The sequence below is a fragment of the Notamacropus eugenii genome, chromosome 4 (genome assembly GCF_028372415.1).
Source record: "Notamacropus eugenii isolate mMacEug1 chromosome 4, mMacEug1.pri_v2, whole genome shotgun sequence".
Lineage (NCBI taxonomy): Eukaryota > Metazoa > Chordata > Mammalia > Diprotodontia > Macropodidae > Notamacropus > Notamacropus eugenii.
In genome coordinates, this window is record NC_092875.1 from 84,744,125 (window position 1) to 84,816,213 (window position 72,089).

General features: G+C 39.3%; 1 protein-coding gene and 2 pseudogenes across 1 annotated transcript; 1 reads left to right on the plus strand and 2 right to left on the minus strand.

Annotated features, from left to right (window-relative positions):
* Positions 1–13,572: 13,572 nt before the first annotated feature.
* On the minus strand, positions 13,573–52,675 carry LOC140502272 (myelin-oligodendrocyte glycoprotein-like). Its single transcript, XM_072606548.1, is given in 8 exon segments — positions 13,573–13,746; positions 20,244–20,421; positions 20,834–20,883; positions 43,167–43,330; positions 43,991–44,107; positions 46,997–47,101; positions 51,765–52,106; positions 52,468–52,675. Coding segments are annotated over 8 exon segments (1,278 nt in total). The 5' UTR covers positions 52,616–52,675.
* Positions 52,676–63,424: 10,749 nt separating this feature from the next.
* Positions 63,425–72,089, minus strand: part of LOC140500233 (butyrophilin subfamily 3 member A2-like) — a 25,613-nt pseudogene continuing 16,948 nt past the window's right edge.
* Positions 70,644–71,307, plus strand: LOC140500234 (high mobility group protein B3 pseudogene; annotated as a pseudogene).

Below are 72,089 nucleotides of genomic sequence, written 5' to 3' on the forward strand. Positions count from 1 at the left end.
ACAGGCTACTAGGGAGGCTGAGAGAAGTTGGGGGAAACCAAGGGAATAGATGGGTGTCTGAAGGATCAGAGAATAGACAGGGAAGGCTGGGGCAGCTGAGAGGAGGCCTACAGAATTCAAGGATAGTCTGAGGGAACAGAGAGGAACCAAAGATGAAATGGAGGTCAAGAAAGCCAGAAACAATGAATATGAAAAATACAGAGATTCATGGAATGCATACCTGTATGCATAATGAATAAACCCTAGGGGGTATTAGTAGGGAGAGGGGGTGGTGGAATGGGGAAGTTCTTATCCTTACACTCTCACTCCCCTTGGCATGTCAAATACCCAAGAGAGCAATTATCTACTTCTTCTCCTTGGAGTTCTAGGGATACTTCTGAGAAGTTGGAGTATCTAGTTCTGTTGGTTCAGATACTCATTTTTTTAAACATGTGCCCTTTTATTTAACATGTCTTAAGCCTGTTTATAGATAAAACACCTCTCCTGCTCCAAGTACTGCTATCAATCTCATAGAACTACCAGGGAGACTATAAAAAGCATTCATTCACCTCTATTTTGGGGGACAAGGGGAGGATTGTTCAGTCATTTTCAGTTGTGTCCAACTCTTCAGGAGCCCATCTGAGGTTTTCTAGGCAAAGATACCAGAGTGGTTTGCTATTTCTTTCTCCAGCTCATTTGCAGTTGAGGTAACTGAAGCAAACAAGGTTAAATGAATTGCTCAGGGTCACTCAGCTAGTAGGCATCTGAGACCAGATTTCAACTCAAGAACAATCTTCCTGACTCCAGATCCAGTGCTCTATCCACTGTATCATCTAGCTGCTGGAAGAAGAGTGAGAGAAAGGGAGAGAGAGAGAGAGAGAGAGAGAGAGAGAGAGAGAGAGAGAGAGAGAGAGAGAGAGAGAGAGAGAGAGAGAGAGAGAGAAGGAGAGAAAGCATATCAATATGGCTCTGATAATTTTAAAAAATACATGTGTGTATTAATCAAAAAATTGTCATGCCGCTCCTGTCATGGCTGGAGGGCCATGGAGGAGGCGGCACTGTGGAGCCTAGTCTGGCCCCACCTTCCATGAAGCCACAGCAGGCACCCATGTGGGCAAGGTCTTCATCCAGTGGATCTACAGTAGCAGCAGAAAAGCTTGGAGGCCAATCCTAAGGCTGTTTAGCTTGTTTGACAGCATGTACTATCTTTTTGTGCATAGAAACACATTATGAGAAGGTTCTGAAGAAAATCACCAAATATATTCAGGAACAGAATGAGAAGATTTATGCTCCATGGGGCCTCCTTCTGACAGACCCAATTGAGAGAGGACTTCGTGTTATTGAAATTACCATTCATGAAGACAGAGACATGAGCGGTGGAAGATAAACCATGGAGTCTAAGAGTCCATCTCAGAATGGGACTCTCTTCTCTCCACCGGCCTACTGCAGAGTGTCCACTACCTCCTCTCCAAGTGTCATTCCTTTGTATCTGCTGCCAGAGCCTCGGTACCATTCTACTCCAAAGACTTTCTAAATTTCCGCTCCTGGGGTAACATCTAGTCAGCATCCACTTTGTGTCTTTAAACTGTGTAGGACTCTGTAATTTTTGTAGTTATTTCTGAGAAAATATAATGAAGGATTTCACTTTTTTAATTTAAAACAATTTAATAAAATGAACTGTGTATATCAGCCCAATCCCAAATCCATTTCTTATCTGCCACCAGGACTATTGGTTTTCTCAGTATTTATGCTGTCATCTCTACCAGGTGTTTTTTTTTTTTATTTCAGCAAGTCATATCCAGGTTTGGTTTCATTTCCCCTAAATTGAAGAATGTCTTTTCTTCTGGGCATGGTTTTTGATGAGGGGTAAGCTACGCCTGTAGCCTGCTGACACATCTCCCAGACCTCAAGGAACTCACAAGATTGCCAGAAGATCTGCTTCTACTGTTATTCTCACACTGAAGCTCATTGGAAAGATAATATATAATGTTATTTGTTTTTAATATAGTAATTATTACTAAATGAACCAGTAAGTATTTCATGTGATTTCCAGTTACTTTGATTCTCCTTGGAGAATTTTGTATCATTACTGTATTGCCATGAACGTTGGGAGGATGTAGTATGTGTTGCTTGTTTTATTAAAATTATGTAAGCACAATAAAGTGGATGCTAAACCATCAGACTTATAGACATCCTTGCTCTGTCACTTAATGTGTAATAAGCAGGTGTAATGAACATTTTCCTTATGGCTTTATTATAAATATAACTTATGGGAAAATAATTTGGTAGGAATAATACAGTATGTGCTTATTTTTAACTATTTCCACTGGCAAAACTTATGAATCATAAACCTTTCTTGAATTCAGTATTCAGGATGCACATAAATCTTGTAATTAGTTCAGGTAAAATAATATGAATGTTTCCTGAGTAAAATTCCTCAAAATCTAATTTAATATTTTTCTTTTACCTACATTCTTCATGACAGTGTTTTCTAAGACTTTGAAATTAAGTTAATCATTATGGTTTGAGAGCATTGTTCTTTGGAAAGAGCTAAGGGATTTACTCGAAAAGAATGAAAGAATTAAAGTTCTACTCCCAGTGATATTGTAGGTGCTGATACTGGATCTAATCCTCCAGATTTAATTTCCATTATGGATTTGTTAGTCATTCACCTAAATCCTGGAAGCTTGTTTAATATTTTAATTGTATAAAACCCTTTTTTTTCTATAGCCTGTAACAGTACGTCTGTCTGCCTTTCACACCCATTGCAATAACTTTACCCAAATATTAATCCATTCCACAGATTAAGTAGGTCACTCTGGTGTATCAGGCTCAGCTGTCAGCAAGCTTCAATATGAAATCCATTTCTTGGGCCTCTGGTACTCTTTTGACCTTTTGAAGTTAACAAGGTCATAGCCTGGTCTATTCTATCTCCACCTAAGAGCTGGAAAGAATGAAACATGAGAGACAAGAAAATAGTTGTACTATACACACAAAAGTAGACCTGGATGGGGATAATAAACCCCACTTGGAAGCTAACAACGGTCCTTTGATGGCCACCAGAAAAGAGAAATAGAATCAGCCAGTTAGTTAGTGACTTTTGTATGCACACTCAGTTCCATCTTGATTTCCAGTCAAAAGACTTTTCTTCCTTTACCATGAATAGGATTGGTTATTGTTGTTATTCCTCCTTCATTCTAGAAGAGAACCAATGACGTTAGAAGGGTGATGTCTTGACTTGCAAATGAATTGGTTTTAAGTGAAGCAAGGCTGTGCAAAGCCAATCTGCCTCACTCTCTCCTCCAGAGTCATCTGAGTCTAGTGGCAAGACATAGATCAAGACAATAGGAGATGACTCCAGATGCAGCTGGAGACCTTGGCTTTTTTAAGATAAGGTCTTTCCCAGGTTTCAGTTTCTCTAAGGTCTCAGACACCCATTCAGTGATTTAAGGCTAGGTAAAACGAAGTGAAAGATAGCCTACTTTGCCTACTCAAAAAAAAAAAAAATCGATGTGGGAGGGGAAAGATGCTCAGGGTTTCTGGCCAAAATAGAAACAATTGCTATTTCCACTCATTGTGAGTCATTAAAACAAACTAACAAAAATTGACCAATCAGTGAGAGCCAAAGTGATTTAGGTTTAAGGCATAGTCAAGATCTGACCACTGACTGGAAACAGTCCCTGAGTACCTCAGCCTATTCTGAGGAGGAGAGCTAGATGCTTCCAAAAGCAGATTCCCTAAGGCATCCCAAAGAGCTCCTTGCAAATGCTTTGAAACTGGACTCTTATTGGTTAGACCCCTAATTACTAGGTTAGTAATTGGTGAAGTTGGCTAGGTTGCCATAGTAGTCATGGTAGTATATAGTGGCAGCATTAGTCAGGGGATGAAGGAGAAGAAAGGGCTTTCATCTATTGCTTATAGATAATTTGATTGGATGGCTTTAGAACCTTAGGAAAGTTTGGATCATTCATAGAGAGAATTAGCCTCTAGGGTTATGTGAAGGGTACAATGTCACTATCTGGTATAAGGAAATGATGCTAATATTCAAGTGCCTGTGTGACTTCTCCAGGAAATGACTTTTATCACTTGGCTTTTCCCAAGCATCTTATGCCTAGTGGAAGGGCTTATGCTTTCTCTAATGAGGGAAGGGATCAATTCACATGTGTGCTGAGAAAGCCTTTCCTAGAGAGCCTCAACTACATTCATGAGGTAACTCTTTCTCCTAGGTTCAGTCACATCACCTTACAACACATGTAATAATCCAGATGTAACAGTGCCATGAGGTGCTTGACCAGGGCCATAAGCATCTAAAGAGCATACAGTGTTGTGGGGGTCCAGATGCTGGACAGAAGCCATCAGTATCAGCCTGGGGGCATTAAGGGAAGGCATCATTAAGGAATCTGACATAAATTTTAAAGGATAAGGGCAAGGGCATTCACAGAATCTCAGAATTGGAAGGACAATTAGAGACCCTCCAGTCCTAGTCATACCAAAATAAGAACTCTCTTCATGATATAGAAGACAAGCAAAGTTCTAGTCTTTACTTGAAGACTTCTGGTGAAGGGGAACCTACTACTTTCCAAAGTGATCCATTCTACTCTTGTATAGCTGTAACTGTTAGAGAATTTTCCCTGACAAACTTAAATATTTCTCTTCAATTCCCTTATTGCTTCTGGTTCGGCTCTCTCAAGTCGTGGTCAAGCAGAATGAGTCTTAGATGACATCTTCTCATGTGGAGAGGTGTCTAGAGAGACTATCATGTCATCTACAAGAAAATCTATAGTTTTCTTGTCTCATTGCCTTTTTCTCAATTTCCTTTTTCTTGTTTCATTGGGTCCCTCACTGCAGCAAGGCATTCCTTTCATACCTTCCTATCCTAATCTATTCACTATCCCACTAACCACAGCAGTTTTTCCAAACCTTTTCATCCCTCCTCAAACATCCTGTAACCCTCCCTGATACTCCTTACATCTCAGCTGAGAATCTTGATTTATATTTCACCGAAACATTGAAACTACTTGCATATATTTTTGTATGTTGTTTTCCCCACTCAAATGGAAGCTCACTGGGAGCAGGGATCATGTTTATTACTCTTTTTTTTTTTTGTATACTCAGCACTTAGTATAGAATTTGACATATAGTGATTGCTCAATAAATGTCTGTTAACTCCTTTTTCCATTTTACAGAATGTCTACTTTTGTGTTTCTTTTGGATATTCAGTTTGTTGCTTTCCTAGGTTTTTTAGTTGCATGTCCAATTCATTGATCTGATCTTTTTCTTTTTTGTTCATGAAAGCATTTAGAGGTATAAAATTTTTCCTAAGGACTGCCTTGCCTGCATCCCATAAGTTTTGGTATACTTTCTCATTGTTGCCATTTTCTTTCATGATAATTTCTATTGTTTCCACATCTTTTCCTAAGTAGCTACAAACTATCTCCTTGATAATATGCCTAGAATTTACCTAGAATTATGTCAAGTGATCAGTCTGTATTTTGGAGATTTTATCTATTCCACCCTTTTCCAAAATCAGAACAGTTGCCCATCTCTTCTATTATGGTAGCTACCCAATTCTCCATTGCCAAATTCTCTATAATTTTTCAAAAATAACTGGCAGAAAATGATCGTAGGAAAGAATACTCAAGTGTCTGGAGCTAGGGGAGTAGAAGACAGAGAAGTAGATAGAGGGAATAGAGGAGTCACTTACTCATTTATTTATACCCTTATTTGATGCATGAGGTTTTGGTGAGAGAGCTGTTCAAATGATTACTCTCCAAGTTCAATGAGAATGGTACTAGGCATTGATGGTAAGTCTATCACGCTATGAATGGTACCACAGAATTACTCATTCCTTCATTATTTTCAGGGAAAGAACATATTCCACAATCTTCTTTACAGCTTTCCATCTCTACTAGAACAACTGCAGGAATGGAGAGCTCTTTCCCTTGCTAAATAATTTTTTAGGTATGTTGACTATGCAAGAGCCTCAATTGTGCAACTGCAAAATAAGAGTTGGACTATGCTTCATTATATTAATGGAAGAAGGATCTGAGGTATAGGAGGGAAGATTTGATCCTTGCCAAGCAGTTAGAGAATGGAAGAATGCCACAAAGAGGAGTAAGGGAAGGAAAAGGAATTGCTATACAGTTAAGGTTAGGTAGTAAAATGGACTCTGCTGGAAGTGAAGGGAGCTATATAGTCTCAGAGAAAAGACCTGCTTTTCCTCCAAAGGATAGCATGGCAGAACCACAGAATCTATCATGTGAGAGATCACCCAGTAAACATGAGGGTGGGGTAATTAATTGTGGGTGGAGATTCCCAGCTCAGAGATTATGAGGCAGATGTTTAGTGACCTGATAAAAAAATAAATGCCCAAGAGATGTGTAGTCTTTATGGGAAGGTAAGCAATAGAAAATAGAATTTCCCAAGCCTTATTAACAACAGATGACTTCTTGTTTCACAAGAAAATGAATCTCAGCTCAAGTCTCACCATCTGTAAGAAGATTTACCCAGTCCTCCTTAATAGCTTTCCTGCTGAGACTATCCTCAGTTTATCCTGTATATATCCTGTCTGTAAGCAGTTGTTTACAAGTTGTCTCCTCCATTCAACTGTGAGTTTCTTGAAAGAAGTGGATTTGGGGGCCATTCTTTGTATCTTCTCAGAACACTGCCTAGCATATAGCAGAAGCTTAACAAATGCTAGTTGACCCCTTTTGCCAATGCACCAAAGGGTAGGGCCAGGAGCAATAGGTAGAAATTGCCTAAAAAAAGAAGCAGGTTGGAGAGAGGTGGTGGAGTTCCTCTCTTTGGTGTTCTTTCAGCAGAGACTGGCTGACAACTTATAATGTATATTATGGTGGGAATTCCTTGTGGGAATACTTTATATTAAATGGCCACTGAGATCTTTTCCAAACCTCAAATTTTGTGATTCTGTGACTAGTGACATCTAAAGTCCTTTCCACTTGTTAAATGTATGATGTTGTGATGACAGTATGCCTTCGTTAAAGTCATTGCTAAAGTATTTGAACAGAATCCTACTGGGCACAAACTCCCATTTCCTACTTTATATATTCATGCAAATAATCTTTCAGTCCCCAAGGTCCTGCTCCTAACCTTCCCTTCATACTCTAACTTGACTGTCATTCACACTACTGTTTTCTGGACTGGTTTTATCACTGACTGAAAACATCATACTTCTCGCTTCTATGCATTCAGAGGCTAATTTCTCCTACCAATGACTAATACCTACATTGAAAATACTTTTCGGTGTGTCCTAAATAACCTCAGAGCATGCTTGAAAGCTGTGAAAAGCCTCATACTATGAAGCCTCAGGTACCGAGTGGTACTTCCTTTGTTGATATGCCAATACTTTATTCTTCTCATTACTTCTGCTGTGCAAGACATAAATTCTGTTTTCATAATTCTTGTTTCTCTTTTAAACTACTCAGGAACAGGGTGTTGTGGTTCATTGTTTTCCTTATGTTTTCATCCACAATGTCCTTTGTCTAATCAAGTATTGGGTCATTTTTCTTCATGTGGAGTATTTATTCCTAGATTCCTGAAAGTATTTACTATATGTGAAGACTATATTTCCATCTGCTGCTACTGTTTTTCCTGTTGACTTATGTGTTTATATTCAAGGTCTTTGAAATTTCTTCTTCTTGGAATCTTTAGTATTTTCAGTTTCCTCTTCTCCCTTATTTTCCTTATTGCTCAATTCTAATTCTCTCCCCTCTGATGGTGTTTTCCTTGTGGGCTGGATCTCAAAGTATCTCAGCCTCCTCCCACATTGGGAAATTTGTGGTTCACAAACCTAGGGCTCTGTCCCAGCTGACTTTTGGGTGGTCAAAAACAGCCCTAGATGGATACTGTACTCTTCATTCAGACATAGTGGAGTGCTACACAGCTCCCCACATGCAGAGTATCTTGTCTTAATGACCTATCTTATCTCCTCTCTTCCTTAGTCCTCTGGTCAACCCCTAGCAGTTTAAAATTCATGTTTGGAGGCCAATAGGACAACTAAGGCAGGTTGAGAGGAGGTATTATTATAACTACCTGTGACTATCATCAATTCCCAACAGTAACAGCTTTTATAGGACCAAAGGACTTCAGTGTTGATGGGTGACCAGACTCAGAGTCTCTTTCAAAATAGTTAAATAACTTTGAAAAGATATGTTAAAATGCTAGGATGAAATCAGATATGGAGGAAATAAGGTGTCCAGGGAACAAACGAGACAGATATGCCATGTATTGGCAAATTTGAATTTCATATCATGGCTGCTAAATAAATAGCTGATTTTTACAACCTCATTTTCATGCTGGAGAAGATTCATAGAAAAAAAAAAGAGTGAAACCAGAAATAAAGTTATTTTAATTACTAACTTGTTATCACAGTACAGACAACATATATGATAAAATGGGGGTTAAATATTGATTTAATGGGGACCTTAAAATACAAATTGTACTTTTGGGGTTGTTTTAGCATTTATAAAGTGCTTTAAAGTTTGTAAACATCATCTTTTTAAAAATTGTTTTTAGTTTTCACCTTTCACTTCCATAAGCTTTAGAATTTTAAATTTTCTCCCCCTGCCTTCCATCCTCCCTCCTCAAGATAGCTTGCATTCTGATATAGACTCTACATATACATTCATATTAGACATATTTTCTCATTAGTCATGAAGAATTAGGACCAATGGGAGGAACCATGAGAAAGAAGAAACAAAGCACAAAAAGAGAGCAAATAGTATGCTTCAATCTGCATTCAGACTCCACAGTTCTTTCTCTGAATATGATCAGTATTTTGTATCATGAGTCTTTTGGAGTTGTCTTAGATCCTTGCATTGCTGAGAAGAGCCAAGTCTATGAAAGTTAGTCATCACACAATGTGGCTTACCACTGGGAGGTCCAGCTGTTGACACTTGCCTGCTCCACCACCCTGTGGCTTAGGATCTCCCCCTGGTTTGCTTAGATGGAGCTTGCTGCTGGCTTGCTGGAACACCTCCTGTCCTGTCTTACATCCCCTTCACCAGAGTAAAAGGAACCTTTCCTGTTATTTCCCTAAGCTTCTTGGGCTATAAGACTGCATCACCTCATCTTTCTGCTAGCACCGTTTCTATACTCAATGGGCTGTGTATTAATCCCTCTTTGAGCCAATTCTGAGGAGAATAAGGTTCACACCCATCTCTCACTTCCCTCATGTTTCCCACCACTGCAAAAGTTCTTTCATTCTTCTTTTATGTCAGATAACATACCCAATTCTACCTTTCCCTTTCTCCTTCTCTCAGTGCATTCTTTTTTTCTAACCTATTAATTTAATTTTTTTACACAATCATTGTATCATATTCAGATCACATCAGTGCCTTCTGTCTATGTATACTCCTTCTAACTACCTTAATACTGAGAAAGGTTTTAGGAGTTACAAGTATAATTTTCTCATGTAGGATGTAAACAGTTTAACCTTATTGAATCTTTTATGGTTTCTCTTGATTGTTTACCTCTTTATGCTTCTTTTGAGTCTTGCATCTGAAAGTCAAATTTTCTATTCAGTCTGGTCTTTTCAAGAGGAATGCTTGAAAGTTCTCTGTTTCATTGAATGTCCATTTTTTTCTACTGATGGATGATATTCAGTTTTACTGGGCAGGTGATTCTGGGTTGTGATTCCATCTCTTTTGCCCTTCAGAATATCATATTTCAAGCCCTCTGAGCCTTTGATGTAGAAGTTGCTAAAGTGTATGTTATGCTGACTGTGGTTCCATGATATTGGTTGTTTGCAATATTATCTCCTCGACCTGGGAGCTTTGGAATTTGGCTATAATACTCCTGGAAGTTTTGTTTTGGGTTCTCTTTCAGAAGGTGATCAGTGAATTCTTTCATTTCTATTTTCCCCTCTGGTTCTAGAATATCAGTGCAGTTGTCCTTGATAATTTTTTGAAAGATGATACCTACCCTCTTCAGGGTACTCCAAAAACTCTTTTTTTAAATATATAATTTATTTATTTTCAGTTCTCAACATTCACTTCCACAAGAATTTGAAATCAAAATTTTCTCCCCTTCTCTCCCCATCCCCCACCCCAGGACAGCATGCATCCCATACACCCCTTCCTCCAGTCTGTCCTCCCTTCTATTACCCACCCTTCTTCCATACCTCTTCCCCCCTACTTTCTTGTAGGGCAAAATAGATTTCTATACTCCCTTGCCTGTATAGCTTAATTTCCATTTGCATGCTAAAACAATTTTTAACATTCATGCTTAAAGATTTGAGTTCCATATTCTCTCCCTCTCTCCCCATCCACCTTCATTGAGAAAACAAGCAATTCAATATAGAGCATACATGTGTAACAATGCAAAGCACTTCCATAATAGTTATGCCGTAAAAGACTAACCACATTTCCCTCTGCCCTATCCTGCCCTTTGTTTATTTCATTGTCTCCTTCTACTTGTCCTCCCACCATGGTGCTTGCTTCTGATTATCCCTTTCCCCAATTTGCTGTCCCTTCTATTATCTTCCCTCTCCTATCCCCTTCCCCCTTGCCTTCTTGCAGGGTAAAATAGATTTCTATATCCAATGGAGTGTGTGTTATTCCCTCCTTAAGTCAAATCCCATGACATCAAGGTTCAATTATTTCCTTTCATCTCCCCCTCCTTCCCCTCCATTGTAAAAGCTTTCTTCCCTCTTTTATGTGAGATGATTTGCTACATTCTACCTCTCCTTTTCTCTTACTCATAGTACATTCCATTTGACAGTGAATTTTATTTTTTAGGTATTTTCCTTTCATATTCAGCTCACCCTATGTCTGTCTGTCTCTCTGTCTGTCTGTCTGTCTCTCTCTCTATCTATCTATCTATCTATGTCTATCTGTCTGTCTGTCTATCTATCTATCTATCTATCTATCTATCTATCTATCTATCTATCTATCCCCATGTAGACCCATATATACTCATATAGACCTACACATATACATATATAGGTCTGTATGAGTATGTATGTATGTGTATATTTTATATACATATGTGTGTGTGAGTGTGTGTGTATAATACTGAAAAAGGTCTCATGAGTTACAAATAACATCTTTCTGTGAAGGAATGTAAACAGTTCAACTTTAATGAGTTCCTCAAGGCTTCTCTTTCCTGTTTATCTTTTCATCGTTCTCTTGATTCTTGTATTTGAAAGTCAGATTTTCTACTCAGCTCTGGTCTTTTCAACAAGAATGCTTGGAAGTCCTCTATTTCATTGAAATTCCACTTTTTCTCCTGAAATGTTACACTCAGTTTTGCTGGATAGGTGATTCTTGGTTTTAATCCTATCTCCTTTGGCCTCTGGAATAACATATTCTAAGTCCTTTGATCCCTTAGTGTAGCAGCTGCCAGATCCTGTGTTATCCTGATTATATTTCCACAATACTTGTATTATTTCTTTCTGGCTGCTTCTAATATTTTCCCTTTGACCTAGAAACTCTGGACTTTGACTACAATATTCCTAGGAGTTTGACTTTGGGGATCTCTTGCAGGGGATGATCAGTGAATTCTTTCCATTTCTATTTTACCCTCTGGATCTAGAATATCAGGTTAGCTTTCCTTGATAATTTCTTGGAAAATGATATCTAGGATCTTTTTTTGATCATGGTTTTCAGGTAGACCAATAATTTCTAAATCATATATCCTGGATCTATTTTCTAGGTCAGTTGCTTTTCCAATGAGAAATTTCACATTGTCTTCTAGTTTTTCATTCTTTTGGTTTTGTTTTGTAATTTCTTAGTTTTTCATAAAGGCATTAGCTTCCATCTGTTCCATTCTAATTTTTAAAGAACTGTTTTCTTCAGTGAGCTCTGAAAACTCCTTTTCTTTTTTGCCCATTTTGCTTTTTAAAGGATTCTTCTCATCATTGACTTCTTGGATCTCTTTTGCCATTTGGGTTAGTCTATTTTTAAAGATGTTATTTTCTTCAGCATTTTTTGGGTCTCCTTTGACTTGCTTTTCATGATTTTCTTGCATCGCTCTCATTTCTCTTCTCAATTTTTCCTCCACCTCTCTTACTTGATTTTCAAAATCCTTTTTGAGCTCTTCCATGGCCTAAGACCATTGCATATTTTTTTGGAGGTTTTGGATATAGAAGCCTTGACTTTCATGTCTTTCTCTGATGGTATGTTTTGTTCTTCCTCATCTGAAAGGATGGAAGAAAATACCTTTTTACCAAGACAGTAATCTTCTATAGTCTTATTTTTCCCCCTTTTTTTTGAATATTTTCCCAGTCAGTTACTTGACTTTTGAGTCCTTTGTCAATTGGAGGGTATACTCTAAGGACCTGTAATTCTCAATTCCTCCAAGCTGGCACAATCAAGGGAGATGAGTTTACTCCTCTCCTGGCCTGCTCTCTGGTTTGTGAGCAACCACAAGCATTCTTTTCTGCCCTAGAACTGCAAGTAGGATTCCCTCTCCACAGCCACCACCAGCTCCATCATGCCAGCCTGTGCTCCTCCTCATGCAAGGACCACAACTGAGAGCTGACTTTCAGATCAGTCCCTTGACTCCCCCACAGTCTTTAGACAGAGGACTCCAAAAGTGGGCACTGTTGCCTCCTGGGTCCAGGGTGGGGGTTGGACCACAATCCCCTCTCACCCTGGTGAAAGGGCTTTTTTACTGACCTTTAAAGCTGTTTTTGGCATTTGTGGGTTGAGAAATCTGGGAACTGCAGCTGCTACCTGTGATTCCATGCCCTTTAGCCTGCTCCAGTCCTGTCTGTGCCATGTGGCCCAGGCTGGTCAGTGGTCTATTCTAAGCTGATGTGATAGACCTTTCCTGTCAGCCTTCCAGGTTGTCTTGGGCTGGAAATCTATTTCACTCTGTCAATTTGTGGCTTCTGCTGCTCTAGAATTTGTTTAGAGCCATTTTTTACTGGTATTTTATGGGCAATGTGGGGAGAGCAAGAGCAGGTCCATCTTCTATTCTGCCATCTTAACCTCACCCCTCTCCCTGCCACTCCAATGACTTAAATTATCTCTCCTGGATCTATTTTTTCCAAGTCAGTTGTTTTTCCAATGAAATATTTCACATTTTATTCTAGTTTTCATTGTTTTGCTTTATTGTTTCTTGATGTATCATGTAGCATTTACATGCCCAAATTTAGTTTTTAAGGAATTATTTTCTTCAGTGAGTTTTTGTACCTCTTTTTTCATTTGGCCAATTTTGCTTCTCAAGTAATTCTTCTCTTCATTGGATTTTTGTGCTTTTTAACATTTGGCATATTTTGTTACTTAAAATGCTGTTAAGTACTTTTTTACCTCTTTTAAGAAGCTATTGGCTCTTTTTTTCATGATTTTCTTGCATCACTCTCATTTCTCTTCCCAACTTTTTCTCTCTCTTATTTGATTTTAAAAATTCTTTTTGAGTTCTTCCATAGACTGGGGTTAATTAATATCTTTCTTTGAGGTTTTTGAATGTAGAAGTCCTCGATTAAGTAAAATGTGGGAAACTTTTAGGCCTAAAATCATAAAAGATACAGAGGTTGCCATATGATTCCTGTTATCATGGAGGCTGGGTGGGAAATAGGCAATCACCTCTTTCCTGATCTGACTTTCCCAACACAATATGAAGCTATCTTCATGCTTCAATGCTAGAATGGAAGAGACAGTCAGGGAGATTATTAGCAATGCTTTTGTTTTTCTGATAAGTGATCAGCATTTCTGCCTCAGCAGTCAGAAGACTCTCATCTTTATTTACCACTGCAAGCCCTTCAGCGATGATGCTTGATGCATCACTGCTCCCAAAACTTCCCTATAGTAATACAGAAACAGAAATAATTACTGAGCATGCTACACGGTGGGAGATGGGGAACACAAAAGACTGCTATTGGTTAACGTTGTAGAAATAACTGAGATAAATAGGAAACACAAATCTGAATGAAAGCTATCTGGAGTGGACATAAAAAGAATTGTTAGGAACAGAAAATATGGCAGATGTACAAAGCAAAGGTAACCCACAGGCAAGTCAGTTTTATGGGTCTCATATACTCCTTCATACATTTCTCTATATTCTAGTCAAACTGGACTACCAGCTGCTCTCTGAACCTGATGTTGCCTCTGCCATTGCCAAGACTTTGTACAATCTGTCCCCTTTGGCTGGAATGCACTCTTCTTTCCTCTGTGAATCTCAGAATCCTTGTCTTTTTGAGCTCAGCTCAAATGTCAACTAGACAATTGGAGATGAAGGACTGGAGGTAAACAGGTTAGGGCTGGATTGGTAGATTTGAGATTGATTAGTATAGAGATGATGATTGAATCCATAAGAGATGATGAGATCATCAAGTGAAATAGTAAAGAGGAAGAAGAAAAGGTCAAGGGCCAGAACAGAACCCTATGGGACAACCCACCCTTGTTGGTCACAGCCTGAATGAAGATCCAGCAATGGGAACTGAGAAGCAGCATTCTGACAGGTAAGAGGTGAACCAAGAAAGAGGAGTGTCCTGAAAATGTAGAAAGAATACTGTGTCAAGGAAACGAGGCTAAGTGATGGATTTGAAGGCTGCAGAGGTAAAAAAGAATGAGGATTTTAAAAAAAGTCATGAGATTTGTCAAATGAAAGAGCATTAGTAACTTTAGAATGATTAGTTTCAGTTGAATCAGAAGCCAGACTGTAGAGGTAAGAAGAGGATGAAAGGAAAAGACATGGAGGCACCTCTTGTAGGTGACCTTCTCAAGGCTTTTAGTGACAAAAGGAAAGAAAGATATGGAACAATTACCAATAGGGACAGACAGATCATATGGTGGTTTCTTGAGGAGAGGGGAAACATGAGCATGATTGTAGGCTGTAGGGAAGCAGCCAATAGACAGGGAAAGATTAAAGATAAGTGAGAGAATAGCTATCAGAGTGGATAATACACTGGATAAGACAAGGTGGAATGGAATCATTTGTGCATGAAGAGAAGTTGACCTTGGCAAGGAGAAAGCCACTTTATTATATGAGACAGGTGTTAAGGAGGAAATAGCTGCAAAAGGCATTTAAGTGAGTTGATAAAGCTGGGAGGAGAATGGAAAGACTCTCTGACTTCCCTTATACTGTTCTCCTCCCAATACAGTCTGTCAGGTCCACTGCCTTCCCCAGCATAATATAATATAATGTCTTATATTCCCAAGTCTCCCACTAAGCTTATTGTTTGGAATCTCTCCTTTCCTTCTATTCACTTCCATTCCTGCTTCCTCACTCAAAACAAAGTCAAGTGCAAGTCATATCATCATTTCTCTAATGGCATTGTCTTCTTCCACAATGAAGGACAAATACAATCTTGTGAGTAGATGCATCCGGCTGAATGCCAGCTGGGTAACTCACCCCTCCTCTCCTGTCTGCCTCCCCCTCTCCTTCTTTCTCCTCTCCAAAGGAAGGTAAACTTGGATGGCCAAAAGATGCCCAGTTGACTTGGGTTTTACTGGCTCCTCTCCTCTCCTTCCTACCCCTCCCCTTCCCTCCCTTCCTATCTCTTCTCCTCTCCTCTGCTCTTTCCTGTCCCCTGTCCTGTCCTCTCCCAAAACCTTAGACCTACTGCACTCTGAAACTGGGACTCCATTGGGACCCTGCCTGAGGGCTCCTCTGGACCCTCCTAGCTTCAGAGTGATTATCAATAGTAACTGTTGCTGTTTCCCACTCAGTCTGATGTCTTTCTTTTTCTTGAGATCATTAAAGGGCCCATGCCCTGGCTACTTCTTAAACATTCCTATTCAATGAATGGATGTTGCCTCACCCTAAGTGAGTGCCTACAAAGACCTTGGCCTAAAGGGCCCAAGATCTCCCAGTGCATCCTGGGTCATCTCCAGTCATCCTGAGGAATATCAGGTCTCTAGATTCAGGTAGCTCTGGAGGAGAAGTGAGGCTGGTGACCTGCACAGCCCTCTCTCACTCAAAACAAAGTCAAACGCAAGTCATGTCATCATTTCTCTGGTGGCATGGTCTTCTTCGACAATGAAGGACAAACACACAATCCATTCCTGCACCACCCTCAACTCAGAATTAGTGTCCCTTTGTCTGTCCCTCACTAGTTGGCGCCAAAGACAACCCTACCTGTCATTGAGTCAAAGACAAAACATGCCTAAAATTACCTTATTGTCAGCTCTGAAGAATGGTAGGGTGCTGTGACAGAACCATTGTTGAAAGAAGTATTTTGCTTGCAGTATAATGGGAATGTTCTTTGTAATTAGCAGCAAAATGATTGCTACTGCAAATTTCCATTCTTTCCAAAATGATGGTTCATAATAAAGAAACCCTGTGTATGAGAAAGGAACTATGAACTGATATTGAGAAAAAACAAAACTCCCTTCATCACTCTCTAGAGGAAGAAAGGCTGAGACTATCTGTTTCTGGTCCCTTGTCAACCCTGGAACCTTAGGCCTTCTCCATAGAGGAAATGTGCCTTATGGACTACACTTTATTTTATTCCATGCTGACAAAGTTCCCAGGACTCTATTTGGATGTAGAAGACGGCAAGGGAGACATAGCACTCAAAGTAACATGTAAACTAGTCACTTAGGGGATCAGGACCGTGTGAAGACCAGGAAAGTAAGGTCAATTTTTTTAAAAGAGTGGGGGGAAATTCAGGGGTCTGGGCTACAAAGAAAATAGACCATACTTAGAATTCAGGACACACACAGAAGAATGGCTGCATATGGATTGGGAGACTCAAAGGATTCAGAGTAGTGCCAACACTGGGGCCCAATAAGGGGTCAAGGCAGTACACAGACTGAGGACTACACAGACAAGAAATACTTAAGTTTGGCAGTTGAGGGGCAAGTACAGATCAGGATGTACTGAAAAAGGAGGGACAAGGATTGCACAAAGACTGAGGGACACTCAGATTCTAGGCTGCTTATGGACTGAACAATTGGAGATTTATTATCATCCTATGGTTCCATCACATTGGTGCCCACCCCTCCTTTCTTACCTTGCATCTATGCTGTATACACAAGTAATAAATGGATATTTCAATTTCAAATGCAAAAGTCAGAACCAGGATCCCACTAATCTCATTCATCCAGGGTTTGGACCTGCAAAAATATACTAACAGTAGCTCCCAACCCTGAGAGGATGACTGTAATCTTGTTTTCTTTGCTTGCCCCCTACCCATAGCAAGGTTCAAGAAACTTGGTTGCTCATATGAATGTAGTACCCTGGGCAGCTGCACTACATTTAGGATAACATGTGAAATGTGATCCCTATGGCACCCCAAACTGAACTTCATATATAAAATTTGTCTGCTCACCTTTCCATTGTGCTTTCTGGAATTCCTGTTCCGTAATAATGAACTTTCCTTCATTTTAAACTTATTTCTTGCTTTCTGCTCCTTAATTCAGAAAACTGTTTTCATTTTAGACCTTTTTCCTTCATATTCCTTCGATTATCTGGCACTCAGTGAGACCCATCTACCCCTTAGGGACACTTAATCCCCTGAATGTCCCTGCCAATACTGATTGTACCTTATCTCATATCTCCATACACTGATTCTTTAGAACAAGTAAGAATATTATTGAGTCCCATTGCCACTTCCAGAATCCCCTTCTACTGCTATCACTCAATAATCCTTTCTTCCTTTGAGGCTCACTCTATCTAAATACACAGCCCAATTCATTGAGAGTTGCCCATTGATTTCCAAAAGATTAATCTTCTTCATTTCTCAAAGATTTCAATACTTGGATCACAGTGTTACTTTCCACTCTAAATCTTGTCATAATAGGGCATTTATTGCTGTCATTCAGTTATGTAAAAGTCTTCATGACATAGTGGACCATACTGTCTGTAGGGTTTTCTTGGCAAGGATATTGGAATGTTTTTTTTTTTTTTCTGCTGTTCATTAAAGCAAACAGAGGTTAAATGGCTTGGCCAGGATCACACAGTTAGTAAGAGTCTGAGGCCAAATTTGAATTCAGGTCTTCTTGACTACAGGCCAAGCACTCTATTCACCAAGTCACAGAGTTGTCATATATATATATATGTATAATGTAGCCAATAGAGAAATATTAAGTGGAAGATGGGATGAGGCAGGAAATTCATATGGTAACAAAGGTAGTTGGGAGAATCAGGGTTCTAAGGGGGGGCATTGAAGAGCATGGAATGTAAGGGGTCCTGGGGGGGCAAGAGATACCCTAAGAAAAGTGATCAGGGACTAAGGGAAATCCCTGTGCCCTCCCTGACCTGATGAGTCCATACTAGGAAACTCAAGGTCCAGTTTCCCCTCATAATTACCTTGGAATAACAGCATCCACAATAAAGCAAATAAAAATGTCAGGACCCAAAGTGTAAAAAGGAGCAAAAAGGATTTTGGTGGCAAAATCGGTGACTCAAGTTCTTGACCTAAAACACAATTGCACATAAGTATCAGGACCAGAGTAGTAATGAGGATCCTTGCAGCATCTTCCCTTCCTACTTCCCACCCTCCCACCCTTCCTGAACAGAGGGCACTACATGGCTGTGGCCAAATTCTGGGGCCCTCTGGCCCCTGCTGCTCTCTATCCCAACTTCGCACAGCAGACACTCCTCCCTCTTCCACCAATAGCATCACAATGACTATATCCCCTTTCCCCCTCCCCAGCTCAGGTCATATCACCTGGTTTTGTCTCCACCTATTTGTGAGATACATCATTAGGCTGCATTGATTATACCAGGGAGTATAAGTAGGATTGGGGGTCACTTTGTGTACTTTTGAATGGATGTTATGCCCACAGGATCTCAGAAATGGACAGAAACTCAGAGATCTGAGTTCAGCACACATGTCAATCAGATTCTGCCTATAAGTGGCTATCCAGTCTTTGCATAAAGTCTCACAGGGATGAGTAGCCAACTAACTCCTATGAGGGTCCCTCTCATTTTGGTATTGCTCTAATTGTTGGTTAGTTTGTCCATCCATCAAGTCTAAACTTACTCTTTTGGACTTGATGTTCAAAGAGGAAAAGTTGTTATGAAACCCAGATTCTGTGGGCTTCTGAGTGGAAAGAGGGACCTTGAATTGTCTTTCACCCAGAGCCAGCTTGAAACTGAAACTGGCCATACTGTTACTTCTGTCTCTAGTGTAGGTATTTTTACTACTTTGAGATAAAGAATCTTCAAGACGGTTAAGACTTTGTCAGCTTCAAAAGACACAGATCTGAGTGCTGGAGTCCTTGCAAGGATTTCTTAGTAGACAGACAGTGAAAAGCAAGAGTCCAGTAGAAGCATGGAGGCAGACATCAATTCATAGGCTAAGCTTCATTTGGATTAATGCTATGTAGAAACTTCCATTGGTTTGACTCCACTCTCCCTACAAGCCCCAGAGAACAGTGTGCCCCAAGGGGGAAATAGTAATAGTAATTCTGTCCTTTCAACATTTTATTAAATATTCCCTTGTAAAAGCTAATTGATATTAATTGGGTTAAGTAGAATTGAGGTGCTAATCACTGGCAGTTAACAGTGGAGGAAACACAATAGGATGGTGACTCTGAAAGCATTAGAGAAAGGTGACCCCATTGTTTCTACTAGTCTTCTGAGAGGAGATGTAGCCAGCTTCCCTCTGGAAGACTAAGATGAGAAAATCACTTCATACTTAAACCTAAAAGAGACAAACAAGGCTGTCAAGATACCTGTTACAGATGAGAAAACTGAGGCACAGGAAAGCAACATGATTTGTCCAGGTTCACATAGATAGTAAAAATGGAAAATGGGATTAGACCTGTTCTACATGTGCCTCTATTACAGAATTAGTAATAATGAGTGAAAACTTCATAGAGGATGAGTTAAGTTTGATGTCACCAAAAAAAATCTTAATGACTAAATTTATCCAGGAGTGAAAAGGGCCACCTTCCCCAAATAGGCAAAGGGACTTCTCATTAGAAGTCTTTGAGCAAAGGCTGAAAACTCTATCAAATTCAACAAGCATTCATTAAGCAAATTCCATGTGCTGGGTACCAGACTAGGGGCCAAGGATACAGGCCAAATGAAAATAGGTATTTGCAGGGAAAATATAAGGAAGTTTCTTGTTCAGAAAGATGGAACACATGACCTGTGAGTTCCCTTTCAACTAGGATATCCTGTGATTCTTTTAGTAAGAGATCTGGGAATACATCTCTCCTCTGCCCACACATGTGTATAAACATGCCCATTCCAGGCCCCAGCTCCTCACCTAAGACCTTCACCTCGATATCTGCTTCTTCTTGGTGAAAACCATCATTAAAGAGACACTTATACCTTCCTGCATCTAAGAGTCTCACATCTCATATCTTCAGGGTGACATTCCCACTTGTGATAGCATCTCTCACCAGTTCTGTCCTCCCTCGGTAATCAGGGGCCTGGTCTCCAAACTGATCTTCCCCATCTTGATAGAGATGTACCACCTGAGTAGACTGCAAACAGACTACTTCCATGTGCTGGGCACTCTGAGGTGAAGACAGGTAACATGGTAACTCTGCCTCTCCCCCAAGTGGGGCCTGGATGGATCTAACAGGTCCAATCACTGAGAACTATCCTATTCAATCAGGCAAGACGAAGAGACAGAGGGTCAGAGAAAAGAACAGCAGAAAATTGAAAGATATGCAAGGCTTATGCAAGAAGGATGTGAAGGACAGAACACTAAAATGGAATGGGGAGGTGACAAAGGAAAGGAGAGAGTAAGGGAGGATGGGGAAAATGTCAAGGAAGCAACTAGTGGAAAGAATAGTATGTCAGGACAATGAGCAGACCATAGGAGAGAAAAGGAGAAAGTTGAGAAAATCTCCAGAATAAAGTAGGAGAGTATTGGGGAATGGTTTGGGAAGGTACTAAGGTAGGATAGAATCTCTATATATCTAACTGCCAGTGTTTGAACCCCATTTTTAGCCCCCGAGAGTGAAATAGAAGAAAATACTCCTACCTGAGGCCAATGTTGGTGTCTTGAGGAGGAGGATGAAGGTAATCATAAAACTGGAGAGAAAAGAGCATGAAAGACTAGGAATCTCCATCACACCTGGGACAGGACACAGGAGAGGCATTATTGATTGATGCGAATTTGGGCATGTGATGGTAAATGACTATGACAGAAAGAGTGGGGACCTTGCCTGTGACAAGGAAACAGGAAGCCAATGACTACGTATGATCAGTATCTCTGACAGGGACACAGAAAGACTTTGATTGATTAGAACATTGGAGACCATTATCTATGACTAGGACACAGGGTATCAGCAGCTATGAAAAGGACTCAGGCAATCATCAGTGTGGTGATTGTCAGGGACCTCTAGCAATTTCATTCAAGGTTGCCTGCCCATGTCTCTTCACTTCAAAGATTACCCAAAAAATCATTTATCAACCTTGAACCTAGAACCAAGTCTGTGGCCTCACTCTTCTCCCCAAAGCCTTCACCAGTGTGCCAGGGTCTTTTCTCAGATCACATCAACCTCATATTTCCAATTTTTGTCTCCTGTTTAGACTCTCCCAGGTTGCACCTTGTCCTGGTCTTGCCTGCTCTGAGGTAGCCCTCCTGAGTCTCATGGGACTGAACCTCTCCACCTGTTCCAAGGTTGAACTTAAAGGAACGATCTTAAATGAAATCATCTGTCTGCCTCAGCAGACCTCTCTCCAGTGTCTGTGTTCATCTTTCATTTTTGAAGAAGACCATGACATCAGAGAAATGATGAAATGACCTGCACTTGACTTTGTTTTGAGTGAGGGAGAGCTGTGCAAGGTCACCAACCTCACTTTCTCCTCCTGAGCCATCAGGATCTAGTGACTAGATATTCATCAGGATGACTGGAGATGGCCCAGGATGTAATGGGACACCTGGGCCTTTTTAGGCTAGCCTTTTCAGGTATTCAGTTAGATGGAAGTAACACCTGTTGAGTGAATAAGCCTCTTTAAGAAGTAGTCAGGGAATGGTGGCCATGTAGTTAGGTCTTGGTTTTCCAATCTACAAAAATTGAGTGTGAATGTAATTCTTATTGTGGTGGCAAAGAAATGGAAATTAGGGGCATGCCCATCAATTGGGGAATGGCTGAACAAGTTGTGGTATGATTGTGGTGGAATACTATTGTGTCATAATAAATGATGAGCTAGATGATCTCAGAAAAACATAGACTTATAAGAAATAATGAAGAGTGAAATGAGCAGATCCAAGAGAAAAGTGATGTTGTTTTAAGAACAACAATGAACAACTAAGTTATTTTGACTATTATAAATACCCAAATTAACTACAAAGGACACAGGAAGGAAAATGCTATGTGCATCCTGAGAAAGAAGTGATGAATAAAAGTGTACATGGAGTGATTGACACTTTGCTTGGACTCATGTTTTCAGTGACTAGCACAGTCCTACCCTCTCTCTCCAGTCCAGTGATCCTGAAACCCTGTCTGTCAATATACAAATTCTATGCCCCATCCCTTACTGCTGACTCCCTTAGTCCTATTGTCTTCAACATTAATTCCTAAATGTCCTACCCCAGATCTACCAGTTCGTTCCACTGTGTTCTCTGGAATGTTTGCTCCACAGTTAACAAACTTACTTTCCCTTAAACCTTTTCCTTTCCTTCCCTATATATATCCCTGACTCTCACTAAGACCCAAATCACTTCTGATGATATCATTTTCCTAGCTACCCTTTCTGTTACTGGTTGTATGGTCACTCATACTGTTCACCATGCACTGATGAAAATGTTAGAAACTCTGAGAAAAGAAGAAAATTAGGGGGAATCAATATGTATCATTTTGAGACATGTGTACAATTCACAGGGAATGATAATATGGGCTTAACACTCTCCTTACTCCTGATTTGGCAATAACCATGCCTACCTATTGAATTGTGTTTTAGAACCTCAGGTGAAAGATTATTGCAAATATTCACAATCAGCACATCTTTCATTTGACAGAAAAGGTAAAAGACTTTCCAATTAGGCATGACTACAGCTCAGAAAGTCTGAGTTGGAAAGAAAAGACAATCTGATCTTCAACAATGAGACAGAGTTCCATTGAAAACCTTGGCATTCCAGGAACTCACAAGTTAGGTAATTTATGGAAGACTAACCCATACTAAATTATTGTGATTAGGCAGTTTGCCTTTTTATGGAATAGACCCAGAAAATAGAGGAGAACCTGTCAAGACTTGGCTATAACTACCTATTGTCCATAGGAGAGTCAATTGGATTTTCAATGAGCAAGAGACAAATGGTGAACAATTGCTTCAGTAAGTATTGAGCAAAAAATGATTATCTACCAGGGGTACAAAGACTCTCTGGTCCAGATATGAGAAATGGAAGTGTTGTTTCTAGTGAAGAAGACTGTGTACTATTACAAGACAAGAGGACTGAGCCCCAAAGGCAATTCCTTTCTTAGTAAGAACTGCTATTATAGAGACTCCTAGGGTGCAAGAGTCTCATACAACACAAACCTGTCCCTGTTGTTAGCCCAAGTGCGGACAAACACGTCTATAATGATCCTGATGGTCAATCTATACCATCTACTACCTGGAGATCAGCCAATCAGAAGAGAACCAGACCCACCAGACAAGTTATAAAACTAATCTACAGGTGAATCTAAAGAAATGGTTACACCCTTGTTCAGGTGAAAATACTAGAGATTGTTCTTGAGAAATGTGCCTAGCATAAAATTGTATACATTCATTACTACACATGTTGATTATTGCATATTTATGAGTATGCTTGTTTATTAGTGTTCTGTTCATGTGACTTCTGGGTTATGTTGCTATTATAGCAATGCCTTTAGGTGTTGTGATCATTCTTTATTTGCATATATGGTAATGTTTATTTTTATCATTAGTAGGAATAACAATAACTAGCATTTATGTAGCACTTTAGGGTTTGGCAAGCAGTTTACATATATTATCTCATTTGACTCTCATACCAATGTCGTATTGACCTGGGAGTTTGGTTAAAAAAGGCAAACAGGCTAAATGCAAATTGTTTATTCCCTTAAAGATAGTGATTACATGATCATGGAGCCAGAAAAACTTCTGACTAACTAACATAAGAAAGCCCAGGCTTAAATCTGTTTTAGGACAATCCAGGGTTGTCTGTGTCCTCCAGATTTATGGTCTCCATTAGTAATTAATTATAACATGAAAAAGGAATTTCTTACTTAGATAGATTCTAAATACAACAAGAAAAAAGAGTTGACAAAGTGTTGATTGAAATTGCAAGTCAGAAGATCTGTGTGTTCTCTATCATTAACATGTCACAACATAGTACATGTCCACAAGATAATAAAAAAAGTCCTACTATTCAAGACAGTGAGTGTCTCAGGTTCAGGGTCTCATAAAGAATGAATGCTAAGTCAGCTCCACCTGGCCTTGTTGACATAGGAAGAGGTATTCTCTAAGTTTACTTCAGAGAGTAAAGAGACTGTTAGGTCCAGGCTCTTCTTAATTCAAACTCTGGCCCTTATTAAAGTCCAAAAATGATATTATATATTATCAGTAGTGAGGCAGGTGCTATGGTCATTTTGTAGACAAGGAAATTAAGACTGAAAGAAGTTAAATGACTTCAACAGTCAAATAGCTAGCAAATATCTGAGGCAGGATTCAAACTTAGGTCCTCTTGATTCCAAATCCAGTGTTCTGTCCACTAGGCCATCTAGCCTTTATTTTTTATATATAGGTCTCTTAATAGAATATTGTCTTGGAAATCCTAACCATACCATAAGAGAAGAAAAAGACATAGAAGGAATCAGAATAGGGAATGAGGTTATAAAATTATCTTTTTCAGGCAAAATGATGATATACTTGAAAAATCTCAAAGAAGGAACTAAAATGTAAGTTGAAACAATTGACAATTTTGCAAAGTAGTAGAATTCCTTATATATCACATATAAAACCCTGTAAGAAGCGATAGTAATAGATACCCCATTTAAAATAAATCTGGACAGTGTAAAATACCTGGGAGTAAACCTATGAAAACAAATTCAGGAACTATAAAAATAAAATTATTTTTTGAAATTTTATACAAATAAAATCAGACTTAAATAATTGGGGAAATATTTATTATTGGTAGACAGAGTCAATATAATAAAAATGACAATTTTACCCAAACTAATTTCTATTTTCACTCACATTTAAAAAGCATTTATTTAGTTCTTATTATTTATCAGACACTGTGTTAAGCATTGTCTTTACAAATATAAACAGAAAGGCAGTTCCTTCCCTCAAAGAGCTTCCATTCTATATGATACCCCGTATTCTCGATAAAATTCCATGTGGAAGTATTTGCAAGGTGCTGTGCTGGCCTGGGGATAGGAAGACTGAACGTTTCCAATTTCTGAATCTCTGGGCTTTTTACTAACCTAGTCATCCTATGCATGCTTTTTATTTTGCTATGATCTTCCTAAAATATAACACCCAGAAAAAATGATGATTCTCAATGACTGAGCCAGGCAGCTCACAGTGACCCAATCCCTTCCCGTCCTCTGGGCACAATGCTGCTCAATGCAGCCGGATTCCATTCTATCTTCTCTATCTGTGCCCTCTGTCCATGTAATCCTTTCTAGCTACTTTATCCCCTGAATTTTGTAATGCTCATGGCACTTCCACTACTCTGCCCCATCCCCACCCACCCCCCCATCTGTTCTATATGACTACATTCACTCCTCCTCATTCAGCCCACCCTGACTGCACCAGCATGTAATGAACTGCTCCACTTCTGCCCCCTTAATCATCATCCAGCACAAGAGAAGCAGGGTGACTAGAACAGCTGTTCAGGCCCAGGAACTATGCAGAACGTGATATCTATCTGATCCCTGACATTATGCCTATAAAAAGGGATTCCCTGCCCCCTTCCCCAGGGTTTAGGGACCCAGAAAGAAAAACAGCCAACATAAGCTGAAAGTGGTTGATGGGATGGGAGTGGAGGAGGAAGAATGCAGCTAAGGATAGAAGTCAGACTTAACCTCCTCATCTGTGCTGAGCTGAGCTGAGGGACAATGCTGAATACCTGTGGCTGTTGATCTGTGTGCAGCGTCTCTTTTAAGTATTGTCACACAGTAAAAAAATGTCTCCTAGATGCTATCTGAGCTGGGAGTCAGTCATGGTATGGGGAACAGATCTCTTCTCCACCATTTCAGTTCTGTTTCCTTTATCCACTCCTCATGACCTCCTTCCCCCCAGGCAGGGCATGAGCAGACATATTTACTCTCAAAAGGGAGATCACCTGGGAAAGAACCAAGATCTTTCCAGTTTCCACTCCACCTTCTGAAACCTGCTCCACATGCCCTTTGGGGTCAGTATAGTGTAATCCAAACCACTCCTACTCCAATACCCAAACCCATACACACAGGCTTATGTCCTTTGACTTCTCCTCTCTATTGCTATATCTGTCCATTCAGAAGATATCCCATTAGGCTGAGTTCCTTTTGTTTTTTTGTATCCCCAGCCTTTACCAAGAGTGCCTAGCACATATTAGATACTTAACAAATTCTTGATGATTTTCCCTAACTAGACTTCTGCTCCAAATATAACCTTCTTTTCATCATAACATGTTGCCTACCAAACTTAGAAGACAATTCACAAAGCATAAGATAGACTATTCATGTATCAAGAGAAGACTCTTCTTTATTTTTCATCTGGAACTATGATTTCATCAGTTTATGAAATGACTATCATAGAAACTCACTCTCTGCTAAAGTAATTACTTTGGAGAGTGGCTTGGGGCAATGAGAGGTTAAATGACTTGATCAAGGTCACATAGCTGGTGTGATCGGTATCTCTGACAGAAACGTAGAAAGACTGTGATTGGTAAGAACATTGATGATCATTGACTATGACTAGGACACAGGGGATAGTAATAACACTTATCTCCCAAGATTGTTGTGAGATAATATTTGTAAAACGCTTACTTCCTTCTAGGATTCAAGGTAAATAAACATAAACAAAAGTCAGGCTACAGTTTCTCCCCTCACCTGCTTCTCAAAACAGTGATTCTACCTCATGGTTTCTAGGAAAGAAGGAAGGAAGGAAGGAAGGAAGGAAGGAAGGAAGGAAGGAAGGAAGGAAGGAAGGAAGGAAGGAAGGAAGGAAGGAAGGAAGGAAGGAAGGAAGGAAGGAAGGAATTTGTGCCAAGCACAAATATGATCTCATTTGATTTTCACAACAACCCTAGGAATAGATACTGTTACTATCCCATTCTACAGCTGACAAAAAAAAAAAAACTGAGGCAGATAGAAATTAAATGACTTGCCCAAGGTTACATATCTAGGAAGGGTCTGAGGTCATATCTGAATTCAGTCTTCTTGACTCCAAGCCCAGAACTCTAGCTACTGGGACACCTTGCACTCTGAGTCACTTGCTTAGGATATTGTATGCCAGGGAACAGAGAAGAGGTATTAATTTGCATAAGAGACAAATGCTGAAATGCGATACATAAACCTACATACCTGTAAAGAGTGGACTGAATCAAGTAACATCAGCATTTTGCACAGAAGAGAATTGGCATCAGAGAGGGTTTTAAAATCTGCAAAAATATTTTCTGTATATTATCTCTGAGTCTAACATCAATCCTGCCCATTAAGCCCTGCAGATAATACAGTACCCATTTTACAGATGGCAAGTGGGAAACCAAAGTATTACATTATTTGTAGATGGTTAGGGATTTACAGGTTTTCCTGTTGAATTTTGGGAGTCATTTCATCAATAGTTCTAGAAGCTGGATCTTGTGATTTCATTGGTATAGGGAACTCCTAGGTGAGGAAACTCCCACTACTCTGCAGGTGAGCAGTTTCTCTCGAACTTATATTCCTTGGTCAAAGTGGGACCTGAGCTCTGGTTTTCCTGGCTTCAGGGTCAATAGCTTTGACCTAGCATAGTAAAAAAAATGGTAGAGTCACTTTGGTAAACAGCAGTATGACAACTGCTATGAAACAATGGTCAGCCAGAGTTCCAGGGAAGCCATGATGTAACCCACCAAATCAATCAGCAACAAGTTATTAAACATCTGCTATGGGCCAGGAGCTGGTGTGGGTGCTGGGGTTACAGAAACAAGGAGGGAAACAGTCTAGATTCACAACAAGTTTCTACTTCCAAGCCGTTTGTCCCTCAGAATGAGAAGACAGAAAGCACATCTACAAATAATATATCATGAATACAAAGAAAATAAATGCAAGGTACCTAAAGAACAAGGTAATCAGGAAGGTCAGGCACTAGCAGTTGGGAAGGTCAGGTAAAAGATGCGATTGTGCTGCATCTTAAAGAAGAGAGGGGTTTGATGGGACAAAGTTGAGGAAGGGGTGCATTTCAGGTGTGGGTGATGACCAAGAAAAAGACATGAAAGTGACATATGGCAGGTTTTTGTATGAGGAACAGAGAAAAGAATGATTTGACTTCATTTCAGAGTTGGAGAGGCAGAGAACGGTGCAAGGAATGACCAACAAGGCTGGGAAGATAGGTTGGAGCCAATTGCACAGGGCTTTAAAAAAGAAAGAGTTTTTATGTTATCTTAGAGCTCCTAGAAAGTCACTAGGGCAGTCACATGGTCAAATCAGCACTTAAAGAAAATCATTCTTGCAGCTAGGTACCAAAGTGGAGAGAGAACTGGAATTGGCATCAGGAAGACCTGAGTTCAATTCCAGCTTTAGATAATTACTATCTGTATGGACTTGGACAAGTCACGTGTCCTCTATCTTTTTCATTTTCCTCACCTGTAAAATGGGGATAATGTTAGCAGCTACCTCATAGGGTTGTTGTGATTAAAAAAGACTATTTATAAAGTGTTTAGCACAGTACCTGGCACAAAATGGGCCCCATATAAATGCTTGTTTCTCTGTTCCCTTTCTCATAATGTAAATAATGCATTAAAGTGATTAGAGACTTGAGGTAGGGAGACCAATTAGGAATTTGTTGCAATAATCTAGGCAAGAGGTGATGAGGGCATGAAATAAGGTGGTAACTCTGAGTGGAGGAAAACATTTGTGATGTTAGAGATATTGAATATACTTGAACACTACTGTCATGTCTACCTCCCACTCCATTTCAGTTTTCTCTTCTACAGGCCAAACACCCCCAGTTCTTTCAACTGACATTCAAAGAGATGGTCTCAAGACCCTTCAGATCGTTAGTTTCATTCTTTGGGACCCCCTCCAACTTATCAATGTCCTTTCTAACCTGAACAAAATACTTCAGCTGTGCTCTGATCAAGCAGGGGTAGCAATCCTGATCTCATTCAAAGCAAAAATAGACCTAATTAAAAGAGATAAAGGAGGAAACTACATCTTCCTAAAAGGTCAGATCCATGGTGAAGGTAGAATGCATGACCAATTAGAGACAGAGAGTATTATGAAATGTCAAATTGATAATTTTGATTATGTTCAATTAAAAAGGTATTGCACAAACAAAACCAATGCAACCAAGATTAGAAGGAAAGCAGAAGCCTGGGAAACAATCTTTATAGTAAGTGACTCTGATAAAGGCCTCATTTCTCAAATATATAAAGAACTGAGTCAAAATTATAAGAATACAAGCCATTCCCCAATTGACAAATGGGGATGGAGTCAAACTGATGGAGTTCTAACAGAGTTGCCCCCCAATCTCAACAGTCTAACTTCATTACAGGACCACTGTATCTACCTAGGCCCCCACCAATGTCCTAATTTCTTTGTACATGACTCACTGCTCACTACAGCAACAGGTGTGTCCCTGAAGCTCATACTTCTCACAGGAAGTGCAGGCATGGAGACTGAGTCAATGTCTCTACCCAGCAATGACCTCCTAAACCCATTCCCAAGGAAACAGATGAGTTCTTATAGTCAATCACAATCACACCATCCATCTAGCCCAAGACAGGACCACAATATCTAACTATATATCTTGACCAGACAGGACCACAATAGCTAGCCAACCAGAGGGCAGCATGGCCAGAATGTTTCTCCATCAAACCATAGATAGGACCCCCTCCTCCATTACCCAATCCCTTAATACACTTCTCCTGCCTTTTTAATATTAATCATATTCCTATATTCTATGTAAATTACTGTTATGTAATTGCATCTTTGCCCTATAAAAATCGATCTTGTTTTCTCTGAAGCTGCTGGTTCCTCTTGGAACTTAGCCTGTTTCACGAGAGGCATCAATCTTAATAAATGCCTATACTTGGATTGGAGATGGTCTGACTGAATTCTTTGAGAGAGTTACACCACAGCACATCATGAAATCTCAACAGTTTTTGGTCTCCCTGGGTTTAAACTTCAACAAAAGGATGTAAATTGTCAGGTAAAGAAATCAAAGCTATCTATAGTCATATGAAGAAGTTCTTTAAATCACTCTTGATTAGAGAAATGCAAATTTAAAAAGCTCTGATGGACTACCTTAGATTTATCAGATTGGCCAATATGATGAATAAAAGAAAATGACAAATGTTGGAGAGGGTGTGGGAAAACTGGAACATTAATGCACTGCTTTTGGGGTTGTGAACTCATCCAACCACTCTGGAGAACAATTTGAACTATGCCCAAAGAGCTATAAAACTGTGCATACCCCTTGATCTAGCAATATTACTAGTACATCTGTATCCCAAAGAAATCATAAAAAAGAGAAAGGACTCACATGTACAAAAATGTTTATAGTAGCACTTTTTGTGGTGGCTAAGAATTAGAAGTTGATAGAATGCCCATCAGCTGGGGAATGGCTGAACAAGCTGTGGTATATGGATGTAATGGAATACTATCATGGTATACAGAATGATAAGGAGGTAGATTTCAGAAAAACCTGGAAAGACTTACATGAACTGATGTTGAGTGAAGTAAGCAGAACCAGAAAAACCCACAGTAACAGCAACATTTTGTGATGATAAACTTTGATAGCTTTGGCTCCTCAGCAAGGCAATGACCTGACAATTCCAAAAGACTCATAATGGAAAATACTATCCATATCCAGAGAAAGAACTATGGAATCTTAATGAAGATCCAGAGCATATTATTTGCATGTTTTTGTTTGTTGTTTTCTCTTGGTTTTTCCCTTTGGTTCTGCTTCTTATTTCAACATACAACTAATGTGAAAATATGTTTAATATGATTGTACATGTATAATCTGTATCAGATTGCTTACCTCTTGAGGGGGAGAGGTGGAAAGGAGAGAGAAAAAAGTTTGGAACTCAAAATCTTACAAAAGTGAATGTTGAAAATTTTCTTTACACGAAATTGGAAAAAAATACTGTCAAAAAAGTTAAATAAATTGAGAAACAATGATCTGAGCATGAGCAATGTATTAGCTAGGCTGGTAGTAACCAATAAATTGAGTCAATGGCCTTACTCTGTGACCAAAGACCCTAAGGTATGATTTACTAGCTTTCATGTAGTTTTGGGTACTACTGGAGAACAAAGAACAGGGCTGGGTAGATGGGGAAAACAATGGAATTGATGGGGGTCAAGACAATATGCACCCATGTGGGGCTAGCAACCACCCCTCTCTGTCATAGAGGAATACTTGATTAATTTTTGGAATCCATCTGCATCCCAAGGCAGATAGATGACCAGGGGTAGCATACTTCCTGAATTCAAAGAGGGGGATGGGATCCTCCTTAATTATACAATAACAGGCAAGGATAGACAATGTATCTCTCAGAGCTAACCTCAGGACTTAAGGATAACACCAGATGTTTTTTTATTATCCTAGGAGCTAAAGGTATGGGAGAGAACAGTTTTTCCCATTAATTATAACTTTAAACTCACCCAGAGGGATGATAAAGTCCTGTGTCTAAGAAATAGTCACTGTTTAGTCCACCTACAAGAGATAGTGGACCAGACTTCTTGGTGTCCATCTTCATCCCTAAAGGATACAAATTTATTTGAAGCAATAATAGAACAGTGATTAGTAGAACTGAATTTCTTAACTTAACTCATTATAGGCCAGCTGAATTTCTGAACTAAGTTTAGAGAGAACTGTGACTTAGCACGAAATTCATTAGTTACAATGAAATATATCCTTGTTTCTAGACCTGAGACCCACAAGTAAGAATGAAAGTTGGGATAAGGATCTTTAGCATTTATATGAGCTGTGCTAAAGTATGCAAAAAAGGAAACAACATAGCAGGACTATCTTATTTTTTTCTCATTCTGGCCATTATGTTACTAAGGTTCAGTTAATTTTCACTCTGCATCTGGATTTTCACTCTGAATCTGCAACATGTTTCATTTCTGTGGAAGCCAGAGAGTCCCTAGGACCTACCACAGGGAATCTGAGTCAGTAGGACACTGAAAGCAAGATTATTGGAGCAAAATTTCAAATGGAAATTGAGAGGTTGGAAGGCATGGTGACATTTTTCATAACTATTGCCCCTTTGGGAAGACTGCTGGCCTGCCCTCCATTCCATTTCTTCCTTGTAGCTGGGCACACAATGAATTGCTGCTGTTACCACTAAACTCCTGAATAGCTAAGACAGATGGGACAGATCTTAGAATGCTACAGTGCCTGAGGCAGAGACTCTGGGATGGAGATAAGACCAAGGAATTAGGCTAATAACATGGATCAGAGAGCAAAGTGAGACACAGACCATTGGCAGCTGCTATGAAATTTCAGTTGCCATTTACTTTAGGTCAATACGTTCATTCCAACTCATTGACATTTCTCCCTTTTTCTCTGATTTTTTGCATTTTGAAATGACTGAGACTTGTGCCAGGCTGCAAATGTTTCCTTCTGATTCTGGATTAGGCACCACAAGAATAAATGTGAGAGTGGTATACAGCTGGCTCCAGATTACTGGTAATAATGAATGTCTTGAAGTGGTAGCATGATTCTTCATTGGGCTAGAATGACCATATTTGCTTTCATAATTAATTGTGACCAGAAAGGAAAACATTCACTTTATAGCTTAAAATACACTTAAATGTATGAAATTGGAATCAAAAAGGCATAGTATTCAACTTGTCTTTGCAAGACCTTCCTAAATATTTGAAGACTTTCTCCCTTTATATTCCACAGTCCTCAACAAAGTATACCTCTGGAGCCTGAGTTACCATATTTTACAGAACTATACTTTAAATAACAGAAGGTTGAATGCACAGGACGACTTCAAAGAAGGCATCATTTGCACTGAGACCCAGGTGGAGTTGGATAATTCAGCTGCTTTGAAAGGGAGACCAAAAATGAGTTAATTTTGTCATTGAAACATGAGGCTACCAGAGACAGGACACATTCAGGGACGTAGACAGATCACTAGGTTAGAGATGCATACTGGAGAGACAGTACATAGCAGCAAGATGGTTGCAGTATCAATCATGCTGCAGATATCAATGAGGCCTAGTAGGGGCCAGCTAGAGAGGGTGCAGACAGTCTGACAGGGTGCTGAGCACAAATTCTAAGGGCAGGCCTGGGAATATAGACTGCCTGTCCTTGGGAGAAGACAGAAATGGTTGTTGCCCTTGAATTCTCAGGTGAATTACTCTATTCCTTGGAGTCAGACTGTATGTTATGAAGATGTTGTTCAGTCACTTCAGTCTTATCTGACTCTTCGTGACTCCATTTGGAGTTTTCTTAGAAAATATACTGGAATGGTTTTGTCATTTCCTTCTCCAAATCATTTTACAGAAGAAGAATTGAGTCAAATAGGGTTAAGTGACTCATCCAGAGTCACAAAGTTAGTAAGTGTCTCAGGTCAGATTTGAACCCAGAAAGATGAGTCTTCCTGACTTCAGGCCTGGGAGTCTATCCACTTCGTCACAGAGTTGCCCTGTTAAGGACACCAGTCTTTTCATTTGGCTGGTTGACTGTGAATGTGGAGTTTAGGAATGTTTGCTCCTAAAAGGTCACTCAGGTTCCAAGGGTATACTTAGCTGAGGACTGGAGTATGAAGGGAGAGGTTCTTCAAATCTTTCCCAGAGTCATGTACTATAGTTGAATACTGTCTTTGTGATTTCAATTTCATACAGTAAGTGTATTTTAGCCTATAAAGCGAATGTTTTCCTTCCTTCTCTTAATAAATTGTGAAGGAAATAAAAATTACTCTGAGAAATGGGGATAAACTCTGCTTGAACCTTTTCTTTAAGTCCAAACTCTGGATGTGGGGACAATGACTCAATTCAAGATTAAATAAAAGAAATATGGCCAAGGAATTATTTTATATTTTATGTTTTAATCCATAGAGCCTTAGGCAAGATGTGTGGCAAGTGCTTCTGCGTACAGGAAAACTTCCTGGACTCCCAGCATCTATAGAAAAAAACCCTTATTTATGGAAAGCATCTTCACTGGCCTTCACATTAGAAGAATTCCCACAGGGTCACATGTTGCTTCTTGGGTAGATGGAAGCCTACAGCCTGATTGTGGTTCCATCATATTTGTTTCTTTCTGGCTGCTTGCACTGCTTCCTCCTTGACTTGCTAATTCTGGAATTTCACTGCAATATTCTTTGGAGTTTTTATTTTCTGAATCTCTTTCAAGAGGTGATTGATGGACTCTCTCAATGACTATTTCACCCTCTGGTTCTAGGATATCAGGGCAGTTTCCTTTGATAATTTCTTGAAAAATGCTACCCAGGCTCTTTTTTTTTTTTCTTCATGACTTTCAGGCAGACCAATAATTATTAAATCATCTCTCCTGGATCTGTTTTCCACGTGAGTGATTTTTCCAATGATGTACTTCAGATTTTCTTCTATTTTTTTATTCCTTCAATTTTGTTTGACTGATTCTTGATGTCTCCTGAGTCATTAGCTTCCATTTCCCCAATTCTACTTTTAAAGTAAATGCTTTCTTCATTGAATATTTTTTCCATTTGGCCAATTATATTTTTAAGGAATTGCTTTATTCTATCAGTTTTTGTCCTTCCTTTTTGAGTTCTTCCATGAGGCTTTTTGGGGTTGAGATCAATTCAAATTTTTCTTTGACATTTCACATGTCAGCATTATGACATGATTGTCCTCTTCATAGTGTGTGTTTTGATATTCCCTGTCCCCATAGAAGTTCTCTATGGTCAAGGTTCTCTTTTGCTTCTTGCTCATGTTTTTGCCTATTTAGTGGTTTTTAATTCTGAGTTCTGCTCCTGGGGCACAGGGGCCACTGTCCTGAGCTTCTTGTGCTCAAGGCCAGTGGCCTCTTCACTGGTTTTGTGTGCTGGGCCTCAGGTACTGGCAGCTTGCTCACTGTGCTGAGGTGGCCCAGCCTACTTGTTCCTGTGGTTACCTGATTTCTAGGACTTGCAATTTGCCTTCTGTACTGGGGCTGGAGGCCTCACAGCAGGCCTGCTGTGACACTGACCTGCTGAGCCAGGACTGAGGGGACTCAGTTGATGATCTGTGCTGTGGCTAAGAGCCTCCCCCTGGTTTTCCCAGATGGCATCTGTACTGGGGCTTCACTCCAAATTACCCAAGTGAGACAGATCTTTTCTGAAGTCTCCCTAAGTTATTTAAAGTTGGAAAATTGTTTCACTCCATCTTTTTGTGAGTTCTGTCACTGTAGAATGCATTTAGTGGCTTGATTTAATGTTGCTTCTAAGGGAAACTATGGAGAGCTCAGGCAGCTTACTGATTTCTCTCTGCAATTTTGACTCTGTTCCCCAAATTCTCCCCTTCCACTGAGAAGGTGAGCAGTATGATATCAATTACTCATGTGAAATCATTCAAAGCATATTTCTATATTATCCATGTTGTAAAAAAAGCAAGAAAATAAAGTGAAAAAGTTATACTTCAATTTGTACTCCTAGTTAATTAGTTCATTATTTTCAGGTGGATGAGATTTTTCACCATGAACTTTTTGGAGCTGTTTTGGATCATTGTTTTGATCAGAGTAGACAAATCTTTCAGAGATCGCACAATGATCTCCAAGTTCTGCTCACTTCACTCTTTATAAACTCACATCGATATTACGTTTTTCTGAAACTGTTGTATTTGTCATTTCTTAAAGTAAAATAGAATTCCATCACAAGCATATACTATAACTTGTTCATTGATGAGTATCTCCTCAATTTCTAAATCTTTGCTATCACAAACAGAACTGATGTGTGTATATATATATATATATCCACACACATACATATACATATATTGTTAATATAACTCCTTTTCCTTTGATCTCTTCGGGATACAGACCTACTAGTAATATTTCTGAGTCAAAGGGGTATGGACACTTTTATAGTCCTTGAGCTTAGTTCCAAATTGTTCTCCAGAATGGTTCACCAGTTCACAACTGATACCAATAGTGCATTGGTGTTCTTGCTTTTCCAAATACCCTCCAACACTTGTCATTTTTCTTTTCTGTCATGTTAGTCAATCTGATAGTATAAGGTGTCTCAGAGTTGTTTCAATTTGCATTTTTCAAATCAATAATGATTTATGATATAACTTGATTTCTTCTCAAAATTCTCTCTTCAAATCCTTTGACCATTTATCAATTGAGGAATGGTCCTTATTTTTATATAAATATTTTATTTTTTATATAAATTTGACTCAGCTCTCTATAGATTTGAAGAATAAGGCCTTTGTCAGGAAAAACTTTCTGTTTCCTAATTTCCTTCCAATTTTGGCTGCATTGGTTTTATTTGTGCAAAAACTTTTGCAATTTTATGTAATCAGAACTATCCCCTCCTGGATCATTCCCTTGTCATGGAGGAAGGTATTGCTTCTCTCAGTGAAACTATGAACTATGTATGCTTTGCAAGGATACTCAAGATGGAGAGATCATAGTGGGGAATTCTGACAAAAAGTGACCCCCTGGAAAAGGAAATAGCAAACAACTCCAGTATCTATTCCAAGAAAACTACATGGATAGTATTAAAAGGATAAAAGATATAACATTGGAAGACAAGCCCCTCCAGTTGGGAGGTATTCAACCCAATACTAGAGAAGAGTAAGGACAACTACAAGTAGCTCCGATATTAATGAAGTGGCTGGGTCAAAGCTCAGATACAGATGTGTCTGGGGAATGAAAGGAAAGTCCAGTGCTGTAAAGACCAATATTACATAGAAATTCAGAATGTACTATCTATGAACCAAGGTAAGCTGGATGTGGTCAAACAGAAAACAGGAAGATTAAACATTGACATCTTGGGTATCAGTGAACTTTAACAAATGGGAATGAATGAATTTAATTCAAATGATTATTGCATATGCCACTGTGGACAAAAACTCCTTAAGAGAATGGAATAGCCTTCATAGTCAATAAAAGGGTGAGAAAAGCAAAACTGAAATATATTATCAAAAACAACAGAATGATATTGGTCCTAAACCAAAGCAAAGTGCTCAACATCAGAGCAATACAAGTCTATGCTCCAACCACTGATGCCAAAGAGGTTAAAATTGATCAGTTATGTGAAGATATACAACATCTTCTAGAAATAAGACCAAAAAAGTTGTCACATTCATAAAAGGGAATTGGAATGCCAAAGTAGCAAATCAGAAGATAATTGGAATAACAGACAAGTTTGGCCTTGGAGTACAAAATGAAGCAAGGGAGAGGATAATAGAGGTTGATCAAGCAAACACTTTTTGAACAACCCAAAAGGCAACTCTACACTAAATGGTCAATATACAAATCAGATTGATTATATACTTTGCAGCAAAGGAGGAGAAGCTCTACATAGTCAGTCAAAACAAGACTTGGAACAGACTGTCATTCAGATCATGAGCTTCTTTTTGCAAGCTTCAGACAAATTGAAGAAAGAAGGGGAAATCTTCACATCATGTAAGTATGACCTCAATAATATGCCTTATGTAGAAGAAGATGAAGTGATCAATAGACTTAAGGGATTAAATCTGATAAAGTGCACAGGAGGCAACAACAAAAAAAAGAATTTAAAAGAAAAAGAACAAGAAAGAAAGACAGCTATCTAATGAGACTTTACAAATAGCTCAGTAAAGAAGGGAAGCAAAAGAGAAAAGAGAAAGACATATCCACTTGAATGCAGAATTCCAGAGACTATGAGGAGAAATAAGATTTCCTTAAATGACCAGTGCAAAGAAATGGAAGAAAACAATAGAATAGGAAAGACAAGCGATCTCTTCAAGAACATTAGAGACTTTAAGGGAATATTCCACTTGAAAATGGGCATGATAAATGAAAAATGATAGGGACATAACAGAAATACAAGAAATTAAGGAGAGGTGGCAAGAATATACAGAAGAACTATCCAAGAAAGATCTTAACATCACCAGTAACTACAAAGGGGTGATAATAGATCTGGATCCAGGCAACCTGGTGAATGAAGTACAGTAGACTTTAGGAAGCATTGCTAATCATAAGGTGACAAAATTCCAGCTGAGTTATTTAAAATCCTGAAAAACAAAGTTGTTCAAGTCCTGTACTCAATATGCCAGCAAATTTGGAAAACTCTACAGTGGCCACTGGATTGGAAAAGACCAAATTATGTACCAATCTTAAAGAAGGGCAATGCCTAAGGGTGTTCAAATTACCAAACAATTATGCTCATTTTACATGCCAGCAAAGTTATACTTAAGATTCTTCAAGCTGGGCTACAGCAATATGTGAAGTGAGAATTACCAGCACAGCAAGATAGTTATCACCTTCTGGACAATTTTCCTTTATAATTTCTTGAAATATGATGTCTAGGTATTTTTTATTATAGCTTTCAAGCTGTTCAATAATTCTGAAACTATCTCTCCTCTATTTTTCAAGTAAGTTGTGTTTTGAAGCAGATATTTCATACATTTCTCCTTTTTTTAATCTTTTGACTTTGTTTTACTGTTTCTTGTTGTGTCCTGGAGTCATTAACCTCCATTTGATCAGTTGTAATATTTAAGTATTTATTTTATTCAGTGAGGTTTTGTACTTCTTTTCCACTTGGCAAATTGTACTTTTTAAGGGATTCTTTAGTATTCTTTGTGCCTCTTTTACCAAGCCATTATTTCTCTTTTAATAACATTTTGTCACTGTCATTTCTTTTTTAAATTTTTACTTACCATTTTATTTTTCCCCAGTTACATATGAAAACAATTTTTTACATTCATTTTTAAAGCTTTGAGTTCCAAATTTTCTCCCTGTGTCCTTCCACAACCCTTCACTGACAAGGCAAGCAATCGATATAGATTATACTTGTGTAGGTATGCAAAGCTTTTCCATAATAGTCATGTAGTAAAAGAAAACATAGATAAAAAAACACAAGAAAAATAAGGAAAGTTTTAAAAAGCATGCTTTCATCAAAATTCAGACACCATCAGTTCTTTCTCTAGGGATGAATAGCATTTTTCATCATAAGTCCTTTGGAGTTGACTTGAACCATTACATTGCTGAGAATAGCTAAGTCATTCACAGATGATCATCACAATATTGCTGTTACTTTGTACATGGTACATTTCATTTGTATCAGTCCATGCAAGTCTTTCCAGATTTTTCTGAGAGCATCCTTCTCATTATTTCTTATAGTACTATAGAATTCCATCTCAATCACATATCACAATTTGTTCAGCCAATACCCCAATTGATGGACATCCCTCAATTTCCAATTAATTACTACTATTAAAAGAGAAGTTATAAATATTTTTGTACATATGGGCCCTTTTCCTTTTTCTCTTTTGCTTTTTTTAGGAGACAGACCTGGTAGTGGTATTGCTAAGTCAAAGGGTATGCATGTTTTTATAGGCCTTTGGGCATAATTCCAAATTATTGTCCAGAATGATTGGAATAGTTCACAACTCCACCACCACTAGAGTAGTGTTTTAGTTTCCCACATCTCCAACATTTGTCATTTCCATTTCTGTCATATTAGCCAAGCTAATAGGTATGAATTAGTAATTCAGAATTATTTTAATTTACATTTCTCTAATCAAAAGTGATTTTGAGCATTTTTCATATGACTAGAGATAGCTTTGATTACTTTGTTTGAAAACAGTCTGTTCATATAATTGACCATTTATCAATTGAGGAATGGCTCTTATTTCTATAAATTTAACTCAGTTTCCTATATATTTCAGAAGAAAGGTCTTTGTCAGAGAATCTTGCTGCATTTTTTTTCACAGTAATGATTACCAACTATGCATTTCCCTCTATCCAACCTCCCTCATTTATTCTATTTTCTCTCCTGTCTCTCAGCTCATTCTCAAAAGTGATTTGATTCGGACTTTTACCTATCCCAATCTTCCCTCCCTTCTAGCAGCCTCACCACTTATCTTCTCCCTCTCCTTTAAAGAAAGATAGATTTCTATGCCAAACTGAGTATACATGTTATTCCCTCTTTCAGCCAATTCCAATCAGAGTAAGGTTAGTGTGCACTCCCCTTTCCTCTGTCTTTCCCTCCACTGGGAAATCTCTTTCTGGACTCCTTTAAGAAAATTCTTCCATTCAATCTCTCTCCTTATCCTTCTCCCAGTGCATTCTTCTTTCTAACCCCTCAATTTTATTTTGTCAGACAATCATTGCATCATATTCAGATCACACCAGTGACCTCTGTCTACATATACTCCTTCTAACTGTCCTAATAATGAGGAATTTTTAGGAGTTCCAAATGTCATTTTACCATGTAGGAATGTAAACAGATTAACTTTATTGAATCCATTAGGATTTCTCTTTCTTGTTGCCTTTTAATGCTTCTTTTGTGTCTTGTATTTGAAAGTTAAACTTTCTATTCGCCTCTGGTCTTTTGATCAGGAATGCTTGAAAGTCTGCTGCTTCACTGAATGCCTTTTTTCTGTCTGAATCATGATACTCAGTTTTGCTGAGTAGATGATTCTTGGTTGGAATCTTAACTCTTTGGCCCTTCAGAATATCATATTGCTAACCCACAATACTTGAATCATTTCTTTTTCATTGTTTGCAAAATTTTCTCATTGACCTAGGAACTGTGGAATTTGTCTATAATATTCCTGGGAGGTTTCATTTTGCCATCTCTTTCAGGAGTGATTGGAAGATTCTTTAAATTTCTTTTCCCCCTCTGATTCTAGAATATCAGAGCAGTCTTCTTTGGTAACTTCTTGAAAGATGATATCTAGGCCCCCTTTTTGACACAGTTTTTAGGTAGTCCAATAATTCTCAAATTTTCTCTCCTGGATCTATTTTCCAGGTTAGTTGTTTTTCCAATGAGATATTTCACAATTTCTTCTATTTTTTCATTCTTTCAATTTTGTTTTATAATTTCTTGATGTGTCATAAAATCATTAGTATCCACTTATCCAATTATAATTTCAAAAAAATTGTTTTCTTCACTGAGCTTTCCTACCTCCTTTCCCATTTGACCAGTTCTGCTTTTCAAGGCGTTCTTCTCTCCACTGCATTTTTGAGCCTCTTTTACCATTTGGCCAATTCTCTTCTTTAAGATGTTTTTCAGTATTTTTTTTTTTGTGCTTCCTTACCAATCTGCTGATTCTTTTTGCATGATTTTCTTGCATCATTCTCATTACCCTTCTCAATTTTCCCTCTACCTCTCTTATTTGATTTTCAAAATCCTTTCTGAGTCATCCATGGCCTGGGGTCAATTTATATTTTTCTTTGATGCTTTGGATATAGGAGTCCTTGATAAGACCAATGTGAGAAGTTTGTTGGCCTGATAGAATATACATAAAAGATGCAGAGGTGACCAAATGATCCCAGTGATCATGGAGACTGGGTGGGAAATGTCAGTTGCCTCTTTCTTGATCTGATTTTCCCAATACAAACTGAAACAGTCCTCATATTTCAAAACTAGAATGGAAGAGAGAATCAGAAAGATTAGCTTGCTTTTGTTCATCTAATGAGCTCTTCTGACTCAGCAGTCAAAGGACTCCAATCCACATTCACCATTGCAAGCCCTTCAGTGATGAGTCACCATACTTTGATGCAGCAGTGCGTGCAAAACTTCCATGTGGTCACCTAGAAACAGGAATGATTACTGAGCATTCTACATGAAGGGAGGTGGGGAACACAGAGAACCCATGTTGCCTGGCTATTGGCTAACGTTGTAGAAATGAATGAAATAAATAGGAAGCACAAACCCAAACGAACATTACCCAGAGTGGGCAGGAGGAAGGGGTGTTAGATAGGAAAACAAAACATGACAGACATACAGAGCAAAGGCAACCTGCAGGCAAGTGAATCTTATGGATCTTACTCTCCTTTATGAAATTCTCTAATTCCAACCAAAATAGACTACCATATGCTCTCTGAACCTGACAGTGACTCTCCCATTGCCACAACTTTCTTCAATCTGTCCCTTTTGATTAAAACACATCCTTTTCTTCTCTATGCCTCTCAAAATTCTTGTCTTTCTTTAAAGCTTAGCTCAAATATCAACATTCTGTGATACTTCTCTGATGCCTTCCAGTGTTTAGTGCTCTCCTTCTCAAATTTTTTTTGTGGGATGGCAGAGAGTGTCAAGGTATTCTGACTTTCTTGACATAAATGAAGCCATATTAGAATATGTCTCAATTTTAGTTTAAATAGGTAGTTACATCTGATCCCTTTTTTTTTTACCTCAGATCTTTGGCAAGGCAAACTGAAAAACAGAGTCTGATCTTCTTGGGCACCTGAGGTCAGCAATATGTTTGAGAAGTGGCTGAGTGACAGTTTCAAAGGCTACAGAGAGTTTAATTAGAATAAGGATTGAAAAAAGTTATTAGATTTGTCACTTGAAAACATTAGTAACTTTAAAATAAGTAGTTTCAGCTGAATCATAAAATCAAAAGCCAGACAGTAGAAGAAAGAAGAGAATAAAAGGAAAAAGATGTGGAGGCATGTCTTGTAGGTGACCTTCTCAAGGATTTTAGTGACAAAGGGAAGCAAAGATATGAAACAATTACTAATATGGATGGACAGATCAAGTGAACTTTTTGAGGAGAGGGGAGACATGAGCATAATTGTAGACTGCAGAGAAGCAACCCATAGGCAGATAAAGATTGAAGATAAGAGACAGAATGGTGATCAAAGGGTGTAATATACTGCATGAGACAGGATGGAATGGGATCATTTGTGCATGAAGAGGAGGTGGTTTTGGCAAAGAGAACTTTATTATATATGTATACAATAAAGGTCACTTTATTATATGAGATAGGGGATAAGGAGGAGATAGGAAAAGGCATGTAAGTGAGTTGATAAGGAGGGGAGCAGAACAGAAATAAAAGAAGGACTGTGGTCTCTCTTTGACTTCCTTTATACTGTCCTCCTCCCAGTCCAGTCTGAGTCAGGTCCACTGTTTTCCTCAGCCTGTCTCATATTCCCAAGCCTCCCACTTAACTCATTGTTATGAATCTCTCTTTTCCTTTTATCCTCTTCTACTCCTCAACTCAGAAATAGTGTCCCTTCATTTGTCCCTCACTAGTTGGCTCCAAAGATAACCCGTTATTATTGAGTCAAATGTAGACCCAAACTGAAATTACCTTATTGTCAGCTCTTGGGACTGGTTAGGTTCTCTGGGGGCAGCGTTTTCTAAAGTAGTATGTTGCTTGAAGTATAAAAGGAATGATCTTTGTTATTATCAGCAAAGCAATTGCTATTCCAAATTTCCATTCTTTCCAATGTGATGTTTCATCAAAATAAAAGCCTGCATTTGAGAAAGAACTGATGAGCTCATGCTGAGAAGAAATAAGATATCCCTTCCCAGTTCTCCAGGGGAAGGAAAGTTGGGACCATCACTTTCTGATCCCTTGGAGCCCTAAGACCTTTGGCCTCTCCATATGGAATACAAATATATCTTATGCATCAGACCATTTTCCTTAATCCATACTCAGAAGGGTCCCAGGCCTCTAAGACATAGAAGAGGGCAGAGAATCACTCTAGCACTTAAGGTTACGTAGGAGCTAGCCACACTATGTGGAAACCAAGAAACTTGGATCTGTTTTTCAAAAGAGTGAAGGAAAATTCAGGGTCTGGGCTGCAGAGAAAATGTGTCACACTCAATTCAGTGCACACTCAGGATGGCTATATATGGATTGGGGGACACAAAGGCATCACAACCGTGCAGACACTTGGGGCCCAATAAGGGGTCAGGGAGATACACAGACTGAGGACTACACAGATTAGAAATACTCAAGTTTTTAGGATGAGGAGCAAATACAGATCAGCCTACACTGAACAAAGAGGGGTAAGGATTGCACAAAGACTGAGGAACACTCAGACTCTAGGCTCCCTGGGGACTGCAAAATTGGAGGTTTATTATCATCCCATGATTCCATCACGTTGCTGTCCATCCCTCCCTTCTTACCTCTGCATCTGTGCCGTATCCACAAGTAAAAAATACACATTTCCATTTCAAATGCACCACTCAGAACCATAATCCCACTAATCTCACCCATCCAGGGTTGGGACCTGTGAAAATATACTGAGAGAAGCCCCAAATCCTGAGAACATGACTATGATTTTGTTTTCTCTGCTGCTGCCCTCCCCACAACAAACTTCAAGTACAACTCTGTTGTTCTATAGCATCCTTAGCAGTTTCACCAACCTAGATTGAAACATGGCCCTTGTGGTACCCAAAATTGAACTTCATATATGAGCGTTCTGTTCACCCTTCCATTGTGCCCTTTGGAATTTCTGCTCCTTAATAACAAATGTTTCTTCATTTTAAAAATCTTTCTTGTTTCTTGCTTCTTAATTAATTCAGAAAATTATTTTCATTTTACACCTTTCTCTCCCTTATTCCTTTCATCTTTTGACACTCAGTGAAACTTGGTTGCCCTCAGGGATACTTCGCGGTTTGGATGTCCTTTCCAATATTTGTCATGGACAATATAGCTCTAAATGTGGAACCAGGCTGTAAATGGGTTTAATGCTAAACAAAGGAATTTTTATTGAACCCTAGAGGGAATAATGAGTCATGTCTTGGAGAGGGACTCAGAAAACTATTCACTTCCATTGGTACTTCCAGACTTCAGCTTTGCTGCTCTCACTCAGTAATCCTTTCTTTCTTGGAGGCTCACTCTATCTAAATACACACCCCAATTAGGTGACAGTTTCCTATTGGCCTCCAGACATTCTTCCTTTCGCAATGAGAAAGTACCTGGCTCACGGTATTTCTTTCCACTATAACTCTTATCACACAAGGATGTGTCTACATCTGTGTTGATATTCCTTCAAATACATTACCTTCTCAGTATTGTAAACTCCTCAGGTCCCATGACTTAGACCTCCATTCCAACTCAGTTAATAAAGGTCACATAGTCACAACCTTGACTTTGTCATCACCCACAAATTTCTACTCATATTATCTTTCCCTGTGCCTCATTCCTTCTAAATCTAATCTTTTTCTTCACCATGACTTCCCATCTTTCCACTCCTTAATACTTTTTCTAGACCATCACCACTGACACCACTTTCTTTTATTCCTAATATTGACTTTATAGTTAAACTAGTTAAATGTTAAACCACTGTCTTACCCTCCAAATACAGCTCTCTTTCAAATTGCCCTAATCCTCTCAAGAATGTGGCCATTCTTCCAGTCACACAGATTCAAGTTTGTAACACAATCCATGGTCCCTTATTCTCCCTTCCCCGATATATATATAATCAGTTGCCTAATCTTGTTCATTTTACCTCCAATATCTCTTACACTATGAGGGTTCTTCTCCGCTCACGTTGCTCCCTTCTAATATAGACCTTACTCAATTTTTCCTTGGGTTGTTACAATGACCACTCAATTGGTCTCTTTGCTTCAAATGTCTCCTTTCTCCAATCCATCATCCACTCTGTTGCCAAAGTGATTTTGCTAAATCACACATCAACTATGTCTCTCTTCTGCACAACAAACTCTAGTGAATCGCTGTTCTCTCTAGAATCAAATATAAACTCCTTTGTTTGGCATTAAACCCCTTTGCAACTTGACCACACATTTAGAGCTGAATTGTACATGAATTCTCTTCAAACATTCTAAGGGCTACTATGGTCACCTTCCTGCTGTCCTACCCTGTCCACTTTACAACTCTATGCCTTTGTACAGTCTGTCACCTTTGCCTGCAATGCACTCCCTCCTAAACTTTACCTTTTAGAATCCCTATTTGCTATTTTTTCCCCAAATATTAGCTCAAGTGTCACCTTCCATATACATCTTTTCAGATGACATGTAACAGATGCTGGTACCTCCCTTCCCTAATTATCTTGTATTTATTTGGTAGGTTTATGCATTTTTGTCTCCCCTGATAGAATGTAAGCTCTTGTGGATGAGGATTTTCCCCATTTCTGTTTGCATTCCCAGTACCTAGTACAGTGCCTTGCATATAGTGGGTACTTAATAAATACTTCTTATTTCTTGATTAAGTGATTCAAGTATGCTAAATTTCAGTGAAACTATATTAGCCTCTGTCTTTCCTCCTCATCCTGCCATATCCCTTTCCTTCTTTCGCTCCCAAGGCAAGAATTATCTCTAACCCACCCCCACTTCTATCTAAACTTGTTCTTCCTTCAACGCCAATCTCAGAGTCTACTTTCTTACTGAAATCTTTGTAGACCCCTTCCTATCACCAGGTAAAACTGATTTCTCCCTCTTCAGATTTCTCACAGTATGTTATCCAGATCTCCCCTTTATATTTATCTCAGTTTTGTATCCATGAATAACTCTCACAGAGATTATTAGCTCTAAGAGGGCAAGTACAAGTTACTGAGTTACCAAGGGCAACTACCAACTTATGAAAATGTAACCTTCTTTTTTCTGTCCGTACTACAAAACAAAGGATAAATCAGTTCTTGACCTGCTAGTTAATTTAAACTATTTTCAGTTGCTTCAAAAATCAAAGATGATAGTTTTTTAGACCTTTACCTTGTCTACCTTACACAGGGGCAAGGATTGGGACTGAGAGAGAGGAAGGAAATAGTTTTTGGTCATCTCACAAAGCCTAGCACATTCTTTGCATACAGTCAGTTGTCAACATATGATAAATGAATGGTTGGAGAAAGAAGACCCTGGATATACAGGACTAGTTCTTCTCAGACTCCCCAGAAAAAATATCTAGCAGGAGATGGGATGAGGGGGGAATTCACGTGATCACATAACTACAAAGGTAGTTGGGAGGAGCAGTGTTCTATGCATGGACACTGAAGAACATGGAACCTAGAGTGTCCTGGGGGAACAAGGTATAACCCTTTGCAAGTGAACAGGGAATAGGTAAAAAGTCAGGCTCCCAAGACTCTGGGTCCCAAAATCCTTGTCCTCTCCCTATCCAGACATGCCTAAAGAGCCATATAGGAAGCTCCTGACCCAGTTTCCCCTCATAATTACCTTGGAATTCCAGCATCAATAATAGATGTGTTACATACATCACCAAGCAAAATATCATGAACAAAAAGTAAATTCTTGGCAAAGCCTGTGAAATAGTTTCTTCACCTAAAACACAATTGCACATAAGTCTCAGGATTAGAGAAGCAGTGTACCAATCTTTGCACCATCTTCCCTTCTTCCCTCTCACCCTCACACCCACACTGAGCAGAGAACAAAGACATCCTTAAGGCCAAATTCTGGGCCCCTCTGATCACTGCTGCTCCCTACTCCAACTTTGCTTTCCACAGCAGACAGTCTTCTTCCTTCTGCCAACAACATTACTATGGCTATATTCCCTTTCTCCATCCACAGCTCAAACCACATAACCAGATTTTATCCCCACCTATTTGTGAGATACATCATTAGGCTGCATTGATTGTATCAGCAAGTATAAGTAAGATGGAGGACCAGTTTTGTGTACTTCTGAAAGGATGTTATACTCACCACGTATGAGATTTCAAAGGGAACTCAGAGGCCCATCTTGTTCAACACACACTTCAATCAGATTCTGCCTTGAGAATCTCCCTACAAGTGATCATCCAGCCTTTGCTTTAAGTCTCACAGAGAGGGGGAGACAACTAACTCTTATGGAGATCCCTTTTACTTTGGCACTGGTCTAATTGTTGGGCAGTTTTTCTATACATCAAGTCTAATCTTGTTTTTTTGAACTTGGTTTTCAAAGAAGACAAGCTGCTATGAAACCTAGCTTCTGTGAGTCTCTGAATGGGAAGAGGGACCTTGAAGTGACTCTCACCCAGATAGAAAACATTACCATGCCATTACTTCTGTCTCTAGTGTAGGCATTTTCCCCGATTTCAGGTAAAGTGTCTTTAAGATGACTATGACCTATGAGTTTCAAAAGACACCATCAGAGTATCTGGGGGCTGGAGTCCTTGCAAGGATTTGCTAGTAGCCAGACAGAGAAAAACAAATTCCCAAGGAACCTAAAGGACTCAGCCCAGTAGAAGCATGGAGGCACACTCATCCATTCATAAGCCAATTCACTTTTGGACCAATGCTACGTAGAAACGTCCATTGGTTTGAGCCTACTCTCCTTACAATCCCCAGGGATTGAGGTGGTATAGGGAAGAGTATGCCCAAAGAAGGAAATATTTATAATTTTGTTCTTTTAACATTTTAGTAAATATTCCTTTATAAAATGTAACTGACATTAATTGATTAAATACAACTGAGGTGCTAATCACTGACAGTTAACAATAGAGGAAACACAATAGGATGGTGGCTCCAAAAGCCTTAGAGAAAAGTAGTCCCATTGCTCCTTCTAGTCTCCTGAGAGGTGTAGCCAGAGTAAGATGAGAAAATTGGTACATACTTATCATAAGATCACAGTTTTAAACCTAAAAGAGATAAACACAACTGTCAAGCATAATGCTCTCTTATTACAAATGAGGAAACTGAGGCACAGAAAAGCAAAATGAGTTGTCCAGATTTACAGAGATAGCAAAAATGGAAAATGGGATTAGATTTTTTTCCACTTGTGCCTCTGTTGCAGAATTAGTAACAATTAGGTGAAAGTTTCAGAGAGGATGAGTTAAGTTTGATGTCAGCCAAAACTTCTTAATGACTAAATGTATCCAGAAGTGGAAAGGGCCACCTCCCCCAAGAAGGCAAAAGGACTTCATTAGAAGTCTTTGAGGAAAGGCTGAAAACTATCAAATTCAACAATCATTCATTAAGCATCTTCCATGTGCTAGGCACCAGATTAGAGGCCAAGGATACAGGCCAAATGAAAATATTTACCTGCAGGGAAAGTAGAGAGAGGTTTCTTGTTCAGAGAGATGTTGGAGCATGTGACCTTTCAGTCCCCTTCTAAATGGGATATACTGTGATTTTTTTTTTTTTAACTTTTAACATTTATTTTCACAAAATTTTGGGTTACAAATTTTCTCCCCTTTTATCCCCTCCCCCCCCCCAAACCCAAGCATTCTAATTGCCCCTGTGACTAATCTGCTCTCCCCTCTATCCTCCCTCCCTGCCCTTGTCTCCGTCTTCTCTTTTGTCCTGTAGGGCCAGATTGCTTTCTTGACCCCTTAACCTGTATTTCTTATTTCCCAGTGGTAAGAACATTACATTTGATCCTAGCACTTTGAGTTCTAACATCTTTAGCTCCCTCCCTCTCTACCCCTTCCCCTTGGAAGACAAGCAATTCAATATAGGCCAAATCTGTGTAGTTTTGCAAATGATTTCCATACTAGTTGTGTTGTATAGGACTAACTATATTTCCCTCCATCATATCCTGTCCTCCATTACTTCTATTCTCTTATGATCCTTTCCCTCCCCATGAGTGTCGACCTCTGATTGCATTCTCCTCCCCATGCCCTCCCCTCCATCCTCCCCCCGACCCTACTTGTGCCCCTGACCCCCCCTCTCCTGTATTATGAGATAGGTTTTCCTATCAAAATGAGTGTGCATTTTATTCTTTCCTTTAGTGGAATGTGATGAGAGTAGACCTCATGTTTTTCTCTTGCCTCCCCTCTTTATCCCTCCACTAATAAGTCTTTTGTTTGCCTCTTTTATGAGAGATAATTTGCCCCATTCAACTTCTCCCTTTCTCCTCCCAATATTTCTCTCTCACTGCTTGATTTCATTTTTTTTTAAGATATGATCCCATCCTCTTCAATTCACTCTGTGCACTCTGTCTCTATGTATGTGTGCGTGTGTGCATGTGTGTGTGTGTGTGTGTGTGTACTCCCACCCAGTACCCAGATACTGAAATGTTTCAAGAGTTACAAATATTGTCTTTCCATGTAGGAATGTAAACAGTTCAACTTTAGTAAGTCCCTTATGACTTCTCTTTGCTGTTCACCTTTTCATGGTTCTCTTCATTCTTGTGTTAGAAAGTCAAATTTTCTTTTCAGCTCTGGTCTTTTCATCAAGAAAATTTGAAAATCCTCTATTTCATTGAAAGACCATTTTTTCTCCTGAAGTATTATACTCAGTTTTGCTGGGTAGGTGATTCTTGGTTTTAGTCCTAGTTCCTTTGACTTCTGGAATATCCTATTCCATTCCCTTCGATCCCTTAATGTAGAGGGTGCTAGATCTTGTGTTATCCTGATTGTATTTCCACAATACTTGAATTGTTTCTTTCTAGCTGCTTGCAATATTTTCTCTTTCACCTGGGAATTCTGGAATTTGGCCACAATGCTCCTAGGAGTTTCTCTTTTTGGATCTCTTTCATGTGGTGTTCTGCGGATTCCTTGAATATTTATTTTGCCCTCTGGTTCTAGAATCTCAGGGCAGTTTTCCTTGATAATTTCATGGAAGATGATGTCTAGGCTCTTCTTTTGATCATGGTTTTCAGGTAGTCCCAGAATTTTTACATTGTCTCTCCTGATTCTATTTTCCAGGTCAATTGTTTTTCCAATAAGATATTTCACATTATCTTCCATTTTTTGAATCTTCTCACTATGTTCTGTGATATCTGTCTTTCTCATAAAGTCCCTAGCGTCCATCTGTACCATTCCAGTTTTGAAAGTTCTATTTTCTTCAGTGAGCTTTTGAATCTCCTTTTCCATTTGGCTAATTCTGCTTTTGAAAGCATTCTTCTCCTCATTGGCCTTTTGAACCTCTTTTGCCAATTGAGTTAGGCTAGTTTTCAAGGTGTTAATTTCTTCAACATTTTTTTGGTTCTCCTTTAGCAGGGAGCTGATCTGCTTTTCATGCTTCTCTTTCATCCCTCTCATTTCTCTTCCCAGTTTTTCCTCCACCTCTCTAACTTGATTTTCAAAATTCTTTTTGAGCTCTTCCATGGCCTGAGCCCATTGGGTGGGCTGGGACACAGAATCCTTGATTTCTGTGTCTTTGCCTGATGGTAAGCATTGTTCTTCCTCATCAGAAAGGAAGGGAGGAAGTGTCTTTTCTCCAAGAAAGTACCCTTCAACAGTTTTATTTCTTTTCCCTTTTCTGGGCATTCTCCCCAGCCAGTGGCTTGACCTCTGAATATTCTCCTCACACCCACCTCACCTCCTGGTCCTCCCAGCCAGCGTTTGGGGACTGAGATTCAAATGCTGCTTCCCGCCTTAGGGCTTTTGGCGGGGGCAGGGCTGCTATTCAGTGTGAGAATTAAGTTCAGATGGTCAGGTCAGGTCAGGGCAGGGCTGCCTCTCAGGCTCCGTTCCCTCAGGGGGTTTATGCACAGACCTTCCACAATGGATCCAGGCTCCCGCCCGCTTTGGGAGCCCCTGTCTGCAGCCGCCTTTCAGCTTCTATCTCCCGGGGGGGCCCGAGCCATGGGGGCACCCCACTCCCCTCTCGACCCGCCAAAGAGACTCTCTCACCGACCCTCGTCACCTATGGGTGGGGGAGTTTATGCCGCCGCTGGAGGTCCCTTCCCTGAAGCCTGCTCGGATCTGTACCTCTTGGAGCCGCGACAGCAGCTGGTCTGGGCTGGGCTCCGCGTCTGCAGCGTGACGGACCTTTCAGTCCCGGCGCCCAGTCCACAGCGTGAAGGACCCCCTGCGAGAGGTTTGCAGGTCTCTGGAACAGAAATCTCCCTCGCTCCAATATTCCGTGGCCTCTGGGTGCAGAATTCACGGTGAGCTGGTCCCCTCTAGCCATTCTGTGGGTTGTGGGTTCGGAGCTATGTGTATGTGTGTCTTTCTACTCCGCCATCTTCTGTGATTTTTTTAATGACAAAACAGAAAAAACATCTCTCCTCCCCACCCCATACATGTGTATGAACATGCCCATTTCAGGCCCAGCTCCTCACCTAAAACCTCCAGCTGCATATCAGCTTCCTCTTGGTGTAAATGATCCTCAAAGAGACACTGGTACCTTCCTGCATCTGAGAGTCTCACATCTCGTATTTTCAGGGTGACATTCCCATTTGTGATAGCATCTCTCATCAGTTCTGTCCTCCCTCGGTAATCAGAGGCCTGGTCTCCAAACTGATCCTTCCCATCTTGATAAAGATGCACCACCCGAGTGGACTGCAACCAGACCACTTCCATGTGCTGAGCACTCTGAGGTGGAGACAAATAACATGGTAACTCTGCCTCTCCCCCAAGTGGAGCCTGGATGGGTCTTGCAGGTCCAATCACTGAGAAGTGTCCTATTCAAGCAGGCAAGAAGAAGAGACAGAGGGTCAGAGAAAATAACAGCAGAAGATGGAAATATATACAAGGTTTATACAAGAAGGGTGTAAAGGACAGAACACTAAAATGGGATGAGGAGCGGACAAAGGAAAAGAGAGTAAGGGAGAATGGGGAAAATATTAAGGAAGCAACTAAAAGAGGTGATAGTATATCAGTACAATGAGAAGACCATAGGAGAAAGAAAAGGGGAAAAGTGAGAAAATCTCCAGAAGAGACTAGGAGAGTATTAGGGAATGGTTTAGAAGGGTGGGATAGAATCTCTGCATGTTCAACCCCATTCCTAGCCCCTGAGAGTGAAAGAGAAGTAAATACTCTTACCTGAGGCCAATGTTGGTGTCTTGAGGAGGAGGATGAAGGTAATCATAAAACTGGAGAGAAAAGAGCCTGAAAGACTAGGAATCTCCATCACACCTGGGACAGGACACAGGAAAGGAGAGGCATTATTGATTGATGTGAATTTGGGCATGTGATGGTAAATGACTATGACAGAAAGAGTGGGGACCTTGCCTGTGACAAGGAAACAAGAAGCCAATGACTACTTATGATCAGTATCTCTGACAGGGACACAGAAAGACTTTGATTGATTAGAACATTGGAGACCATTATCTATGACTAGGACACAGGGTATCAGCAGCTATGAAAAGGACTCAGGCAATCATCAGTGTGGTGATTGTCAGGGACCTCTAGCAATTTCATTCAAGGTTGCCTGCCCATGTCTCTTCACTTCAAAGATTACCCAAAAAATCATTTATCAACCTTGAACCTAGAACCAAGTCTGTGGCCTCACTCTTCTCCCCAAAGCCTTCACCAGTGTGCCAGGGTCTTTTCTCAGATCACATCAACCTCATATTTCCAATTTTTGTCTCCTGTTTAGACTCTCCCAGGTTGCACCTTGTCCTGGTCTTGCCTGCTCTGAGGTAGCCCTCCTGAGTCTCATGGGACTGAACCTCTCCACCTGTTCCAAGGTTGAACTTAAAGGAACGATCTTAAATGAAATCATCTGTCTGCCTCAGCAGACCTCTCCAGTGTCTATCTGTGTTCATCTTTCATTTTTGAAGAAGACCATGACATCAGAGAAATGATGACATGACCTGCACTTGACTTTGTTTTGAATGAGGGAGAGCTGTGCAAGGTCACCAACCTCACTTTCTCCTCCTGAGCTATCAGGATCTAGTGACTAGATATTCATCAGGATGAATAGAGATGTCCCAGGATGTAATGGGACACCTGGGCCTTTTTAGGCTAGCCTTTTCAGGTATTCAGTTAGATGGAGGTAACACCTGTTGAGTGAATAAGCCTCTTTAAGAAGTAGTCAGGGAATGGTGGCCATGTAGTTAGGTCTTGGTTTCCCAATCTACAAAAATTGAGTGTGAATGTAATTCTTATTGTGGTGGCAAAGAAATGGAAATTAGGAGCATGCCCATCAATTGAGGAATGGCTGGACAAGTGGTGGTATGATTGTGATGGAATACTATTGTGTCATAATAAATGATGAGCTAGATGATCTCAGAAAAACATATACTTATAAGAAATAATGAAGAGTGCAATGAGCAGATCCAAGAGAAAAGTGATGTTGTTTTAAGAACAACACTGAACAACTAAGTTATTTTGACTATTATAAATACCCAAATTAACTACGAAGGACACAGGAAGGAAAATCTATGTGCATCCTGAGAAAGAAGTGATGAATAAAAGTGTACATGGAGTGATGGACACTTTGCTTGGACTCATGTTTTCAGTGACTAGCACAGTCCTACCCTCTCTCTCCAGTCCAGTGATCCTGAAACCCTATTTGTCAATATACAAATTCTATGCCCCATCCCTTACTGCTGACTCCTTTATTCCTTTTGTCTTCAACATTAACTCCTAAATGTCCTACCCCAGATCTACCAGTTCTTTCCACTGTGTTCTCTGGAATGCTTGCTCCACAGTTAACAAACTTACTTTCCTTTAAACCTTTTCCTTTCCTTCCCTATATCTTCTGACTCTCACTAAGACACAAATCACTTCTGATGATATCATTTTCCTAGCTACCCTTTCTATTACTGGTTGTAAGGTCACTCATACTGTTCACCATGCACTGATGAAAATGTTAGAAACTCTGAGAAAAGAAGAAAATTAGGGGGAATCAATCTGTACCATTTTTAGACATTTGTACAATTCCACAGGGAATGATAATATAGGCTTAACACTCTCTATACTCATGTTTTGGCAATAACCATGCCTACCTATTGAATTGTGTTTTAGAACCTCAGGTGAAAGATTACTGCAAATATTCACAATCAGCACATCTTTCATTTGACAGAAAAAGTAAAAGACTTTCCAATTAGGCATGACTACAGCTCAGAAAGTCTGAGTTGGAAAGAAAAGACAATCTGATCTTCAACAATGAGATAGAGTTCCATTGAAAACCTTGGCATTCCAGGAACTCACAAGTTAGGTAATTTATGGAAGGCTAACCCATACTAAATTGTTGAGATTAAGCGGTTTGCCTTTTTATACAACAGACCCAGAAAATAGAGGAGAACCTATCAAGACTTGGCTATAACTACCTATTGTCCATAGGAGAGTCAATTGGATTTCAATGAGCAAGAGACAAATGGTGAACAATTGCTTCAGTAAGTATTGAGCAAAAAATGATTATCTACCAGGGGTACAAAGACTCTGGTCCAGATATGAGAAATGGAAGTGTTGTTTCTAGTAAAGAAGACTGTGTACTGTTACAAGACAAGAGGACTGAACCCCAAAGGCAATTCCTTTCTTAGTAAGAACTGCTATTATAGAGACTCCTAGGGTGCAAGAGTCTGATACAACACAAACCTGTCCCTGTTGTTAGCCCAAGTGTGGACAAATAAGTCTATAATGATCCTGATGGTCAATCTATACCATCTACTACCTGGAGATCAGCCAATCAGAAGAGAACCAGACCCACCAGACAAGTTATAAAACTAATCTACAGGTGAATCTAAAGAAATGGTTACACACTTATTCAGGTGAAAATACTAGAGATTGTCCTTGAGAAATGTGCCTAGCATAAAATTATATATATTCATTACTACACATGTTAATTACTTCATATTTGTGAGTATGCTTGTTTATTATTTAGTGTTCTGTTCATGTGACTTCTGGATTATGTTACTATTATAGCTGACACTCTCTAGCTGTCTGACCTTGGGCAAGTCACTTAACCCCTATTGCCTCATCCTGGGTCATATCCAGTCATCCTGATGAATATCTGGTCACTGGATTCAAATGCTTCTGGAGAGGCCAGAGGAGGAGGAATGAGGCTGGTGACATGCACATCCCTCCCTCACTCAAAACAAAGTCAAGCTCAAGTCATGTCATCATTTCTCTGATGGCTTGGTCTTCTTCAGCAACGAAGGATGAACTCTCACTATCATAGCAATGCCTTTAGGTGTTGTGATCATTCTTTATTTGCACATATGCTAAAGCTTATTGTTATTATTAGTAGGAATAACAATAACTAGCATTTATGTAGCACTTTAAGGTTTGGCAAGCCGTTTACATATATTATCTCAATTGACTGTCATTCCAATGTAGTGATTCAGGTGGGATTATGGCCATTTCATAGATAAGGAAACTGAGACTGAAAGAAGTTAAGTGACTTGAACAGAGTCAAAAGCTAGCAAGTATCTGAGGCAGGATTCAAACTCAGGTCCTCTTGATTCCAAATCCAGTGTTCTGTCCACTAGACCATCCAGCCTTTATTTTTCACATATAGGTTTCTTAATAGAATATTGTCTTGGAAATCCTAATCATAGCAATAAGAGAAGAAAAAGAAATAGAAGGAATCAGAATAGGGAACGAGATTATAGAACTATCTTTTTCAGACAAAATGATGATGTACTTGGAAAATCCCAAAGAATGAACTAAAATGTAAGTTGGAACAATTAATAATTTTGCAAAGTAACAGGATAGGAAGTAAATCTACATAAACAACCAATATTCCTATATATCACATATGAAACCTTGTAAGAAGAGATAGTAATAAATCCAGACAGTATAAAATACCTGGGAGTAAACCTACCGAAACAAACTCAGGAACTATATAAACAAAATTATTTTTTAAAATTTTATACAAATAAAATCAGACTTAAATAATTGGGGAAATATTTATTATTGGTAGGCAGAGTCAATATAATAAAAATGACAATTTTACCCAAACTAATTTGTATTGTCACTCTCATTTAAAAAGCATTTATTTAGTTCTTATTATTTATCAGACACTGTGTTAAGCACTGTCTTTACAAACACAAACAGAAAGGCAGTTCCTTCCCTCAAGGAGTTTCCATTCTATTTGATACCCCCTATTATGGATAAAATTCCATGTGGAAGTATTTGCAAGGTGCTGTGCTGGCCTAGGGATAGGAAGACTGAATGTTTCCAATTTCTCAGTCTCTGGGCTTTTTACTAACCCAGTCATCCTGCGCATGCTTTTTATTTTGCTATGACATTCCTGAAATATAACACCCAGAACCAATGATGATGCTCTGGACGTTGTCTGAGCCAGGCAGCTCACAGTGACCCAATCCCTTCCCATCCTCTGGGCACAATGCTGCTCAATATAGCCGGATTCCATATCTTCTCTCTCTATCTGTGCCCTCTGTCCATGTAATCTTTTCTAGCTACTTTATCCCCTGAATTTTGTAATGCTCATGGCACTTCCACTACTCTGCCCCATCCCCACCCACCCCCCCATCTGTTCTATATGACTACATTCACTCCTCCTCATTCAGCCCACCCTGATTGCACCAGCATGTAATGAACTGCTCCACTTCTGCCCCTTAATCGTCATCCAGCACAAGAGAAGCAGGGTGACTAGAATAGCTGTTCAGACCCAGGGACTATGCAGAACATGATATCTATCTGATCCCTGGCATTATGCCTATAAAAAGGGATTCCCTGCCCCCTTCCCCAGGGTTTAGGGACTCAGAAAGAAAAAGATCCAATGTGAGCTGAAAATGTTTGAGGGGATGCGAGTGGAGGAGAAAGAATGCAGCTAAGGATAGAAGTCAAACTTACCTCCTCACCTGTGCTGAGCTGAGCTGAGGGACAATGCTGAATACCTGTGGCTGCTGATCTGTATGCAGTGTCTCTTTTAAATACTGTCACACAGTAAGAAAATGTCTCCTAGATGCTATCTGAGCTGGGAGTCAGTTATGGTATGGGAAACAGATCTCTTCTCCACCACTTCACTTCTGTTCCCTTTATCCACTCCTCATGACCTCCTTTCCCCCAGGCAGGGCATGAGCAGACATATTTACTCTCAAAAGGGAGATCACCTAGGAAAGAACCAAGATCTTTCCAGTTCCACTCCACCTTCTGAAACCTGCTCCACATGCCCTTTGGTGTCAATATGATATAATCCAAATCACTCCCACTCCAATACACAAACCCACACACACAGGCTTAGGTCTTTTGACTTCTCCTCTCTATTACTATATCTGTCCATTCAGAAGATATCCCATTAGGCTGAATTCCTTTTGTTTTTTTGTATCCCCAGCCTTTACCAAGGGTGCCTAGCACATATTAGGTATTTAATAAATTCTTGAAGATTTTCCCTAACTAGACTTCTGTAACAAATATAACCTTCTTTGCATCATAACATGTTGCCTTCCAAACTTAGAACAGAATTCAGAAAGAATAAGATAGACTATTCATGTATCAAGAGAAGAATCTTCTTTATTTTTCATCTGGAACTATGAAATGACTACCACAGAAACTCACTCTGCTAATGTAATTACCTTGGAGAGTGGCTTGGGGCAATGAGAGGTTAAATGACTTGCCCAAGGTCACAAAGCTGGTCTATGTCAGAGGCAGGACTCTCTGAGCCCAAGGCTAGCCTCCTGATCACTACATCATGCTGCCTTTATCATTACATTTTAATGTCTTACTCTTAGAGGTGTGACTCTAACACCAGCCTGCTACGCCCCTTAGTTGCAGGTTCAATGTTGGGACAAAATGAGACCGTTGCAAGACACTGAATATTTAAGACTACACATTGAAAAACATTTGCCCTAACACAGCAAGGATATGTAACAAAGACACAGTGGCACTTGGCTCCTCTGGATGCAGTCCCCTTTATCTCCTCTGGAAATGCATCTGGTGAGTCAGTTGCCAGGATATGGTGACTTACATGGGCTCAGGCACCCAACGTGGCTGAGAGGTGGTGACTACACATGACTGAGACCTTCTGTGTCCCACATGAAAAGCTGTATCAGGAAACCTGGGCATATCAGGATTTATAGAAGGGAGGAAGTTAGATCAGGAAGTTGGGGAAGCTGCCTCAAGAAACTGCTTGTCCTATCACATTTACAAAGGAAAGACTGAGACCTAAAATGAAATAAGAAAGGGCCAGAGTATGGAAAAGCAGATGCATCAAGAGATGGATAAAACCAAAGCTGTCACCATGAGATAAAGTGTTCTGGTCATAGGGTCAACTCATAGAAAGGAGGAATGTGGGAGAGGGGATCAGTAATGACTCTTAGATGAGGCATACCCAGCTCCACTGAGTTCTGCCCCCTGCTCTCTAAGTCAGTGAGTCACAGAAGGGTAGCTTCCTAAGCAGCTAACAGTCATGAGGTTTAGGGGACTATTTTCCCCTAGGTCTCTGTAGTGGGTTTCCCTTCTCTGATATCACAGGTAGCGAGATGCTAGATACAACCTAGAAGTATTAACCACAGATACTGGAACACTAACACCTCTCTGTCCTGTATTAAGCATGTGATTGACTTAGCTTCAGTTCTGTGCAGCCTGGCCTCTGGTAGAAGGATACTTTTTTTTTTCACATGCATTGGCTGACTAACAAATCCCTACCCTGAAAGCCAAAGAAAATTAGATTATTTCTTCCAAGTGTCAGTTTCCTCCTAAAGGGGAAAGTAACAAAGGTATTTAAAGCACAACGTGAATCAAGAACAAGACAAGTACTTCATTCCCACTCACAAAAAGGAATGCAAAATAGAGACAAATCATAATATGCTTTAACAGTATTAGAAGGGCTTCAGTAACTTACCCTTATACATATGGGGAGAGACTGGGAGGCTAATATTTAAACTATATCAAAGCAGTTTTTGTTTTTATTGTTCAGTTTTTTCAGTTTTGTTCAGCTCTTGCTACCCTTTTGGGGGTTTTCTTTGCAGAGATACTGGAGTATTTCCTTCTTCAGCTCATTTTATTCATGAGAAACAGAAGCAAACTGGGTTAAGAGACTTGCTTAGGGTCACAGCCAGTAAGTGTCTGAGGAGGGATATCAGCTCACAAAGACAAGTATTCTTAACTTTAGAACTAGCAGTCTATCCACTGTGCCACCTAGCTGTCCTATTCTGTTTGCAATTGATTAAGCAGGCACTTTACATTTCACCTCTGACACTGTCAGAGCAAATGCTAAGCTTGGGTCAGACATCTTTCTGGTAGCATCTTCTCTGATGTAGAAACGATCCCTTTTGATATCCAGTTGCTCACTGGGACTCAGTAATTTCAGACCTTTCAAATCATAAGGTCCCAGTCAGTGCTTGAAAAATCCAGTTGGGGAAACTAATCAGCCAAGGTCAAGACAAAATAAACGCAAAAGAGGCAGCTTGATCATAGTTACATGGTGGCTGATAGGAAAACAGGATAATCATCCCTTCCTTGACTTGATTCTCCTATTGCAACATTAAAGAGACCTTAGGCTTCAGGGCTAGAATGGAAGAGAGAGTCAGGGAGGTTAGTAGTATATTTTGTACATTTGATGAGGTATCATCTGTTCTGGCTCAGCAGTCATGTACCATTGCAAATCCTTCAGTGATCAATCATCCATGTCTGGATGCAGCACTGCCCCCAAGCTTCCATGTAGTCACCTAGAAACAAGAATAATTACTGAGAATGCTACCTCCTGGTGGGTTGGGGAACCCAAAGAGTCCCTGTTCCATAGGTATTGACTATGCTGGGGAGATGACTTAAAATAAATGGGAAGCACAAGCATAGGGTATAAAAGTTGTCAGGAGTAGGAAGGAAGGAAGGAGTTCTAGGGAGGAGGAGGGAACATGACAGTTGTTCGGAGTGAAACGTCATCCTCAATTCCTAAGTCCTTCTCACCTCATATACCCAATCTGTTGGTGACTGATGATTGTGACATCTGTAGATTTTAGCTGGAACCTGAAGGAAGCCAGGTGATCAGTGACTGGTGATTGTAACATCTGTAGATTTTAGCAAGGACTTGAAGGAAGCCAAGGAAGGCAGGATGGCAAGGTGAGGAGAGAGAATTCCAGGCATGGGAGAGACAGTAGAAAATGCCCAGTCTCAGGAGCTGGAGTGAAGAGTGTAAGAAGCAGCCAGGAGGTCAATGTCATAGGATTGCAGAGTTCATGGAGCGGGGCAAGGTATAAGAAGATTGGAAAGGTAGGAAGGAGCCAACTTTGGAAGGTCTTTGAAAGCCCGACAGAGGATTGTATGTTTGATACTGGAAGTAATAGAGAGACACTAAAATTTATTGAATTTGGTGACGTATATATTCTAGAGTGACATAGTAAGAGATCTGAGGCAGGAAGATCCACTAGTAGGCATTTACAAGAGTCCAGGTATGAGGTGATAAAGGTCTGCCCCAGGTGGTAACAGTGTCAGAGAGAAGGAACCATATATGAGAGATGTTACAAAGGTAAAATTGAAAGCCTTTACCAAGACGTTAGATTTGGGGGAGAGGTCAGAGAGAGTGAGGAGTTAAGAATGACCCCTAGGTTGCTAACCTCATAGCCTAGGAAGATAGTGGTACCATCAAATATGAAAGAGACATTAGGAAAAAAGACTATTTGAGGGGGGGAAATTAGTTCAATTTTTAGTATATTGACCTTAAGATGTCTATGAGACATTGGTTTTGAGATGTCTAATACATTATTGGAGATGCAAGCCTGGAAGTCAAGAGAGATGTTAGAACTGGACAAATACATAAGAGAATTATCGTATAGAGATATTTGAATCCATGTGAAAGTGAAATAGTATAAAGGGAGAAATCCTATGACAGAATCCAGTGGGACACTCATAGTTAGTAGATGTGGCCTGGATAAAGATTCAGAGAAGGTGATTGGTCAGATACGAAGTTGGATAACCATGATAGAAGAGTATCAGAAAAATCTAGAGAAAAGAGGGCATTAAGCAAAGAAAGTGGTAGCCAGTTGTGGCAGTGGATGGAGCACAGGGCTTGGAATCAGGAAGACTCATTTTCATGAGTTCAAATCTGGCCTCAGATACTTACTAGCTTTGTGACCCTAGACAAGTCACTTAACCCTGTTTGCCTCAGTTTTCTTATCAGTAAATTAGCTGAGAAGGAAATGGTAAACCATTCTAGTATCTTCACCAAGAAAACTGCAAAACAGGGTCACAAAGGATTGGAAATAACTGACCAACAACAGCAGGCAAAAGAAAAGGCATGAACAGTATCAAAAGCTTCAGAGAGATGAAGAAGGATCAAGTTTGAAAAAAGATCATTAGATTTGACAATTAGAAGGCTGTTAGCAATTTTGAAGAGTTTCTTCTGAATGAAGAGCTGAGAAGCCAGACTGTAGAGAGTTAGGGGAGTTAGTGAGAAGTAGGCACCTATTGTAGATGCCATCTCAAGGAGGTTAGCCACAAAAGGGAAAAGGGGTATGACAATAGCTAGCAGATGGATAGATCAACTAGTGTTCTTTTCAGAATGGAGGAAACATGTGCATGTCCATAGGTCAAAAGGAATCAGCAAGCAGATATAGAGAGATTGAAGACAGGAGAAAGAGGGAGGATGATAAAGGGGGAAATGTGCTGGAGGAGACAGAGTACACATAGAAGGGTTTGTCTTGGCAAGAAAAGTCACTTCTTTGTGTGAGGCAGGGGGGAAGGTGGAGATAGGAGATAGTGGCAGGAGGCATCTGAATGACGTAAGAAGAAGGGAGAAGAGAGATCTCTTAATAGTTTTGTCAAAAGAGATGTCTCTCATTTTTTTAAAATTAAATATGTGGCTAGATTCTCAGCTAAGAGAGTGGGGAGAGGGTTAGCCATGAGAGATCTGTGGAGGGATGGAAAGGTTTTAGAAGAGCCACTGCCCTGAATGGGATAGTGATATAATTGAGGAAGCTTTAAAAGATTGCCTTGTGGCAGTAAGAGTGTGAGTTGAGACAATATAACATCAATTTTTAGTGGACCCTGCTAGCATGGCTTTGTGGTTTTCTCCAACTTCTATCAGCTGCAGATGTGTAGGAGCAAAGGTACAATATGGTGGGAATGATCCAAAGCTGAGGCTTTGCAAGGTAAGTTAGGCAATAAGGGGAGGGGGCAAGAGACTCAAGAGGAGAGTAAATTGGAGAGCTGAACTGGTTTTCCAAAGGGTCAGAATAAGGAAGCGAAGAGTGAAGTTAATGTAGGGGTGATGGCCTGGGAAAGAATTGAGGGGCTAATAGATGGAAGTGATTGTGGGAATGAAGCACAATGTTTCAGGTTGCAAGGAAAATCCTGTTAAAATGTGAAATGAAATCCTGTTTGGCATTCAGTCCTTTATAACTTGGCATTCCCTTTCCAATCTTCTTACAGCTTATACCAATGAAATCCTGTTTGGCATTCAGTCCTTTATAATTTGCCATTCCCTTTCCAGTCTTCTTGCAACATATACCTTACATCCCATGTCCTCTGTGATCCAGTGAGACTGACCTTGCTGTTCCTTGAACAAGACGCTCCACATTCCAACTCCAGAGATTTGCACTGTGTGTCTTTCATGTGCGGAATTCTCTCTCTTCTCATCTTAGTACCCAACTTCCCTGGCTTCCTTCAAGTGCCAGCTACAATCCCACCTCCTCTTAATTCCTACCCCTTAATTCTAGTGAATTTCTTGTACTGATCATCTCCAATTTATCCTGTATATCACTTGTTTGTACATAATGGTTTGCATGTTGCTTCCCCACTTCCTGAGACAAGGATCATCTTGTGCCATTCTTTCGCCAGGGCTTAGCAGAGTACCTGGCACATAGTAGGTGCTTAAGAAATATTTACTGAGTGACTAAGCTATAAAAATTGACCCACAGGGAAGGACGGTTAGAGTTAACTGTCAAAGACTTTAAGCAAATCCAGGACTGGGGAGGCTGGCAGGGGAAGGTAATTCTCAGCCACTAGCCTGGAAATAGAAGACAAATGGGTTTGAACGCCCAAACAACTCTGCCTCCAATTCCCATTACAACTCAGAGATCTAGATGTGGTATCTACCTCCTTGATCTCACTCAGGAACAAGGGAAATAAATTTGTGTACTGGATCAGGTTGACTCAGCTCAGTGATTAAGCATGTTTGAGAAGAAGATGCATAGAGAAAAGGAGAGAGGGATGAGGAAAGAGAGAAGTGTATAGAGGGAAAATAGAAAAGGGAGATACCAGAAGGAAGCAGAGAAGGAGAAAAGAGGAAGACGTCAGGGAGAAGAGGGGAAAAGGGCCTAAGGAAAATGAGAGGAAAGGAGAGTAGAAGGAAGAGAGGGAGAGTAACATCTCTTTGACCTCCCGCTACTGCCTTCTTCTCAGCCCAGTCTAAGTCAAGAAGACAGTCTTCCTCAGCCCATACCATGCCCCCAAGCCTCCTACTGACCTTCTTGTGGTGATTCTTTCCCTTTTCTTTCATTCTTTTTTTACTCCTACATCAACCTTCCCCTGCTCCTAACTGAACACATGTTCCCTAGACTCAATTTGATATCTCATCAGCTACCTGTGGGGATATTCTCTTGTAATTTAAGTCAAATGCAGATTCCACCTGAAACTACCTTTTTGTCAGCTCAGGGGCCTGATGACAGAATATTCTCAATATGTATAGTCTTGCAATAAATATGATTTCTGTTAAAACTGCAACACTCTTTTAAATTACCAGCATAGAAACTGCCCCTACAAATTTCCAGTCTTGCCAAATGAATAGCTCCTTATGAAGAAACCCTGTAAGTCAAAAAGGACCCATGAGCTGATGATAAGGAGAAATAAGATGACCCTATCCACATCTGCTAGGGAAAGAGGGCTGGGAATATCTATTTCTGGTCCTTTGGCAACCTTTGGACCTTCTGAATCCACTCCTATTCCCTCCCTAGGTTCAAGACATGGGTTCTTATGAACCACACTGTATTTGAATTAATTCAGACTTAGGAGGGTCCCAGTCCTCCATAATTTTGGCAAGTGAACAGAAAAGGATGGGGAGGCACTTGAGCTCAGGGCTAACCAGGGACTAGGTTATACTTGGGGATCAAGATTGTTTGAGGACCAGGAGATTTGGATCAGTTTTGAAAAGAGTGTAGGAGGAAATTCAAGATCAGAGGACATTTAAAAGGATGCCTGCACATGGACTGGGGGACACAATGGGGCCAGAACTATGCAGAAACTGGACCCAATCAGAATTTGGGGCAGTACATGGGCTGAGGTATATACAGATCTGAAATGTTCAGAGTTGGGGGTCGAGGGGCAAATATATACCAGGACTACACTGAGCTAGAAGGGGTCAGGACTGCACAAAGGTTAGTGAACCCTCAAGATCTGGGTTGCTTAGGGACTGCCCAGCTAGGGCTTTATTATATTCCATGATTCCATCATACTGCTACCCTACTTATCCCCTTCTTACCTCTACATTTATGCCACCTCCACAGATAATAAAGGGCCACTCCAACTTCAGATGCACAAGTCAGTCAAGATCCCACTGATCTGACACAGCCAGGGAACTGACCTGTGAAGATATATTAAAAGAAGCCCCAACATGAAGCATTCTGGGAAGATGGCAGAATAAGTCAGAAATTTCCAAACTCTTCAAATTCCCTCCACAAACAGACAAAACCACCATAAAACAAATGCAGAACAGCAAAAATAAAGGGGTAGAGCACTTTCCTTCCTAAGACAACTTAAGAGAACCTCAGGAAGGACAGTAGGACCTCCACAGGTTGAGGTTTGACCTGAGTGAAGTGTGGATACCTCCAGGCCAATTTTGATGAATCAACAAACAGCAGGCCTTGGAGAAGCATAGGCCTCAAGAAATTTCACCTCACAAACTTTCATCTTACAAACTTTTATCTAACAAAAAGCTTGGGGATCAGGTGGTTGAGAGGGGGAAGATTGAAGGACCCTTGCTGTTTCTGAACACCAGGTCTACTGATGTGTTGCCAGACTGTGTCTGTGGTAAGGAGGAGCAAGCACATGCCACTGAGTGAGATACCTCAGGAAGCAAGAACATTTTTTTAACTTAATTTATTTTCAGTTTTCAACATTTACTTCCACAAAATTTTAACTTCAAATTTTCTCCCCTTCTCTCACTTCCTCCCACCCCAGGACAGCACATATTCTGATTACCCTTTCCTCCTAATCTGCCCTCCCTTCTATCACACCCTTCCCTTCTATCATGCCCCTCTCCTTATGCCCTTCCCTTCTATTCTTCTGTAGGGTAAGATAGATTTCTTTATATATACATATATACGTATATAAATTTTATTTATTTTTAGTGTTCTACAATCACTACCATATAACTGAGATTTTTTTTTTCCCCTTCCCTACCCCCCACCTCTCCCCTCCCTCCCTGAGACAGCATACAATTCTATATAGGATCTACACATACATTCCTATTAAATACATTTTCACTATAGTCATGCTGTGTAGATGAACTAAAATGAATGGGAGAAATCATAAAACAAACTAAAACATAATACACACACACAAAAAAAAATGATCTGCTACATTCTGCAATTGAATTTCACAGTTCTTTCTCTGAATGTGGAAGGCGTTTTGCCTTAGAAGACCATTGGGAATTTTTTTTTTTAAGTCCTTGCATTGCTATGAAGTTCCAAGTCTACCAGAAAAAACTATCGCACACTGTGGTTGTTGATGTGCACAAAGTTCTCCTGGTTCTGCTCCTTTCACTCAGCATCAGATCATATAAGTCCTTCCAGGCCTCTCTGAAGTCTTCTTGTTCATCATTTCTTATGGCGCAATAGTGCTCCATTACATTCATATACCATAATTTATTCAGCCATTCCCCAATTGATGGGCATCCCTTTGATTTCTAGTTTTTGGCAATTACAAAGAGTGCTGCTATAAATATTTTTGTACATGTGTGACCTTTTCTCATTTTTATGATCTCTTGGGGATACAGTCCTAGAAGCAATATTGCTGGGTCAAGGATATGCACATTTTTGTTGTCCTTTGGGCATAGTTCCAAACCATTCTCCAGAATGGTTGGATCAGCTCACAGCTCCACCAACAATTAATTAGTGTTCCAACTCTCCCACATCCTCTTCAACACTTCTCATCTTCCTGTTCTGTCATGTTTGCCAATTGGATAGGTGTGATGTGGAACTTCTGAGTTGTTTTGATTTGCTTCTCTATAATCAAAAATGATTTGGAACATTTTTTCATATGATTATAGATAGCTTTAATTTCTTCCTCTGAAAATTGCCTGTTCATATCCTTTGACCATTTATCAATTGGGGAAGAAGCAAGAACATTTTCAGGATGTGACTGGGAGCCTTTACTGTAACTAAGGGAAGGAGAAGAGTCCCTGAGGTTGAACTCCTGGACAGAATTCAGAAAATAACAGCAAGAAAGATCTCAGACCTGGAGCACCATTAACCACGAGTCAGGATTAAAACAGGCTTACTAATAATAAGTTGCTAAAAATAAAATCAAACAAAATAAAAATAAAGATGAGCAAGCAAAGGAAAAAGAATTCCACCATAGATAGTTACTATGGTATAAAAGAAGACCTGGGTTCATATTCGGAGGAAGATAGGGAGGTTTGAAAAAAAGGCACTGCTACCCCAAAGAGTTACATTAAATGGTCACAAGCCACAAAAGAATATTTAGGGGAACTTAGAAAAAGGCTTTCAAAAAGTGAAATAAGAGAGACTGAGGAAAATTAGAAAAAAATAAAAGAAATCCAAGAAAATTATGAAAAAAATTAAAGTGGGAAAAAAGTTTCAAAATCTTAAGAAAAAAATAACTCCTTGAAAACTAGAATTGTGCAAGGGGAATAAAATGACATTATAAGACACCAAAAAATGCAATTTAAAAAAACCCAGAAGAGAATTTGAAATATCTCATTAGAATAACAAACGATCTGGAGAACAGATTGAGGAGAGATAGTATAAGAATTGCATGACTACCTGGAAGTTATGATAAAAAAAAGAATTTTGATACAATATTACAAGAAATTCTAGAAAAAGATGATAAATTTTAAAAAAAATCTACTGTTCACCACCTGAGATTGCAATAAGAAAAATTACAAGAATGTTAGGTTTCAAGGTGATTTATTTTTTGATTTCTTGTATTTCATAATATATGATATAAAATGTGTAAACATTGGTTAGTAAACTGAAATTCTGACTACTCTTGCTTCAAATTTTTAAAAATTTTAGTGCATTTATTGTCAAGTCATTTGTTCTTCCTTTTGTAGTAGTTTCAGTTTAATAACAACTTGCTGTGTTTTTTTAAAGAAATACATTAATTTTTTCAACTGATATTAGACTCTCTTTGTGAAGTAAAACAACTAGAGTCTGTGGTTTGTAATTCTCAGCATAAAGTTACTGTTGTACTAATAACCAGTAAATGGTATGTTGATCATATTTTTAAAGCAGACAAAAAAAATTAGAGCATTTTGTGTTTAGATGTCAGTCATTGCTATGTTTCTATGATTGAGACCTATACCTAAGAATCTACTGTAAAAAGTCCTACAAGGGAGCTGAAATTGATGGACAGTAACTACTGAAACTTCTTAATACACTAGAGGATTTGGACAGTGACGGTGTCTCAATTCCTCACAAATACTAGGGACAGAAAACCTTCTATAAAGATGATTTACAATCAGTGGTTAGAATTTTATGTATCAGAACACTTGAGTAATTAGTTATAACATCAAAGTGCTCACTGTAAGAACCTGAGGGAATTTTAAAACCCATTTACTCCATATTTACCTGTGCTACTGATTTTTAAAAGCATTTGTTAATTAGAAAAAAAATAAGTGGCCATTGTGAATCCTTGTTCACTTGCTGCTTACTGACTGATAAATGCCCTTATTATAAGCTTGGATTTTTAACAGAAAAACCTTTTTTCTTGCCTAAATGCTTGCAGAATGACACTTTTGTAATAGATGATAGGTGGAATAGGAAATACCAGATATTTTCATCACAGCATATTCTACATTTTAATTAAGAGATGAGGGACAAAGATTGGACCCCCAGATGACTGATTTATGAAATTGCTCCTGTATTTCAAAAGAAAATTAAGGTCAAGATAAAGCTGAAGGATGATAGAGAGGAAGAAGGTCACTTTTTCTAGAGAGGAACTTTTAAGTGTATATTTTGTGACTGTAGAAGAAATGTTCTGTACCACAAGTTTATTGTATTGTTATGAATATGGAATGAAACAATGAAATAACAACAAAAAAAAGTTAAACAGGCCATAAATGAGCTTCCAAAGAAAGAAACCTCAGGACGGATGGATTTACAAGTGAATTCTAGCAAACAGTTAAAGATAACTACTTCCAATATTAAATAAAATATTTGGAATAATAGGCAAGGAAGAGATCTTATAAAGCTCCTTTTATGAAGCAAATATGATAATGATAGTTAAAATAAGAACAAAAACAGAGAAAGAACATTATACACCAATTTCATTAATGAATATAGATGAAAAAATTCCAAAAAAAATACTAGCTAAAAGATTACAGTAATATATTACAAAGATAATAGATTATCACCAAGTGGAATTTTATACCATAAATGCAGGGATGGCTTAATATAAGAAAAATTGTTAAAATTATTGATTATATGAATAGTAAATATTTAAATCATATGAGTATATCAATAGATGCAGAAAAAGCTTTTGATAAAGTACAATATTCTTTTGCATTTTTTCAAAATCACCTGAAAATATAGGTACAAGTGGTTTTTTCCTTAAATTGACAATAAGCATTTATCTAAAACCAACAAGCATCATTTGTAATAGGGAGAAGCTAGAAGCCTTCCAGTAAGATCAGATGTGAAACAAAGATGCCCACCTTCACCAATATAATTCAATATCATATTGAAAATACTAGCAATAGCAATAAGAGAAGAAAAGGAAACCAAAGGAATCAAAGTAGGGGATGAGGTAACAAAAATATCTCTTTTAGCAGATAATATGATGATAAACTTGGAAAATTCCAAAGACTCAACTAAAATTGTAACTGAAATAATTAATAATTTTAGCAAAGTAGCAGTACATAAAACCACATAAATCATCGGCATTCATATATAACACAAACAAAACCCTGCAAAAAGAGATAGTAAGAGATACTATGGACAATATAAAATACCTGGAAGTATACTTGTCAAAACAAACCCAGAAGCTATATAAACCAAATTATAAAAACTTTTTATACAAATGAAATAAGAGTTAAATAACTGGAGAAATATTAATTGTTCATGGGTGGGCAAGGCCAATTTCACCTACATTAGTTTATGCATTTAATGCTATCCCAATTAAATTTCCAAAATACTGTTTTACTGTATGAGAAAAACTAATAACTAAATTCATTTGGAAGACCAAAAAGTCAACTTGAGGCAAAATCCCTTCCACATCCAGAGAAAAAACTGTGGAATTGGATTGCAGAATGAAGCAGACTATTTTCTCTTGTGTTTTGTTTTCTTTTCTTTTCATGGTTTCTCCCATTCATTTTAATTCTTCTATGCAACATGACTAAGGTGAAAATGTGTTTAATAAGAATGTATGTGTAGAACCTATGTAAGATTGTACACCATCTTGGGGAGGGAGGAGAGAGGGAAGGGGAAAAATTTCAGATATATGGAAGTGATTGTAGAAAACTGAAAACAAATTAATTAAGAAAAAGAACAAAAAGTCAAGAATATAAAAAGAACTAACGAAAAAAGGTGTAAAAAAAGAGGTTTAGCGGTACCAGATCGTAAACCATAAGACAGTAGTTACCAAAATTAACTGGTACTGATTCAGAAATAGAAAGGTAAATCAATGGAATAGAGTAGATATGTAATTTACAGTAGAAAATAAATATAGTAACCTTGTATATGGCAAGCATGAAAACTTAAGATTTTGGGATAAAAATTCATTATTTCATTTTAAAAAATTGTTGGAAAAACTGGAAAGTAGTACAGCAGAAACTAGGCATAGACCAATATCTTACACCATTTGTCATTTGTCAATGGATACACAACCTTGGTATAAAAAGAAATATTACAAGAAAATTTGAAAAACTTGGGTCATATTATGTATCAGATGCATGGATTAGTGAACAGTTTATGAATAAACAAGAGAAAGATTAGAGTGAGATGGAAAATGGATAATTTTGATTACATTAAATTAAAAAGGTTTTGTACAAATAAAACAAATGTAGTCAAGATCAGAATTAAAGCAGAAAATTGGGGGAAATTTTACAGACAGTTTCTCAGATTAAGGTCTCATCTCAAATGCATAAAAATAAACTTTGTCGCAGACTAGCGAACAATACAGAGTTCACCATGACTCAAGGGGACCCCAAGAAAGAGAAGGGCAAGATGTCTTTCTGCAAACTTGCCAGGAAGAGCATAAGAAAAAGAATCCAGAGGTTCCTGTTAACTTTTCAGAGTTTTCTAAAAAGTGTGCTGAGAGGTGGAAGACTATGTCGGGGAAAGAGAAATCCAAGTCTGATGAGATGGCAAAAGCTGACAAGGTACGATATGATAGAGAAATGAAAGACTATGGACCAGCGAAAGGTGGCAAAAAGAAGAAGGATCCTAATACACCTAAACGGCCACCGTCTGGCTTCTTCCTGTTCTGTTCAGAATTTCGTCCCAAGATCAAGTCTACAAACCCTGGCATATCCACTGGGGATGTGGCAAAGAAGCCTGGCGAAATGTGGAACAATCTGAATGACAATGAGAAGCAACCTTATAATAATAAGGCAGTCAAACTGAAGGAGAAATACGAGAAGGATGTCGCAGAATATAAATCGAAAGGGAAGTTCGATGGGGCAAAGGGGGCGGCTAAAGCTGCCCGGAAAAAACTAGAGGAGGAAGACGAGGAGGACGAGGAAGACGAGGAGGAGGAGGATGAAGAAGATGACGAATGAAGCTGTACCTTATTCTGTCTTCATGTGAATACCATAGAGTAGGGGAAACACCTTTAAATGAAACACCTCAGCTTTGTGATGCTGTCGATTGCCCTCATTAGGCTTCATTGGATTCTGGTTACATAGCTTCTCTAAAGTGCTTCTAGATAGACATTGTAAGTGATTTACATGAAGTGGCCATGGGTATCTCGGAGCATCCAGAAACTGTATCAAAGTTGTACATAATTCCAAACATTTTTAAAAATGAAAAGGCATTCTCGTGTTTTCCTCACTCTGTGCACTTTTGTTGTTGATGTAAAACAAAAACATTTACAAATATTTTCAGGCATTTTTTTTTTATTTGTAAGGTGGTGTATAATTATATGGTTATTGGCTAGAAAATTCTGGGTTATAAACTGTACATATCCATAGTTTGTAAAAACAAACAAAAAACCCCACACCCCTAGACAGATTTTTGAGGTAGAGGCTTGGAGAGGGCATGAGATTTGTCTCCCTTTTCTAGCCAAAGCCTACACTGTGAGGGTAGATCAAAGACACACCGCAGTGGGTGTCCATTTATCTTAAAAGCTGTCTTTTTGTATATGTAGTGAAATAGCACCCAGCTTCCATCTTAGGTGTCACAGGGGGGATGGGGGTCAGCTGGCATGAGAAAAGTGTCTGGATTTTCAGTTTTCTTTTCAGTTGAAGTGCAGTAGTTTTAAATGGAAACTGTAGAGTCTTGCCTTGTATCAGTCAAACAAAAGGCCAGGGCAGTGATGCAAGGGGAAAAAAACACAAAAAGTCTGTTCTTAAACACAATTTGAAAACTTTCGAGGGGGCTTTTTTGTATGTTTAGAATGCTGAAATGTCTTTTGAA